General features: G+C 32.8%; 2 protein-coding genes across 3 annotated transcripts; both read left to right on the top strand.

Annotated features, from left to right (window-relative positions):
- The first annotated feature begins 6,510 nt into the window (after positions 1-6,510).
- On the top strand, positions 6,511-32,561 carry LOC132719133 (baculoviral IAP repeat-containing protein 7-like). 2 transcript variants are annotated; one of them, XM_060702875.1, is made up of 7 exons: positions 6,511-6,627; positions 9,111-10,059; positions 15,643-15,803; positions 16,391-16,505; positions 17,241-17,422; positions 20,998-21,094; positions 22,148-32,561. In XM_060702875.1, exons 2-7 carry the CDS (start codon positions 9,165-9,167, stop codon positions 22,342-22,344), a joined length of 1,647 nt encoding a protein of 548 aa, XP_060558858.1. In that variant the 5' UTR covers positions 6,511-6,627; positions 9,111-9,164; the 3' UTR covers positions 22,345-32,561. The 2 variants fall into 2 exon arrangements, with proteins under 2 accessions (XP_060558858.1, XP_060558859.1); XM_060702876.1 differs by having other exon boundaries at positions 20,998-21,085.
- A 12,011-nt stretch (positions 32,562-44,572) lies between these two features.
- Positions 44,573-49,624, top strand: LOC132719134 (thrombospondin-2-like). The gene is made up of 8 exons (XM_060702877.1): positions 44,573-44,660; positions 45,363-45,404; positions 45,891-45,970; positions 46,323-46,391; positions 46,630-46,744; positions 47,366-47,488; positions 48,738-48,908; positions 49,446-49,624. The coding sequence occupies exons 1-8, from the start codon at positions 44,648-44,650 to the stop codon at positions 49,622-49,624; spliced, it is 792 nt and encodes a 263-aa protein (XP_060558860.1). The 5' UTR covers positions 44,573-44,647.
- Positions 49,625-58,420: the final 8,796 nt, after the last annotated feature.

Raw genomic sequence — 58,420 nt, forward strand, 5'->3', positions numbered from 1 at the left:
GCTTAAAAATAAAACATTTATTTCAAAATTTCTACAAGTAATCTCACATGATAAGAAAGTATGCCAATTTATCTATAAAAGCATTTCAAGAAATCACAAGATTTTTAGTTCTGAGTTGAAATGGCAGAATGTATAAACATATTTTATTCCTTTCATTTTTTTACAAAATGTACAATGCAAATATATAGAAAAACATATATAAATACAGGGGGAGAGAGGGAGAGAGAGAGGGGATGTACTTTTGGCAGCTACAATTTTTAAGAGCAAAAATCTTCAGCATTGAGCAGATTTTATAGAAAACGCTCCGTATGCTTAATGCTGCATGCCTCCATATGAACCAAAATATTTCAATAAAATCAAACTTGAGAAAAAAGTATTGAGATTTTAAGAAAAGTAAACAGATTCAAGATAAAAGTAATAATTTCCATGTTATATTCGATTTATGACAGATTTTGCAGTATTTTTCAACATATTTCTATTGCCTTACTAAAGCAGTAAGGGCTATTTTTGTATATTTTGACCTCTTTTTGGTAATTAACACGTGTTCCAATTGCTGTTTGCAATGTGAAAATTATCTTCTTTCTTCACTACACAATATTTTACGTTTTAATTAATTTTCAAAATTTCAATGTAGATTAGCATAATTCTGGAGGCGTGCTGCTTTAATATACGTGTATCTTTGAACTTCTGAAAATATTAATGAATTGTCTTCTTCGGAATATGTAATATTACCAAAAGGAAGAGTACACGTATTTAATGGATGAAAAATAAGAGTTGAATTCGTTGTGGTGTATACCAAGAAATGTTCAGCATCTTCGAAAGCACAACCACATTCACAAGAGCTTAATAAGCTCCCTTTGCAGGACATAATCCAATGGCGGTCATTTTATAAATAAGCAAAATATCAGACACAAATCTCCAATATGTCCATTTCAATCTTACTCGTACATGTATAATTCTAGCAATAGACATTTTCTTGAAAAAAAAATGCATCACTCAATAAAGATGTAGGAAACATAATTATATAAAGGTACAACATTTTTACACTGTACGATCTATCAAGTATAGCTAACTGAATTCACTATTTAGTGGAAAAAAATACTTTCAATAATTGTTTTTGAAAAATTCCTTCCAGAAAGGAAGCTTATCTGCTTTCGATTTTCGTTTTAGACTTTTTTTTCCAAGAAAGTAACCAAAGCTAGGTAACTAAATGAGAGCGCTGGCTTGGCCAATGTCGCTGGTCATTTTGTATTCATTCCAAAAGTTTGTGTCCGCTCTGCATCTTTTAAACCAATAGAAGGAAATTTTGGCAGAAATGTTACTTAAAATGAGACGATGTGTAGTACACATTTTATAAGCTTTCTGTAATGCAAATTGGCCCCAACCCGGGGATTACTTAATTAATGTAACTTATATAGGAAAACTAAGAATGCCAATGTCTGAAACTACAATGTCTAGAGCTTAGATATTTAGCATGTAGTATGTTATATTGTCGTTTTTTTTTTCAATTATTTTAACCATGTCCATAATATATAAGTTCACTTCGACAATATATGAATTAAAAACACCTTCTTTTTAAACCAGAAGCCATTATAGCAATCCTCAATTACAATATATGAAACCATACTGTCAGTGTATGAAACCAAGGAAGCAATATATAAGTTGATCTTTTTTCAATATATGATACCAATTCTTCATTATATTTTACCAAAGTAGCAATGTATGGAACCAGATATCCTTATATGAAACCGAATTATCAAATTGACATACCGAATTCATAAATTGGTTTCATATATTGGAAAACAAATTAATATATTGACAATTCGGTTTCATATAAGGATATCTGGTTCTATACATGGCTAATTTGGTATAATATATTGAAGAACTGGACTTATATATTTAGAAAATCAAATTATATATTGCTACATTGGTTTCATACACTGACGGTATGGTTTCATATATTATAACTGTGGATTAATATATAATGGATTCCGGTTTAATAAGAATGTGTTTTCAATTCATATATAGTCGAAGTGAACTTATATATTATTCAAATGGTGAAATAAATTGAAAAAGAACAATATAAGACAGACATGTGTTTCTATTTTATCAATATATTATACCAATTCTTCCATATGTGGTATCAAAGTCACGTATGGAACCAGATATCCTTATATGAATCCGAATTATCAATTTATTAATTCGTTTTTCAATATATCAAATCATGTCGTAAATGTATGAAACTCAAGTATCAATATATAAGCTGATTTCACATTATATCTTACTAATTCTTCGATGTATGGTACCAAACTAACTATGTATGGAACCAGGTGTCCTTATATGAAACTGAATTATCAATATATTAATTCATTTTTACAATATATGAAACCATTTTTATCGGTGTATGGAACGAAAGTAGCAATATATAAGTTGATTATCATATTATATGATACCAGTTCTTCAATAAATAGTACCAAAGTAGCAATGTATGGAACCAGGTGTCCTGATATGAAACCGATTTATCAATATATTAATTGATTTTTACAATTAATAGAACCATTTTACCAATGTTTGGAACTGAAATATCAACTTATATATTGCTACCTCGGTTTCATACATTGATAAACTGGTTTCATAATATTTTGAATAATTCGGTTTCATATAAGGATATTTGCATGGTTCCATACATGGCTACTTTGGGAACTGGAATCATATATTGAGAAACTCAGCTTATATATTGCTACATTGGTTTCATACACTGACGGTATGTTTTTTATATATTGAAACTGTGGATTAATATAATGGATTGCGGTTTAACCCTTTATCTCATAGATACGCGAAACAACGCACTTTGGACCCTTCCACCTCTTTTAGGCCTCAAACAGTGAAGTGAAAAAATGTCCTGTTTGGGCCCCAAACAAATGTTTTCGTCGCAGACGGCGGTGGATTCGATTGCAACGCAGTGCTGTGGACCCTTACCATTTTTGTATATTTTAAGAATTTAACTTGACGTAAGGCACTTTTCAATTGAGTACAGCTCTTTTCTTACTTTGACCTCTGAGAAACGTTTTTATTTGATGTTTAAAACGATATTAATCATTATATATACGCTCGTACAAATTTGTGTCCGAGGTCCGCTTTCATTTTCCTTTCATTGAGAATTACTTCAGCTATAATCATCATAGCATAATCCACGTTCAACAATTTCTTGCGGGTTATAAGTATCAAGTATTTTTGAGTGTGAATGCACCATTCCAGTTGAAAAGCGCAGGAAAATAAGAACATATATACCTTGAAATAACCACAATTAAGGAAAAAAATCAAATTTACGTACAGGAATTGAGATCGGTGACCCGCTCTAAATGTTCATGTTATCATATTCTAGCATCATGCTTAATTAAAAGAATATAATTATATTGAAACTCCTTAATTTTGCGTGTATGTGTTTTTTAATACTACACGTTTGTTACGTCACTTTTCATTTGATAATCGTGACGTTTATATACATACAATGTACTTTTTAAATACATGGCTGCCGTCGATTTATGAAATTATCTCATTTTTTCTAACAAAATGCTTGATGTATTATGAGTTCGTTATAAATAAATTCAACAGGTTATATGGTTCTGTATAAACGGTTATTCGCAATATTAATAGCTATCGAAATTCTTTATAATACTTGTACATGTGTGTAAAAATCAGAAAATAAAGTTACAAATAAACCAAAAATCTACGGAATGCCGTTAGGGCCATCGCCTATGAATGTGTTGATCTAAAACGCGATAGTCGATAGTACGATGGTGAAAACGCGAAATCACGAAACTACGATGGTGAAAACGCGAAAGCACGATGATGAAAACGCGATAGTACGATGATGAAATCGCGACAGTACGATACTACGATGATGAAAGCGCGATAAACTATCGTGTTTTCACCATCGTACTGTCGCGTTTTCACCATCGTAGTTTCGTGATTTCGCGTTTTCATCATCGTACTGTCGAGTATCGCGTTTCAGATCAAACCATTCATAGGCGATGGCCCTAACGGCATTCCGGAATGCCGTAAGGGCCATCGCCTATGAATGTGTTAATCTGAAACGCGAAAGTCGATAGTACGATGGTGAAAACACGAAATCACGAAACTACGATGGTGAAAACGCGATAGTACGATGATGAAAACGCGATAGTACGATGATGAAATCACGACAGTACGATGGTGAAAACGCGATAGTACGATGATGAAAACACGACAGTATAATGAAAACGCGATAGTACGATGGTGAAAACGCGATAGTACGATAGTGAAAACGCGATAGTACGATGATGAAAACACGACAGTACGATGATGAAAATGCGAAATCACGAAACTACGATGGTGAAAACGCGACAGTACGATGGTGAAAACACGATAGTTTATCGCGCTTTCATCATCGTAGTATCGTACTGTCGTGATTTCATCATCGTACTTTCGCGTTTTCATCATCGTGCTTTCGCATTTTCACCATCGTAGTTTCGTGATTTCGCGTTTTCATCATCGTACTATCGACTATCGCGTTTCAGATCAACACATTCATAGGCAATGGCCCTAACGGCATTCCGTAAAAATCTCTATAGGAGAAAAATTTCATAAGACATGTTGTCTTTCATTCTAATCCTGTTTTTTAAGAATATTTTAATTGCTCTGTGTATATTGTAAATTGTAACATGTATATATACATCTGAGAAATAAAATATGTTTAAACTAAAAATCTCTATAATTAAATAAATGTCTCGATTTTCCAATAAAAAATTACGTTACAAACATGCAGTATTATAAAGTTTATATATTTATATACACGACTGCTGTTTATTTAATAAAAAATTGTATGTTTATGTATTATATTTTCAAACAACCGTTTATATACGGCCATATTGTATAGCCTTTCAAAATCTTTACAACTAATATGATACTCTCGAGAATGAGAATGTCAGACGTTTCACTCCCAAGACATTTCACTATTGAGACGTTTCACTCCCAAGACGGTTCACACCTAGACGTTTCACTCCCATTTTGTCAATTGTATAGACGTGTGAAACTTTCACTCCCATTTTTAGATGTTTTTATTAAGAAAATTTATTTTCATTTTGAAGGGGAAATTCAATTAAATGATTCATTTTACAAAATCCGTAAGGACCCTCCCACAAAATTTCACCACAAGATTACATTTAATATTAGCAAAATAAAAAAAGCAATACTTGTATTTTCATCTTACATAATTCATTAATCAAACTTTTAACATAAAAGTATCTTTTACAAATATGTCTGGCAATTGACACATCCCTACTCTGATCTTTTATTTGTAAAGGAATAAATTTAAACATATGCTCTTTTGTTTAGGAATATTTTGTAGTGAAAGTCTTAATATATCCACTAATCTCATTATTAGAATTAGACAGGTCAGGGATTTATACAACCAGTAGTTTAGTTATCTACGCTCATTTTAATCCCAATAGAAACATTCAAATATTTGGGGTAAAAAACATGACCAAAGTACCTAGTAGTCGTTTACCCGGTGGTGATCCCATTAAACTGATTATAGATTCGAATAGAAAACACAAATAGAAACATGTGTTTCGGTACAACAAAAATCGGAAGTAAAGTGAACAGTTAAATGACAGAAATATGTGGTCAAATATGTTTTAACAAGGAAATAATTATTTCAGAGAAAGACGCAAAGATCAGTCTTCAATCAAATGAATGACCCCGTATTGTGAACCGTCTTGGTGTGAAACGTCTAAATAATGAAACGTCTGTCTACCCGAAAATGCTATGAATATGTGTTAACTTTATGTTTTTATAACTCATATGACATAATGCAAAAATATATGCATATATATATCCCTGCCATGCCGCTTTTAATAATTGGTTATAAGGTATAACACGTGATCACGTGTAACATGTAAATGTCTGACACATGTGATATTTTGGCTGGATTCATCACATTTGTGGAATTCCCTGCACATCGCTATACATTTCCTTTCGGTGGTGCATCAAGGTCAAATATTATGACTCTTAGTTTCCGCCGTTTCCTCTACGGTCCGGGTTGTCAAATGCATGATCCCTAATATGAACTTGGAAATACAAATATGATAAAGGGCACTATATATGTTCATACTTTCCTGCGCTTTTCAACTGGAATGGTGCATTCACACTCAAAAATACTTGATACTTATAACCCGCAATAAATTTTTGAACGTGGATTATTCTATGATAATTGTGGCTGAAGCAATTTTCAAAGGAAGGAAAATGAAAGGAAATGAAAATGTTGAGGTAGACACGATCTTTTGTAAACACTATTTCTTCGAAGTATGTAAATTTTTGTGAATTGTGTTGTGCTAGATTAACGATAAATTGTTTCAAAACAAGTGGAATAATTTTGCAATGTCCAGCAGTAAGATATTTTGTAAGACAAAAGTTGGTTATCCCGCCATTAATATTTTGTCCAGAAAGATACGGTGTCTCGGTCAGAAGTTTAGTAATTACCCATACTGCAGTACGGCCATAGTTCTATTTTTAGATCTTGGAAATACCTTGATTTCGAAATTTGTGGTATTTGAAGCCTTTTTAGGGTTAAACTCCAACCAGAAGGTAAAGTTTGTATACTTTTTTCTTTGTTTCTTTTAAGCTTTATTTAATGTAAATGATAATATGCTTAAATTATGCAGAATAAGTTACGTAAATTATAATATAGGCAACGATTCGGCCCAATGACGATTCGTCCCGGATTAATGTCGATTCATCTCAATGTCAAATAATGATATACCGTATAATTATGCTTAGAATTATAAAGATTATAAATAAAATGACGGATTTGATTGGTTTTTACAAACAGAATCATTCTTGATTTTAGATGTTGAGTAATTCATATTTTTAATACTGATTATGACGTTCCTAGTCTTATAAATATTTTGACTGATAGATACATGTACTGGTTGAGGACCACCAAAACCAGACAACCACCAAACCCGGACGGCCCCGAAAATGCTTAATTTAGTATTTTCTTTGTTCAGTGGTTGTCAGTCACTTTTTTCAACAATAAATGCATGTTTCTTCTATAATCTAGGAAATAAATTTCTTTTAACCTCCGTAAATGGTAATATTTTAATGTCTATTTCAAGAATGTTGAGGTTGAAATTTGGGCGTCAAGAAAGTAATGCCTGATCTCATACGCCAGCTATAATCATTTGCAGAGTAAACAATAGAATATCCAAAACTCCAGCATTTGTTGCTGAAATAATGTTTATCATGTTAAAAATCAAAAATCAAAACACCCAAGTTTTTATCTGAATTAAATCACGCCATGTACATATCTGTCCGGACACATGGTACTGTGGTGTAGACAATTTAGGTAATTTTGATACCCTCCTTGTCGAGCCTCAGATATAAGTGTCAATACATTCAGAAATAAACAAACTAGTTTGTTAGTTAAGAGAAGAACCTAGCTGAACTGTGTCAAATTTTTAGGTCTCTAGGTTAAAAATTATGAAATCACAGTCTTATATTGCCTGCGTTGTCTCAGTAAATAGTATTTACTAATACTTTTTTCTAAAAAGTCCCAGTGTTTTTAAACTATTTTATCTCTTATCATCTTGTTTCACTATTAACATTTTAACCATGACTAGAATACATTTTCAGTCTCACCTTCCAAGCATGTCAATGTTTGGACTTTTCTTTTTAGCTTTTCTCTTCACCTTTTACTAACAATCCGACGTGCACTAAATTCCTGCCTTTAACACTCGTAAGAGGGGTTGGCAGTATCCAGAGATAGATAGATAGAAGTCACCAAACTTCCTTTTTATCATCCTATGAATGATTCTTTTTGCATATTCAATGTCTTTTTCATGAATTGATACTTTTCGGGTTTTTTTTCATTGATATGCTAAAAAACAAAGCCAGTGTTAGGCCATTATATAAACTAAAAAAAAAAGTGAGACTCATGACAAAAAGAACATTAGAGTGAAATTGTTATTTGGTTTCATGGAGCATATTATCCAGTAATCTATCGGACAGATTATTATAGAAGTATTTGCTTGCTGAATGTTTAAAAAAAAATTCTAAAAAAACTTACACGAAGATTCACTTAGGAAAGTTAAAAATTTTGCTAAAAGATCATAATTAATTACTGAAACTGTAAACAAGTTCATTAAATTAAATTATACATGTATCTATGGACATAAATAGTAACATATTTGTATTCTGTTGCAGGTTTATTCGAGTTACAATGCAAATCAATAATAGGAAATTTATATGGGAATACCATTATAACATTATACCCGGCAAAGCATTATGGAACTGCCAATTGGCATTTAAATGATCATAAAAATTCATAGCTTTTCAACGATTTTATGTTAACTTGCACATGAAAGGAAATCTACATGTACATGTAGCTCATGTGCTAAACATGTGAAATATAATGAAAACTACAGAGGTTAAATGTTTTGTTTGTTGATTGAGTTCTTTTGTGATAGAATTCTGGATACTTTTATCAGTTATACCATCACCATATTAACAGAATGGTTCTTGTACATGTATATGTACATACTGTATGTACATGTATGACATTTTCACACACTGGTGTGAATTATCTTAATTGATTAACATAATCTTAATTTTTTGCTGATTCTTAGTTTTTTAAACTGGCAGATATAATTATGACCCTTTTTACCAAGATACATGCACATGTACTTTCAATATATAAGTATGATTATTATTTGGTCTGTTTCAAAAGGAATAATTAGCTAACTATTATTCTTTTAGAAACACTGATAGTTTGGTTAATCAGATGCTAGCTGCCTCATACAAAATTTTGAGTCAAATACATAAATATCAATGGAAAAACTTTTAAAACTGTTGCCATAATTATATGTATATGATGATAACAGAGGTGAAGTGACTTAAACTTAATAGTATACCCGTACTGAAATTGTGACAGCGTAATGTTTTTGCCCTGCTTTGATTTTGGGAGAGTCCATTTAAAGTTTAAGGGATTGAAGCATAAGTTAAGATTAACACATTGCTGTTAATCTAAATATCACTTTGACTGTTTCTATATTTTATTTCTATATTTTTAGATGAATGAAAATTAAGAAAAATATCAGCAACAAAAACCCCAACAACAATAAAACATGTCAGACAGTGGGCCAAATAGCAGAGAAAGACAGTATGATATTATTCCAAATAATTTGTCAGACCTTGAACAAGACTCTGTACCTGTTCCAGAATCTAGACCCGCCCATGGAAACTTCACAACTTCTCTTCACCATGCCAACATCGGAGATAGTTACTCTCAAAGGCACCCACTTGTAACCGGACACTCAAGTTTAAGTCGGCAAAATGTGTCTGTTTTTACAAAGAGTAATAATGACATAGTTCCGGATATATCAAACATTTATGATGGCTATAAATCAGAAGCAAAACGACTTGAAACATTTGATGACTGGCCGTCAAATATGGTTGTCAGTAAAGAAGATTTAGCACGGAATGGTTTTATTTACCTGCATGTAAGTGATAGAGCGCAATGTGTGTATTGTCGCGGAGTGTTATCAAATTGGGAAGTAGGGGATATTGTTGAAAATGAGCATAAAAGACACTGCCCTGAATGTCCGTTTGCGTTTGGTTACGAGTGTGGAAATATTCCTTTACATTCATCAGTAATAACTTTACAAAGACAAAATGCATCATCAAGTCCTTCTTATTCGCAGTCTTTTAACACAACAGTAAAAGTGCCTGTAGGTGCATACAATAACCCATACCATGGGGATCTACCATCACCTCATGGTTCTTTTTTGAACAGAATCGATAGTAGACCCGGAGAACTCAATTCCCTTGGGTCAAATCTTGCTAGTTTACCAGCAAGACCATCTTTGGGCGGACAACCTGGTACTGGGGCAGTGACAACAAATGAACCGAAGTACAGAGATTGGGGTGATGAATATAAAAGAGTTAGATCATTTAAGGGTTGGCCGACTCAGATGTCTCAGACACCGACTGAATTATCAAAAGCTGGACTTTTATATATGGGTATGTAAAACATTTTTCTTATTTTTTTACTATTAATAGATACACTCAGGGCAGATTACATGAAATTTATAAATAAAAAATAATGGAAGAGATAAAAAAAATCATTATCAATATTACACTTATTCAAACAATTATTTATACATGTATAGAAAACATTTATGATATAGTCTGATTTTATTGACCTGTCAATTTTTGAATACATTATAGCTCTCATTTAATAATTCGATACCACTTTAACTCTGTCCGTATAGTTTAAGAGAATTAATATTGATTGTATCATAGTTTTAGGACCTTTCTGTTGAAAATGTGTCGGAGTTAAATCGTATACATATACATGCACAGTGCGTTAACTTGAGTGCAGGTATTAGTTACCGGCACTGCAGAGCATGCCCATTGATTGGTTCATTTTGTCTGGGGTTTACATATTGTGACGTGACAGAAATATCATATTCAGATCTATGCTCGTTCATTGGTTCCTTTTTTCTGGGGTTTCATATTGTGACATCAGGGAACGTGTTTTTATTTTTGACTATGATACAAAAGAGAAAGAACATCAAAACACTCGGCAATCTGATTTATACTCGGGGGCAATGCCCCCTCTTACAAATCAGATAGCCTCGTGTTTCGATGCTCTTTCTATTACGTATACAACTAATATTTGAAAAATTCATGGGTTATCGTCATGACTGCTATAGCACAGTGGGTTAAGAAGTTACCTAATATATGAGAGAATGTATGGGAGGTCAGTGGTTCGATCCCTTGCTTTTGCCAATTGTTTTTCGACATATTCTTTCTTTATTTTTATAGTAATTATTTTAATGAAAATGGTAAAGTGCTTGAAAATTGTCTACATGGATATGAAACAACTTAGAAACCCTGATTTGTCTTGTTTTGTATTGTATTTTATGTTACCATTGAAATAACATTTACTGAGTTTAATTCGAATGCACATGTATTTTAATTATTTAACCATGTTATTTAAAAGTGTAAAGACTTACTTAAATATGTGCGAGATATATTAAAAAAAAAAAACATAAAAAACAATGATAGTTTCAATTATGTTTAAAAAAAAATGTAGTTCTAAATAAAAAAAAACAACATGGATTTAGTTTTACATAGTCTTGATCTAACAAAACGTATGTCATTTAGAAATCGTAAACCGTAGTTTACCCTATTGCGCTATTGTTTAGTATAACTATTTCATCAAAACAAATTAAATTTAATCACATCTTACTGCTTACATTTCAAGACATTTACCGAACATTTGTCGAAGATTAATACATTGTGTGCATTGTCTGTATAATCAGGTTAATAAAATCTAACAATATATAGTTCACCTAATACATGTAACTTAATCGCGAAAAAATGTCTGGGTATTTTCTTTTACTGTGTGTTTAACAATAACAACTGGTGTCATATTACATTGTAAATTCTTTCTATTCAATATTGAATAGTTCTATATCAATACATTGGCATGATAATTATAACCTTTTTTTTGTCCATGTGCCCGTTTATGCCAACAAAATTAAAGTTTTATGTTCATTTGGAAAATCCTTGTTTAAGTTTCTATACAATTGTAAAATCCGGAAATTATTGAAGCCAGTTAGTGAAAGGAAATGAAATTTCATTCTGAAGCATAAGTATTGTATAATGATCAGGGAAATTATTCATTTAACTTAATTAAGGGAACCTATCAAAATATATAGGTCAGATGGAGTCAATCATCCAAATGTTTTGATAAATTTTCTCCATTCCTTTGTTGATCGTTTGCATATTGTACGTTATTTCATTCCTTGGAAACCCAGCTGTCATATGATGCTGTTTATCAAATAATACAATCATGAATGATATCATATGTCATTGTTTTCTTTTCAATTTAATAAAACGATACTCAGAATCTCTCATGCTATTGTTTTTTTAACAATTACAATAACTTCGTAATACTATCTTTCTTTGCATTTCTTCTAAAGCTTAACATAATAGTATATGATTATAAATGATTGTAATATGTTTATAAATTATAGTATGGAGATTGAAAGGGGAAGTTTTTTTTTATCATAGCCAATAAGACAATAAGTATTAGATCCATTTAAGTCAGAATATCATGACGTTGAATTGTCATATGCTTCTAGGCCACTTTGAAATAAGTACTTGTTTACTGAATTGTATTTAATTATTTTGATTTCATTTGCAACAATGTCATTAAAATTCATTTATCTACATGTAGATCTATTAATGTTCTTGATGGGATAAGGAGATCTGTGAGTGGTTTTTCTTTCTGTTTGTATTTAGAAAATAAAAGACCTATTTTTAGAATGAATTTTTGCAACTGTCAAAAATGTGTTGCTGTGATGAAGCTAAAATGTCAATTCAAATCATAAGGCTCAGACTACTTATTAAAACATAATACATTGTATATGTGGCCTATCTCCCTCAGTCGTTAAAGAGACTAGTTTTATTGTTTTATACTTCAATGTATTCTGTGATGTTTTTAAACTTAACTATAGATAAAGGTTAGATATTGGTCTCGGTTAAACCAATTATAATTTAGGGGGAATTTTTTTCCTGTTTTTTTTTTTTGTTTTTGTTTTTTAAAGGAAAAATACTCAATTTTAATATTTAACACGTAATGTTATAATTAAAGCTGTTAACAACTTTTTGGTAAACCAGTATCTAAATGAGTAACTTTGCGAATTTCTACATTTCAAGGTTATTGTCTGAGCTGTAGAAAGTATATATTCATAGGAAATATCAGAGTCAAAAGTATTTTAGATGGAAAGTGTTGGAAAAATATGTTGTATTAAGTAAACAAATAATTTAAAAAGTAGACATTGTCATGTGATTTTATAAATTTTATTGATAGCAAGCCAGATAAGAAATAAAATTGAATATAAACGTTGTTATATTGAAAAACTGAAAACTAGATATATGTATGTGTTTTTTTCATAGTTGGTTGTAAGTTGTGACAGTTGAAAGTATTATTTTTCATTCCCATCTAATCTTTCTGTACATTCAGATTCATTTTTCAAGGTAATAAACACAGGTACATTTCAGGTATGTAAACAGGGAATAACCCTGGCTGATAACATCATCATGATCTGTCTCTATATTGGTACACTGGTGAAAATTACCATAATTAACTGTACATAATCTCATAAGTTTATTTCAAAACTTGAATACCCAGTATATTTTATAAATCGAGTAATTTTTTGTGTATTTAAAATGGAAATGTAGAAATGTATATTTTCAGTATTCACTGTAATATATAACAATTTTGATTTTATTTTGAATATGAATGATAAAATGGAATGTAATCAATGATTGTACAAAATTCAAATGATAAGAATGATATTCAATGAATAAATGGGTATTTCAAAGGGGTATGTGGTCAGAAATTTAGGTGACTGTTACGTTTTTTAATTAAAATAGAAGATGTTCAGGTTTTTTTTATTATTTTTGTAACTAATTACCTGTGTAGAAACCATGTTTTTATAGTAGGTTGTAAGGCGTGACTCCCCCATGTGAGTGTTTTTGGTTTTTTAGCAGGATATTAATGAAACTGTAACTGGTGTACTTTTACATGTACTTTTACATGGGAAACTTCTGAGAATAGTTTCAGAATGTTTACATGCCAGAAAATTTCCAATAATTAGGTCAGTCTGCATATCACCATTATATGTTACATTGTTTGTGTGTTTGTGTAGATAACGTTTATTTTATTGATCTTTGAATTGCAGACATATAACAATTTATCTACACTGCCATTAGTATCCCTGAATTAAATTAATTAAGTCTTTAAGTCCATTTTGCATAAAATATGCTAGGAATTCATTGACAGTTAACTTATTTTCAGTTCAATAAATATGGACTTACCATTACTATTGTTGTATTAATTGTAGCACGAAATTTCATATAGATCTATATTTATTACGTGACTATGTATACATATGACACTGAAATTCAATGTAAATATTTTTCTATAGCATAAAAAACTTTAGGTACATAATGAAGCATATCTAATGTGGTATTATATTAAACTGTAACGGGTCATTTAAATTTTTAAAGGGGAAATATTTTAAGTTTAAAGGGGAAATAATAAGACATTAAACTATGTGACACATTTATTTACGTAGTTCATTTCATTGATAAAGTCTAGCTGGGATTAAACCTTATTAGATTACTTGTAACGAATAAAATGTAAACAAAGTTTAACTGCCGTGCAGTATTGCTGTTGATTATGGGTTGGGTAAACAATAAACAGTACAACATGTTCTTTATTGTGATTTATTGTTTGGGATGAGTTTGACATTTGCACACCTTCTAAAATATGTATGTGAACAGAAGAGCTCATACAGTACATATACATGTACATTTATGATAATGTCATAAAATAGCATATAACAATGAAATTGATATTTTTAGTCATTTGATAATATGATGATAATTATTTAATATGATAATCATCCATTATATTGATAATTTTTTCTTCAAAAATTGGATATTTAGAGACATGACTGAAAATATTTTATCAAAGTGATATTATGCCCATCGAAATGTTAAAGTAGGTGTAAAAGTAAAAATATTTTGACATTTTGCCACAATTGTTACAAATTGCGTGAATAATCAATTACCTACGTGGCCCAAATATCCTTAAGGATTGTATTCAATTTGGAAATGTTCAAGTGATATAAAGAAATGGAGCAGTCTTTTTACGCTCAAAACATCATTCTGTCATTATCAATTTCATCATTTCAAATGGAACAATTAATTTATCCTTGGCCCTCCATTCAGGAAATAGAAATACAAAATAACTGATACATGATTATTTTTAATTTTACTTACATGTACTAGTCTGTCAAAGTTAAACACTTTTTGGTTTGTATACATTGTAAAACATTTTCTGGTTCCTGATCAGACTAGTTGATATTGCCTTCCGCTTGCCCTGAATGGCTTGTGTGACGTGTGTATTTATTTTTAATCATAAATTCTTTGACTGTATTAACAGTATACTGATTCATAATATACATGTAACAGTGTAGGGTCAGGCCAGAAATGCAAGAAGGGGCATCTGAATGAGTTCTTACCTCACCAGCAATGCTGGAAAGTTGCCATAATTATATAACCTTTACCGTGTAAGTGTGTCATAAAACCCAAACCAAAATGCAAAAATTACACATAAGAAGGTTTTATAACTGTAAATCATTGATTTATTATGCAAATATTATGGCATTGTTGTAGGAATTTCACATATGTTAACAGGTCACAGTAATGTAATGTAAAAGATTTTCAGCAATTTTAACATTACATAACTATTATGACGTCATGTCTCTTGTTTGTTTTAATATTTATATCCAATTAAAGGCATATGCCAAAACATTGATAAGTTAAATAAATTTTTATATATATACAGGAAAATAACTTGAAAAAGCGGCACACTGCAGCCGGGACTTAAACATGGATCTCTGGATTGCCCGTCCAGTATACTAACCACTACACCACAGTGGCTGTTGCATTTTTCTCATGCTAATATATATAAAAACATGTACTAGTATTCACATGTTGCTGATTTTTGTATTCTAACAGGTAATGGTGACCGTTGTAAATGTTTCTGGTGTGGTGGTGAACTCTATGACTGGGAGCCCCAGGATATACCCTGGGAGGAACATGCTAAATGGTTCCCTCACTGTGGCTTTGTCCGAGGTGTGAAGGGTGATGCGTACATCCAGTATGTTAGAGATAGACAGGTAGGCTTGCTTGGTGTGTTGTGCATTAGCATATTGCATCAAGTGATCTTTTATAAAGGCAGATATAAAGGAATAAAGAGGATTCATATTTCACTTATGTCAGCCCTAAGGTCTTTTTCAAAAATATACATGTTCTACCTGAGCATTAGGCAACAATCTTGTCACATACATGTAGATAGAACCTGATTCTCACATGGGTGAATCCAAAGATGACTTAATTGTTATGGCTGAGATAGGGCCTCTAATGAAAGAGAAATGGGACCTAAATCACAACTGCTGAGGTAATTCTTTGACTTTCAAGAATATTAAAAGCAACATGTTATCGGTAATTAATTTCTGGCCTGAGAAAGTCTAAAAAATGTGTGAGTTTTTAGATATAAAAAGCTGACACCGTATTGAGAACTTTATGAAATATTTCTATGCATTAATTGAAAAATATGTTAAATAAATTGTTTATAATCATTCATGTTATTAGAACTGGTTATTATTTTAATGGAAAGCTATATTTATCCATAGTAAAAACTTCTCTTGTTTTCAAAATTAATGTAAAGAAATCATAATGTTTAAACCTGTGTTTACAATTTTAGAATGGGCTGACAGTGGATCCACCAGTGGATGAAGTGCTAAAATCTCCACATGTATTGTCTGTTTTACAAGAAGGGTATACACAAGAACAAGTCAGGGAAGCTTTTAGCAGATTTGGTATTAAACTCTTTGAAATTTTATGTAGATATTATCTGATAAGTCAAGTTTAGTAACACTAAAATATTGTGAATTCTGTATTACTGTGTCGAAAAGATTTGCTTAAAGTGGAAGTATAACATTGTATGATGCACCTTCTTGATAAAGAATGTTTTAATCTAAAGAGTGCATATTTGTTCGATGGAATAGAATGTTTGTTGTTTACAATATATCTCTTCCAATACTGCATTTTTATCCTGCTAAAAATTTATTGACAGAGAATTAATTTGCCAGTTTGTCTCTCAAACTTTTATTCTAGCACCTTCATTTATTGACAGATACATTGGATAATTTTAGTAATGTTGTTGGTTTTTTTCCTCTACCTTCACTCTTCCAAAGTGTTTCTTGATGATTGTATTAAGGTCACTGGATGGAAGTTGGTATCTCCAAAACTTCTTTAATGAATTGGTTGAAACTTCACCAACATGGTCTCTGTGATTGTCTTACATAATGGGCACAGGTCCCATAACTCTGAGTTACGTTTTAACAGGGCTATGTCTACTTTTTTAATGTCGATTGCTGAGAATATTTGAGCATGCTGTCTTATGGAAAGGTATTGATGATGAGGAGGAGAATTAGTGTGATGATGTAAATTATTTTATTAATGAGATGATGATGATAATGAAAATTATTTTGATAAAGATGTTCATGACTATGGTTATAAAGAAGACATAATTTACAAAAAAATATTTTCAGGGCGAGGAAGACTGATAGATGCTCGTGGAATAAAGCAGGCTATAGAACAGACAAAGAGAGAGAGAGAAGCTCTTATACAGGCATCAAATAATATGGCAGGTACACAAGAGACTGCCTCACCTGTTACACTACCTGATGAAGATGAAGAAATGGAAGTTGAAGAGACACCACTACCTGCAAAGGTATACCTACCTAAGTCATTACAGTTATATAATATGTGTTTGTTTGACTGTTTGATTTTATGTCACATTAACACCTTAACTGGTGGAGGAAGACAAGATGTGCCCCTTTGTGCGTAATTTCAGACACAAGCGGGTCCTGTGTAGAACCAACGAAGCTAGCTGGAAAGCTTCCTGGCATATATTAATCCTAAGTCCCTGATTATATTTGAACACATATAAACGAGGGGCGAGCGATTTAAGTCAGCAACACTAACTTCCCAACCACAGAGGCCCACTATTATATTTGAACATACCCCTTGACTGTGCAGTATGACATGCAAAATGTATTCTTTTTTTTTTTTTTTATTCAAATTTTTTATTATCCAGTTTGTACAAATAAATACATTGCATATATTATACAAATTTACAAGCATATTACAGATTTTTTGAATTGCAAGAATAAACAATGGTTACATCAGAAAAAAAAACAACTTTTATAAAGAATAAGTAGATTAAAACTGATTTATCATTATGCTAATAAAGATTGTAAAAATGAAAAGGTAATCTAGAGCATGATATATGTTATTTTAATTATTTATAGATAAATTTTCATTTATCAAAAAGGAAGGGTTTAATAGTAAGTGTGTAAATAATATTTAATAGACTCCAGTCAGTAGCGTGTGTTCATGATGTGAATATGCTCCACTTGTTGTTATAGACATCGACCTTATTTTTCATTTCAGCAATTAGTCTTTCTAAACTAAGTTTATATCTAAGATAATTTAAAAAATCACTGAAGTTTGGTATAGTTTTCTGGTATTTATTTTTAAAGATAAAATATTTACCTTAGAGTAAGATATAGTTAATGCAGTTTGATTTCATATTATTTTGAACATCCACATTAGTTTCGTATGATACCAAAGTTTTGTCTGAATAATATTTTGTTTGTAAAAAAATCCTGATTTGACACCAAAATGGTTGAATTTTTTAGCATTCCCAAAATAAAATATATTAGATTCTGGTGCCGAGTTGCAAAACTTGCATAACATTGACTCCACCATATTATATTTAAAGAGTTTTTATACGCCCGTTTGAAAAACGGGACGTATTATGGGAACGCCCCTGGCGGGCGGGCGGGCGGCGTCCAATTTTGTCCGGAGCATATCTCCTACATGTATGGAGGGATTTTAATGAAACTTCATAGAAATGTTCACCACTATGAGGAGCAGTGTCGCGCACATGAACCAGGTCTGTAGGTCAAAGGTCAAGGTCACACTTAGAGCTCATTGAAAAATGCTTGTCCGGAGCAAAACTTCCACATGTATAGAGGGATTTCAATATTACTTGGCACAAATGTTCACCATTGTGAGGCGGAGTGTCGCGCACAAGATTCAGGTCCTTGGGGCCAAGGTCAAGGTCACACATAGAGGTCAAAGTTCAGATAAAAATATGAAGATGTGTATAGGGACCATTTAGTCATCATTTATTGAGGGATTGTAACACAAATGGTCATTATCAAGACTATGGCTGTGATACATATAATTTAGGTCAATATATACAAGGTCAAGGTCACTAAAGATGATGAAATATTCAGATTTTGTCCGGAGCATATCTCCTACACACATGGAGGGATTTTAATGAAATTTCATAGAATTGTTCACCATTATGAGAAGCCATGTCACACACATGAACTAGGTCTCTAGGTCAAAGGTCAAGGTCACACTTAGAGCTCATTGAAAAACGTTTGTCCGGAGCAAAACTTCCACATGCATAGAGGGATTTCAATATAACTTGGCACAAATGTTCACCATTGTGAGGCGGAGTGTCGCGCACAAAATTCAGGTCCCTGCAGCCAAGGTCAAGGTCACACATAGAGGTCAAAGTTCAGATGAAAATATGAAGATGTGTATATGGACCATTTAGTCATCATTTATTGAGGGATTGTAACACAAATGGTCATTATCAAGACTATGGCTGTGATACATATAATTTAGGTCAATATATACAAGGTCAAGGTCACTAAAGATGATGAAATATCCAGATTTTGTCCGGAGCATATCTCTTACACACATGGAGGGATTTTAATGAAATTTCATAGAAATGTTCACCATTATGAGAAGCCATGTCACGCACATGAACTAGGTCTCTAGGTCAAAGGTCAAGGTCACACTTAGAGCTCATTGAAAAACGTTTGTCCGGAGCAAAACTTCCACATGCATAGAGGGATTTCAATATAACTTGGCACAAATGTTCACCATTGTGAGGCGAAGTGTCGCGCACAAAATTCAGGTCCCTGCAGCCAAGGTCAAGGTCACACATAGAGGTCAAAGTTCAGATAAAAATATGAAGATGTGTATAGGGACGATTTAATCATCATTTATTGAGGGATTGTAACACAAATGGTCATTATCATGACTACGGCTGTGACACATGTACTTTAGGTCAATATATGCAAGGTCAAGGTCACTAAAGATGGTGAAATATCCAGATTTTGTCTGGAGCATATCTCCTACATGTATGGAAGAATTTTTATAATACTTTATGGAAATGTTCACCACCATGATATGTATTGCTCCATGCATGATCCAGGTCTCCAGGTCAAAGGTCAAGGTCACACTTAGAGCTCATTGAAAAACGCTTGTCCGGAGCAAAACTTCTACATTCATAGGGGGATTTCAATATAACTTGGCACAAATGTTCACCATTGTGAGGCTGAGTGTCGCACGCAAAATTCAGATCCCTGCGACCAAAGTCAAGGTTACACATAGAGGTCAAAGTTCAGATAAAAATTTGAAGATGTGTATAGGGACCATTTAGTCATCATTTATTGATTGATTGTAGCACAAATGGTAACTATCATGACTACAGGTGTGACACATTTAATTTAGGTTAATATTTGCAAGGTCAAGGTCACTGGAGATGATTAAATATCCAGATGTTGTCCGGAGCATATTTTCTACATGCATGGAGGAATTTTAATGTTACTTTATAGAATTGTTCACCACCATGAGACATAGTGCCCTGCACATGAACCAAGTCTCTAGGTCAAAGGTGAAGGTCACAGTTAGAGCTCATAGAAAAACGCTTGTCTGGAGCAAAACTTCTACATGCATAGAGGGATTTCAATACAATTTGGCACAAATGTTCATCATTGTGAGGCTGAGTGCCGTGCATAAAATTTAGGTCCCTGCCACCAAGGTCAAGGTCACACATCCTGTGCATATCTTCCCTACTGATTTGTTTTAAGGTTCATTTAACAACACAGTGCCAAGAATAAAAACTTGCTTGCTAGATAACACTTATCCATAATGCCCCCATCTCCATCTAAAGCTTTCGTAAACGGGCGTATTTTGTGACTATGGCACCCTTGTTTTATATGCATAAGATATTGTTACTGAAAACTTCGAAGTTTGGTATCAATTGTTATGTTTATGATTTGATGGAATGTATTCTGACATAAATAAATATTTACAATTAGTTCATGTTTAAGTGAAAGTAAAGCATCCTGTAAAAGAGAATATATTACATAGTTAATGACTAAACGATGTTAGCAATAAATACAGTATGCTAAAATTTTGATGTTTTATTTATACTAGGAACAAAAGGCAGAAAGTAAATCTAATGACAGTAATAGATCACCAAGTAAAACTGTTAAACCTTCAACAAGTGCATCCAGTTCTACAGGTAACCTAGGTATTGTGTCTCTATTTTTTATTCAATCATTTTATATTTCATGTCTGCATGATAAAATCAAATTATGTCCTGAAAAGTTCAATAGGCAATCAATTGTAAAATTGTGGGACATTTGTATTGTCAACTATATAGATCTCAGAATTGTCATGTGTGTTGATATTAGAATTGTCATTTGATTCAGGTTGTTCCTGCTTTATTTTTCTACTTTTACTGAAAAGTATTTGTATTCACTCACCTGTTAGAAATCCCCTTTTGCGTTAGTCACGCAGTAGAAATATGTTGGAAAATACTACAAAATAGGTCATTAATTGTACATACATGAAATATGTAAATAATTACTTCAAACTTGATTCTTTTTACTTTTCTTAAAATCTTAGTACACTTTTCTCATGTTTGATTTTCATAGATTATTTTGGCTCATCTGGAGGCATGCATCTTAAGCAAAGAAGTTAGATTTTGTCTGCTTTTAAATGACTACTAGATGCATTGACATCTGGCATACTTGTTATATAAAGGACCAGTGGCATGTCAATGTAACAGTTGAAGAATTTTAATTTATATTTTCATCAGTGTTTCTATGTTGTAAATGCAATATCTGTTGTCTGCTTTAAATAGATATTTCCTATTTTAACTTGTTTTTATGGCATTATGTTTAACATGATTTCATTATTTCAAGCTACATCAAATAAAATGTTAAAATTAACCCATTTTAAGGAGCAGTATAGTGAGTTAGATATTACAATACTATCAAGACTGGATTATGATCATTTGAATTATTTTCTTGTTACAGAACCTGAACTCTTAGTTTAAACATATTTTGTTCATCCCATGAGAACATATTTACATACATAACATTCACAAACAATACAAAAAAAGGATTAGACTGGAAGCAACCTAATTCTTATTGAAGTCTTTTCCTTAAAAATGAAAAATAAAATATCCACATACTTGTGATTGTGATATCATCTACTTTGTATAATATAATAAAGTATCTAGCTATACTTATTAAGTTCTCTAACTATGATTAATAAAATGATTTTATCTTTGTTTCAGATGTGGAGACAGTGTTACAAGAGAATGAAAAGTTGAAGGACATGAAGTTATGTAAAATCTGTATGGATAACGAACTATGTATGACATTTTTACCATGTGGTCACCTTGCCACTTGTGAAGACTGTGCCCAGAATGTTAATGAATGCCCAATCTGCAGAAAATTGATTACACAGCGAGTGAAAATTTTCTGGTCTTAAATTTATAATTAGACATATTATAAAAAAAATTCTGACCATGCAGTTAATTTGGTTTTAAACAAATTAAAGTGTACCAATGAGCTTCAAATATAAAAGACTCATTTACCAGCAAATAGGAAATAATTAGTCAAGTTACATGACATTGGAATCAATATCTCCAGTTATCTGCCTTTGCACATTAATAATTGGTTACTAATGGTGCCATTATTAAACAGTTGGGGGATGGTCATGAATTTATGTTTTGTGCTTGTTTTGGCAAATGTGTGTCTGCTAACTATTTATTCATTATACCCCCAAAAACGAAGTTTGGGGGGGTATATAGGAGTCACCCGGTGGTTGGTCGGTCGGTCGGTCCAGACGTCCGTTGCACTTTCCTTGTCCGGAGCATAACTTGAAGACTAATGATTGGAATTCAATATAACTACACACAATGGTCAAGCACATTGAGAGGAAGTGCAGTGCACAAGAACCATAACTCTATCTTGACTTATTACAGAGTTATTGCCCTTTGTTACTTTTCCTTGTCCGGGGCATAACTTGAAAACTACTGGTTGGAATTCAAAACAACTTCATACAATTGTCAAACACAATAAGGGGAAGTGCAGTGCACAAGAACCATAACTCTATCTAAAGTAATTACAGAGTTATTGCCCTTTGTTACTTTTCCATTCCTTTCTTTTGTCCGGACCATAACTTGAAGACTAATGGTTGGAATTCAATATAACTACATACAATGGTCAAGCACATTGAGAGGAAGTGCAGTGCACAAGAACCATAACTCCATCTTGACTTATTACAGAGTTATTGCCCTTTATTACTTTTCTGTGTCCGGGGCATAACTTGAAAACTACTGGTTGGAATTCAAAACAACTTCATACAATTGTCAAACACAATAAGGGAAAGTGCAGTGCACAAGAACCATAACTCTATCTAAAGTAATTACAGAGTTATTGCCCTTTGTTACTTTTCCATTCCTTTCTTTTGTCCGGACCATAACTTGAAGACTAATGGTTGGAATTCAATATAACTACATACAATGGTCAAGCACATTGAGAGGAAGTGCAGTGCACAAGAACCATAACTCTATCTTGACTAATTACAGAGTTATTGCCCTTTGTTTCTTTTCCTTGTCCAGGGCATAACTTGAAAACTACTAGATTGAATTTAAAACAACTTCATACAATTGTCAAACACATTAAGGGGAAGTGCAGTGCACAAGAACCATAACTCTATCTAAAGTAATTACAGAGTTATTGCCCTTTGTTACTTTTCCATTCCTTTCTTTTGTCCGGACCATAACTTGAAGACTAATTGTCGGAATTCATTATAACTTAATACAATGGTCAAGCACATTGAGAGGGAATGCAGTGCACAAGAACCATAACTCCATCTTGACTTATTACAGAGTTATTGCCCTTTATTACTTTTCTGTGTCCGGGGCATAACTTGAAAACTACTGGTTGGAATTCAAAATACCTTCATACAATTGTCAAACACAATAAGGGGAAGTGCAGTGCACAAGAACCATAACTCTATCTAAAGTAAGTACAGAGTTATTGCCCTTTGTTACTTTTCCATTGCTTTCTTTTGTCCAGACCATAACTTGAAGACTAATTGTTGGAATTCATTATAACTTAATACAATGGTCAAGCACATTGAGAGGAAGTGCAGTGCACATGAACCATAACTCCATCTTGACTTATTACCGAGTTACTGCCCTTTGTTACTTTTCCTTGTCCAGAGCATAATTCGAAAACTACTGTTTGAAATTAAATACAGCTTCATACAGTTGTCAAGGACATTAAAAGGAAGTGCAGTGCACAAGAGCCATAACTCCATTTTGACAAAATACAGAGTTACTGCCCTTTGATACTTTTCCTTGTCCGGAGCACAACTTAAAACGTACTGGTTGGAATTCAAAACAACTTCATACAATGGTCAAACACAATAAGAGGAAGTGCAGTGCACAAGAACTATAACTCCATCTTCAGTATTTATAGAGTTATTGCCCTTTGTTTCTTTCCTTGTCTTTCTGGACTTACTACAGAGTAATTCAGTAATACATCATCAATGGCCAACCACATTGAAAGGAAATGCAACATACAAGAACCACATCTATCTTCAATTGCCCACAACCATAACTCTATATTTCAATTCTTTTACAAGGTATTCTGTTACTAGTAACATCCTCATTTCTGAAGCAGTTTTGTGGGGGTATTAATCACATTTAGTGATAGTTCTAGTTTCTTTTAAATCCATATCTATAATCCGAGCTATACCTTATTATTTCAATTATGATAAGTAATGTGTATTGACAAATGATTTGTTGAACCCTAGATACATCTGCTATCTCTGACTAAAGGGATAAAAACCAGTTGCAAGAAAGGGATTATCATACTTTCCATATAAACTTTGTAGTCTTTCTAATATTACATAGACTTTACAGGCAGTTTTCCTATGTGTGATAGGTGCTTGTTTGTAGTGAAGCATATATTTTGTGGGTATGTTAAATATCTATCATCTTCCCTGAAACCTTTGCTTTGCCCTACATGTACCATCCTATTTTCACATGTCATTACTATGCATCAAAGCACTTTTATAAACATTATCTGATACAATAGATATTTGTTGTGTCTGTGTCATTTATGGTACTTTCATCATAAGGTGTGGTTTCATGTTGATTGGTTTATGGTCACTGAGGCTAAAAATAGATATTTCCAAATTTTTCTTTCGGTAAGCTTTTTTTTTAGCAATGATGCAAGGGAGTGGGGTGCCTCCATCAGTTTTAGTATTGTTAGATTTTTATGTTGTATCATATTGTGATTTTGTATATTTCGCCCTTCAAGATTACTATTACAGCATTTAGAGAAAGTGTTTATCATATGATTCAATATGTAAAAATCTCATTGTATTCTATATTTTAGAATTTCTAACTATTTGAGATATGATGATATAATGACATCTTTGAGAAATAATGACATCTTTTTGAGATATGATGCTCTTTGTATGAGATATGATATTTATGAGATATAAGAATATCCTTGAGATATATAGAGGGTATTGAATGAGTGTAGGTTTAATACTAAATTTGTTGAACATGTTGAACAAAAAAAAAAAAAAATATTCTCTATTCAACAAGTTCAATAAATTTAGTATAGAGTCTCCTTGAATATAATGTATGTTTATCACATATTCAAATTAAAGAACAGTTTATTGACGCGCCTATAGTGTAACGCTAACATTAGCATGCTTTAACGCTATGTTTGCATACTGTATAACGCAAATGATGTCACGTCAAAGTGTTATTAGTGTAATATTGCTTTTATTGAATGGCTTTATTACACTACTGCACCGTAGTTTATGTGATAAAAGGATATCTGGGTGGGATATATTTGTATGAGAAATATCGATATCAGCAAGATATGTTATATATCACATATAAAGTATATCACAGACAGTATATCACTTGTTGGTAAAATTCGAATAAAAAATTACGACTATAATTGTGAAGATAATAAATTATGAGATTGTAGAGGTTAGAGGTTGGTGCTGGTTAGGACTGTACTTACTTCCTATATAATATTCAATAATTCTAGACTTAAAGGGCCTCCACTGAGGTTTAAAAGCCTAAAAACATAACATTTGAATTTCTTACATAAATGAGCTGGGGTACTTTAAACAGAAATATATGCAAAGATAGTTAAGAAATATACTTTGAAATAAATTGAAAATCGTATTTTTATGCTTTTCTTAGCCTGATTTGAGTGAAAAGTATTTAAACGCTTTTCATTTTGGGTCATTTTTTTACAATTTGAATAATTATTGTGGAAAAACGAAGTGTGCGAATGATCTGAATTTTGCACAAAGATTAGTGGTCTCAACCTACATCAAATTGTACATTTATCTGGAAAAATATTTTTAGTCTCATCATGTCAAAAAACCTCAGTGAAGTCCCTTTAATCTGATCTGTATGTAATGCTAGAAATTGTATTATAAATATAAAAAGGATATATGACTTGCATCAAATTTTATGTTGTTATTCTTAAAGTATTCTGATAAATTTGTATATGGCAGTCTTGTTTCAGTGCACTTTGTAATTGTTAATTTTGAATAATTTCGTTTTTCATTATGCTCCTTTTTTATCATGTATTTCGTTTCGACATTAAAGAAAAAAGGGGTCAAATGATTTAATTTGGCATGTTATAATGAATCCATACCTATTCTTTACATCTGCACTAGACCAACTGAAATAAACTGTGAATGTGTATTTGTGTTTGAAGTGATATAAATAAACGCACATCATCAACTGAATTGTGAACACTGTATATCTATAATGCTAAATTTAAGATTATGCTGAGTAAGATACATAATTATTATATATATATATATATATATGTATTGTATATTTGATTCTCTCACTGTACATTGTATTTCATCCTCATGGAAATATTACATGTGCTTTTCACATGAAATGGCATTAAAGACATTAAGCAGATTAGCATTTAGTAAAGAGTTAAGCATGTGTTTGGGTATATCATTTTTTGTTTTTGTAAATATGGGACAAATATTTTTGGCAACAAATTTGAGTTGATTTTTAGCTATCCTTTTTGCCATTTCCAATCCATAATGCTGATATAGAATATTTATGATTTTTATTCTTTTGACATGTATTGTAAATATGTATAAAATTCTGTGAAAGAAAAATAGATTTTCTCCTAAATGTCATATATTGCATATTGTTGTAAATTGTTTGTTAGTTATTGCATCATTAATCATTACTTACCCTGTTGGAGACAAGAGTGATTAACCTTATCATCAGTATAGAGCCAGGCCAGCCTTCATGGTCTTACAAGGTCTTACATGGCCTTAAATATGCTGATTTGGTCTTACATAGGCTTATTTGGTCTTACATGAGCTGATATTGTCTTACATGGTCTTTCATGGGTTGACATGGAATGACACAGGCTGTTGTTTTTTGTAAAGCTTATACATGTATATCTATTTGATATACATGTAGTAGTGAGTATTGAGCCAAACTAGCGACTAGTTAATATTATTGCTTCACTAACGACACAATAATGATGTTTTTAAAGAAACCTGGTTATAATTAATTAAATTTTTACCTGAACTTAATCAACCAGTTTATTAGTTCACCAACTACATGTACATTATAATGAACCACAGTATAATTATTTATAATAATAGAAATTTTACCTGAACTATTAACAGGTTTATTAGTTCACCAACTACATGTACATTATTTTGAACTTCAGTATAATTTTTTAATACAAATTTTACCTGAACTATCAACAGGTTTATTAGTTCACCAACTACATGTACATTATTTTGAACCACAGTTTAATTATTAAATACAAATTTTACCTGAACTATCAACATGTTGGTCAGATTGATATCTGTTATATTATAGAAGTGCTAGCATTTGTGTCATAAAAGCTGTAAAGACAAAGAGAACATTATAAAAAAAGTACAAATATTGATAATTGTTGTCGATGAGCAAATAACAGGGAAAAGTGAAACATATCTTGGTTGTTGAATACTTTCTAATAAGCTGTAATAATGAAAAGTGACAAGTTTAAATGTATATAATGTTTATTTGTAAATAGATTTTTGTTAACTAGTGCTTACACATGATACAGTCAAATTTGTCCGTGAAGACCAGGCAACGTGTTAACAAACTCCAAATGATCTAGGTTAAGTTGAAAAATATTGATTTTTGTAATTATGAAATAGTTTTATACATGTATTATATAAACAACAGAAGTTTATTTATAAACTTGTACTTAATCTTAAGAATATTTGTATTAAATCTCATGTAATATATAGGTCTTTCCGATTATGGTGTTCTTCTTAAAGGCAGGTTTGACTTTATTGGTTTTTATTATCCTAAAGGTTAAATAAATATTCGGTTTGGTATTATATAAATCTATACTTAGAACACGTTTTTATGCATTTGCCGAAAGAGTAAGTTTTTTTATACCCCATCTTTTACTACAGTGGAGCCTTGCTAATTCGAACCATTCTTATCCGGAATTCTTTCTTATATGAGTGAAGTGTATATAAAAACCAATTAAAATTATGTTTAATTAAAGGTCCTCGGGTTTTTGAACATTTTGAACTTGCACCCATGTCTATAAATTGTAGTGCTGTGAATTATATTCAAGGTTCAATACAAAAAACAAATATACCTAAGGGTTCTGTATCATGTTTTTAATGATCAGAATTCATAAATTTTATTTAGTTTGTTTATTTAAAATAAGATAGCTATGTGTGCCTATACATTTATAATTGTCCCCCGCCTTTTCATATAGAAATAGGCTCCGTCTGTCTGACTCCGTCCGTCACACTTTTGTGTCCGGTCCATAACTTTGTCATTTATGAAAGGAATCTGAAATAACTTGGCACAAATGTTTGTTATAATAAGACGATGTGTCATGTGCAACAACCAGACCCCTACCTGCAGGGTCAAGGTGGCACTTGCTCATTCAAGGTCAACATTATCTATTTGAGGGTATATGATGTGTCCGGTCCATAACTTTTTTATCTTGGAAGGGATTTTGTAAATACTTGCCGCAGTTGCTTACAATAAAGAGATGTGTCATGCGCACTAAACGGTCACCTACCTCCAAGGTCAAGGTAACACTTTGAGGTCAAAGATAAATAGTCATAGTCTGTTATAGGGTATATTTTGTGTCTAGTCCATAACTTTTTCTTATATCAAAGGATTTTGAAAATAACTTAGAACAAATAGTCACTAAAATAAGACCATGTGTCATGTGCAACACCTGCATCACTACCTCCAAGGTCAAGGTCACATTTCGAGGTAAAAAATTAACATAGTCTGTTAAAGGGTATATATTGTGTCCGATCTAGAACTTCTTCATAGTTCAAGGGATTTTGAAATAACTTGTCACAAATAGTCAGAATAATAAGACGATATGTCAAGTACAACACCTGCACCCCTACCTCCAAGGTCAAGGCCACACTTAGAGGTCAAAAGTTGACAGAGCCTGTTATATGGTATATTTTTTGTCCTCCTCCATAACTTCTTCATAGATCAAGGGATTTGGAAAATACTTGCCACAAATAGTCACAATGATAAGATGATATGTCATGCGCAACAATAGTGTCCCTACCTCCAAGGTCAAGGTCACATGTAGAGGTCAAAGATTTACATAGTCTGTTAGAGGGTATTTTTGTGTACAGTACATAACTTTTTCATAGATAAAGGGAATTTCAAAAATACTTTGCAGAAATAATCACAATAATAAGACGATACGTCAGGCGCAAAAAATGGGTCCCTACCTCCAAGGTCACACTTAGAGGTCAAAGATTAACATAGTCTGTTGGAGGGTATATTTTGTGTCCCATCTTTAAGTTCTTGATAGTCAAGGGATTTTGAAAAAATTGGTACAAATAGTGATAATAATAAGACGATGTGTCATGCACAACACGGCACCCCTTTCTCCAAGGTCAAGGTCACACCTAGAGGCCAAAGCTTAACATGATAGATTTTTAAATTCAATGTTTCATTTTATTTCTGTAGCATTTGCAGATATCATTTATCATAATTTTGGACTGAAAGTTCTTTAGATCCATACCTCAATCTTTTGAAATAGCACAATTTTATGCTTCATATAAAACTTCCCCGAGGTGGGGGACATTGGTAACTCTGTTTATCATTTTTGACCCCAGTTGTATTTAATTTAATTATTTTTATGCCCCCACAGAGTGGGGGCATATAGCGTTGCACTTGTCCGTCCGAGTGTCCGTCCGTCCGTCTGTCCGTACGTCCCGAAATCTTGTGAACGCAACTCCTATTAAACCGGATGGCAGATTTTGCTTAAACTTCCAGGGATGAACAACCTTAATGTGTAGATAGTAGTAAAGGAAGGAATTTTTGCTGCGACCAAATATAACAGAATTATGGCCCTTTGTTGATTTTTTCACTATATGCTAATTAGAAATTTTGTGAATGCAACTCCTTTTAAACCGGATGACAGATTTTGCTTAAACTTCCAGGGATGAACAACCTTAATGTGTAGATGGTAGTTAAGGGAGGAATTTTTGCTACGACCAAAATTAATAGAATCATGGCCCTTTGTTGATTTTTTCACTATATGCTATGTAGAAATTTTGTTAATGCAACTCCTCTTAAACCGGATGGCAGATTTTGCTTAAACTTCCAGGGATGAACAACGTTAATGTGTAGATGGCAGTAAAGGGAGGAATTTTCGGTGCAATCAAATTTAACAGAATTATGGCCCTTTGTTGATTTTTTCACTATATACTATATAGAAATTTTGTGAACGCAACTCCTCCTAAACCGGATGGCAGATTTTGCTGATGAACAACCTTAAATGTGTAGATGGTAGTAAAGGAAGGAATTTTTGCTGCGACCAAATATAACAGAATTATGGCCCTTTGTTGATGTTTTCACTATATGCTATGTAGAAATTTTGTGAATGCAACTCCTCTTAAACCGGATGACAGATTTTGCTTAAACTTCTAGGGATGAACAACCTTAATGTGTAGATGGTAGTAAAGGGAGGAATTTTTGCTACGACCAAAATTAATAGAATTATGGCCCTTTGTTGATTTTTTCACTATATGCTATGTAGAAATTTTGTGAATGCAACTCCTCTTAAACCGGATGGCAGATTTTGCTTAAACTTACAGGGATGAACAACCTTAATGTGTAGATGGTAGTAAAGGAAGGAATTTTTGCTGCGACCAAATTAAACATAATTATGGCCCTTTGTTGATTTTTTCACTATATACTATGTAGAAATTTTGTAAACGCAACTCCTCTTAAAACGGATGGCAGATTTTGCTTAAACTTCCAGGGATGAACAACCTTAATGTGTAGATGGTAGTAAAGGAAGGATTTTTTTCTGCGACCAAATTTAACAGAATTATGGCCCTTTGTTGATTTTTAGTTTTCAACTTGTGGCACATGTAGTCCAAAAAATATTTGACCTAGACTCATAAGATTGACAAAACAGTGGCGTGTGGGGGCATCCGTGTCCTATGGACACATTTCTAGTTTATTAATAATAATTGTAACTTTTATTAGCTTGTGTAGTATTAAGTTAATTTTGTATGAATGTTTTGCTATATATGTTCAGATTAATGTAAGTATTTCTTTACATGAATATGGGTATTTTTTTTGTTGTGCTTATCTGCTTATTATTGCATAATTTATACCGCAGATTTGTAATGTTTTGAAATTTGGACAGTTTATTTATATTATAATAAGATTGTTATCGAGATTTTTCAATATCAAAATGACAAAATTGAGCATCTGGACTAACATAAAATTGGGGCATGCTGTATGAGTGTTGAGGCGGCCTAGTGGCTCCATTCTAGTTGAATCAACACAAAAATATCAATGCCTAATTTTTACCAGTTTTAAAGAAGACAATACCTTTTAAATGAGAAAATTGTCAATTGATTTTTTATTGAATAACATAAATACTGTATGTGTATTTAAATTCGCGGAAGCAAATTTTCGCGGAAAGGTCCACTTTTTGGGGTCTATACAAATATTCGCGCTATTTTGAATTCGCGGAGGTGACTGCCGAAAATCATAAATTCGCGTAGACCACTCAGGTTAAAAAAATAAGGAAAATTACTGTAATCATCGTGGGAGTTCACAGTTATTTTCAATACCAGGTGTCAAACAATACGCTATTGTACTGAAAAAGACATTGTCCTGCGGACAGACTATAGCAAACAAAAGAATGTCCGTTAACGTGCATAATTTTTCACAGTTTGTGTCTTGACATCTGATCAGATCATGTTTTGTTTTTTCTGAACAAACAATACAAAAAAACACAAACATAAACGATTTTAAATGATGAATAACTTGGAAAACAAAACACAATTACTCAGTAAACATTTAAATAAAAAGTCACACACTTATATACATTTTATATAGGAGCGCGAATATATGACTATGAAGAAATTATTGGTGTAGAAATATTCGCTCTTAACATGAATTCGCGGATCGAATGTCACCGCGAAGATCGCGAACAATTGAATCCCGCGAATATTTCTACACATACAGTATTTGGATTTTTTGTTGTTGTAAGAATATGCTTATGATATGAAAATATTGTTTCAAAATCTTAAGATATTCTGATAGAAATATTACTTTTTTTGTTCCAAAGTGTGTAATAAATGTAGTACACATGGGAGTTGTCTTTTGTTCTGATACATGTATAATTGTTACAGGGATTTTTAACCATATTTTGGTGTTTAGCGGTTCGGTACCTTAGTCCTTGTGCATATTTAACGAGATTTCCTGTTGAATGATTTTATTATCCCCCGCCGATGGAATCGGGAGGGGGATATAGTTTTGGCGTTGTCCGTCCTTCCGTCCGTCCGTCCATCCGTCCGTCCGAATTTCGATTCCGGAGTAGTTCTCTGCAACTACTGGCTGGAATTCAACGAAACTTTATGGGAATCATCAATATCAAGAGGAGATGCGCATATCGTCGGCTTGTTCCGGTCCGACCCTTTAACTCAGAGTTATGGCCCTTTATTAGTTATGTAGTATGCATGTAGAGTAAAAATCGTTTCTGGAGTAGTTCTCTGCAACTACTGGCTGGAATTCAACGAAACTTTAGGGAAATCATCAATATCAAGAGGAGATGCGCATATCGTCGGCTTGTTCCGGTCAGACACTTTTACTCAGAGTTATGGCCCTTGATTAGTTATGCAATATGCATATGGAGTAAAAATCGTTTCCGCACTACTTCTCTTCAACTACTGGCTGGAATTCAACGAAACTTTATTGGAATCATCAATATCAAGAAGAGATGCGCATATCGTCGGCTTGTTCCGGTCAGACCCTTTAACTCATAGTTATGGCCCTTGATTAGTTATGTAATATGCATATAGAGTAAAAATCGTTTCCGCACTACTTCTTTGCAACCACTGGCTGGAATTCAACGAAATTTTATGGGAACTTTCAATACCAAGAGGAGATGCGCATATCGTCGGCTTGTTCCGGTCAGACACTTTAATTCAGAGTTTTGGCCCTTGATTAGTTATGAAGTATCCATATAGAAAAATATTTGTTTCCTCGCTACTTCTCTGCTACTAATGGCTGGAATTCAATGAAACTTTATTGGATACTAAGAGGAGATGTGCATATAGTCGCCTTGTTCCAGTCAGATACTTATAACTCAGATTTATGGCCCTTGATTAGTTATGTAGTATGCATACATCTCATTGGCATTTACAGATTTTACTATTTAACACATAGTTATGTCTCTGTTATTGCCCTGAATATTTATCAAGTTCAAAGAATATTACTGTTTATGCCATGATTAATACATGTATATAAATAAAGCCTTATGTCTTCAGTTGTTTTGTTAATAATAACCAGTACTCGGCGGGAGATATAAATTCAACGAATTTGCTTGTTACTTATGAGTTATGGCCTTAAAATAGAAAAGGTGTTTTGATCTTTTAATGATATTTGTTTCGCCTGCTACTTATAACTTGCAATATGCTACTAAGTAGCTGCGATCACAAGGTAAAAAAAACCCTATCCAATCACCCCTGTATACAACTACTTAGTTGGCTATCACCTGGCGACACATGTGATACTAAACATGATTTTCACAAAAATAAAACCCTTAGTTTATATCCAAAACCTAATGCAGTACTATAGTTTAATATACATTATATACCCCCTTTCTTTCTGTTCTTCTCCTAAATCTTCACATAAGAAAAAATCAACTCTGTCATTTCGGAGTTTGAGAACACTGGTAATCAACTTCCAAAGCTGCAAGAACAAGAAAGCCGAAATCTGCAACCTCTTAGAGTCAGCTGATCCCATTATCATCATGGGATCTGAAACTTGGATGAATCCTAACATGCACTCTTCAGAAATATTCCCACCAAACTATGACATTCTCAGAAAAGGCAGGAAAGGTGGGCACGGCGGTGTCCTTGGTTTGAAGAACGACCTTATCTATGAAAAGCTGGACACAGGACCAAACACGCAGCAAGTGTTTGCTAAAGTCACTTGATAAAAACAAAACTCTCATCATTGGTTCCATCTTCATACCATTCAACAGTGATGAAACATATCCTGAGGATTTACGTTCCACAATAGAAAACATAAAGAATTGTTACAAAAATGCAGTAATATGGATAGGTAGACACCTAAACCTACCTGACATTAACTGGACCATCAACACGGTAGAAGGTAACCAGAATTCCAACAGGATCAACAAAAACATTCTTGAAGTTGTTGAATCCTGCAATCTTCACCAGATGGTCACTCAACCAACAAAAAAACACAACATTCACAAATTGTCCAACTCTTACAACACGAAGTACAACTCTGCCAGGACTAGGTGACCATGAAATAGTCTTCATTGAATCCAGTGCATAGGCTAAAAGATCTAAACCAGTGAAAAGACTTATAAATTCACCCATGGGAGAATGCAGATATAGACCAACTGAGAAGCAAATGTCACCAATTTTAACAACACTTTAAAGAAACTTACACCATAATTAGCCATATTCACCTTATGTGGGGAGATATAAAATACTATCTCCTGAAAGTCCTGGACTCCTGCGTGCCATCCAAGATGAGCGGCTGTAGATTTAGCAAGCCGTGGATAAAGAAAGACATCAAACAGTTGAGTTGAAGGACAAAGGGAGCATACGCCCGGGCAAAATCCACCAAGTCTCATCAAAGCATGAAACGATATGAGGACCTCGAGAAAAAATGTAGACTGGCATGTCAAGAGGCCTACAATGAGTATGTCAACAGTACAAGTTCTACAGCTTTCTTTAAAAGCAAGAAAACAGACAGTCAGGGTGTTGAAAAACTGAAAGCAAAAGCAGGCATGACTCACTCCAACAGCGACACAAAGGTCAGTTTTCTGAATGAGCAGTTTTCTTCAGTTTTCAACAAGGATGAAGACATCTCAACCATTCCTGATACGGAACCCGGTTGAACATATTACAGTCACAGAGAGCGGAGTACAGAAGATCCTTGCAGGACTTAATCCACACAAGGCTACTGGTTCAGATCAACTTCCAGCAAGACTACTAAAGGAAACAGTTACAGAACTTACTCTTGTATTTACACTGTTCTTCCAGGCATCTGTGGACCAAGGAATCATACCTGACGACTGGAAAACTGCGAACGTGGTACAAATTTTATAGAAGGGCGACCGCAGTAAAGCAGAGAACTAGACCTGTTTCTCTTACTTCCATAGCATGTAAAAGCACTTAAGGACATCATCACAAGCTCCATTATGAGAAACCTTGTCACGCACAACATACTTACAGATGCTAGCATGAATTTCGAAAACGCAGATCATGTGAGACTCAACTCGTACAGACAGTCAAGGACCTCGCCCGCAATGCAGACTCTGCTGGTCAGACTTATGTCATTTTATTAGATTTCTCCAAAGCTTTCGACAAGGGTCCACACCACCAATTACTCACAAAATTTCAATTCTATGGTATACGAAACCTATTGAAGTGAATAAACAGCTTCCTAGGGGATCAGAGAGTGTTACTAGATGGCAGCAAATCTGCTGAAGCACCTGTTCAGTCCGATGTTCCACAAGCAGTGCTCTAGGCCCTCTTATTTCTCGTCCTCATAAATGATCTACCCAACTATGTATCACCTGAATCCACTACTAGAATGTTTGCCGACGACTGTGCCCTATACCGCTCTATCCACTCAGACCAAGATGCCTAAGCCCTACAGCAAGACCTAGATGGACTACAAAGGTGGGAAAAGGATTGGTTGATGGAATTACACCCTCAAAAATGCCAGATACTCCACATAACAAACAAGAGAAATCAATCAGATTACCATAAAACATCCATGGACACACCTTAGAAGAAGTAGATACAGCAAAATATTTAGGCCTCAACTTCCAAAAGACACTAAACTGGAATCATCACATTGACCTCATTACAAAGAAAGCCAACAATGTCACATCCTTTCTACAGAGAAACATCCATCAATGCCCAAGAAGAACCAAAGAGCTCTGCTATATGACCCGCGTGAGACCTCTGGTGGAATACTCCTCTATCATCTGGGAACAATCCGCTGAGGCAAATATCTGAAAACTGGAAATGGTGCAACGTCGAGCGGCAAGAATGGTCTTCTCAGACTACAGAAGAACCAGCAGTGTGACGCCGATGCTGCAACACTAACAGTGGTCTACCCTCCGAGAACGCAAAGCCCATGCCAAGGTGACCTAGTAAACGGCCTAGTTGAAGTCCCTGCATCCAACCTCACCCCAATCATCTCTGCTCGAGGGCATGGACTTCACTACCTGGTAACATTTGCAAGAACCCAGTGCTACCAGCGATCCTTCTTTCCAGACACCATCCGCCTCTGGAAAGTCTTCCCCAGACAATTGTAAGCTGTACAACAATAGACAGCTTCAACATGGAAGTACTACCACTCACTCTCCGATAGACTGTCATGTGTTTTAAGCTCACCTGTCACAAAGTGACAGGGTGAGCTTTTGTGATCGCTTTTCGTCCGGCGTCCGTCCGTCGTCCGTCCGTAAACTTTTGCTTCAAATGACATCACTCATAAACCACCAAGCCAATTTCATCCAAACTTCACAGGAATGTTCCTTTGGTGGTCACCTTTAAAAATTGTTCAAAGAATTTAATTCCATGCAGAACTCTGGTTCCCATGGCAACCGAAAGAAAAAAACTTTAAACATCTTCTTTTAAAGAACCCAAAGAGCTAGAGCTTAGATATTTGGCATGAAACATCTTCTAATGAGTGTCTACCAAGTTTGTTCAAATAAAAGTCCTAGGGTCAAAATTGGCCCCGCCCCAGGGGGTCATTGATTTTCCCTATATGCATATAGTTACAACTTAAAAAATCTTCTTTTAAAGAACCAAAAGAGCTAGAGCTTAGATATTTGGCATGAAACATTTTCTAATGAGTGTCTACCAAGTTTGTTCAAATAAAAGCCCTGGGTCAAAATTGGCCCTGCCCCAGGGGGGTCATTGATTTTCCCTATATGCATATAGTAAAAACTTAAAAAATCTTCTTTTAAAGAACCCAAAGAGCTAGAGCTAAGATTTTTAGCATGAAACATCTTCTAGTGAGTGTCTACAAAGTTTGTTCAAATAAAAGCCCTGGGTCAAAACTGGCCTGCACCAGGGGGGTCATTGATTTTCCCTATATGCATATTGTAAAAACTTAAAAAATCTTCTTTTAAAGAACTCAAAGAGCTAGAGCTAAGATATTTAGCATGAAACATGTTCTAATTGGTGTCTACTACGTTTGTTCAAATAAAAGCCCTGGGGTCAAAATTGGCTCTGCCCTGGGGGTCATTGATTTTCCTTATACATGTATGTGTATAGCAAAAATTTAAAAAACCTCTTTGAAAAAATCCCAAATAGCTACAGTTTAGATGTTAAGCATGAAACATCTTCTAGTGAGTGTCTACAAAGTTTGTTCAATTTAAAACCCTTGGGTCAAAATTGGCTCCGTCCCGGGGGTCATTGATTTCCTTATATGTGTATAGCAAAAATTTTAAAATCTTCTTTGAAAAACCCTATCTAGCTAGAGTTAGATATTAAGCATGAAACATCTTCCATTAAGTGTCTACAAAGTTTGTTCAAATAAAAGCCATTGGGTCAAAACTGGCCCCGCCCCAGGGGTGTCATTGTTTTTAACTATATGTGTATAGTAAAAACTTAAAAAATCTTCTTTAAAAAAACAAATGAGCTAGAGCTTAGATGTTTAGCATGAACATCTTCTTATGGGTGTCTACCAATTTGTTCAAATAAAAGCCCTTGGGTTAAAATTAACTCGAGGGGGGGGGGGGCAGAAGGTCATTGTTTTTCCTTATATGTGTATAGCAAAAACTTAACATCATGAAACATCTACTAATGGGTGTCTTAATTCCAAGTTTGTTCAAATAAAAGCCCTGGGGTTTAAACTGGCCCCGCTTCGGGGGGCCTATATACAGATGAGCGACCTCAGGGCCATCAGTTACCTTTTTACCAGCACTATACATAGTACCTTTTTAATCACTTTTGTACATACATAGACACCTCACACTGCGCTGCGCTAGTACGAGTATACGCCGGAAGGTGTCTGAACTATATTGGAAGAAGAAGATATAGCCAAATTATAGCCGAATTTCAAGTGAGGATTTTCACAGTCACCAATCAGAATCTTTCCAGAAATAATGCACAGAGGAGCACATTATCCAGATAAATAATTTGAGATTAAAACATCATAAGCGAATAGACGCGAAATATTTTTTCTAACATGCACTGTCCCAAGACAACGAATACCTACGCACAAGTACGAATACCTACGCACAAGTACGTTACTACATTATCATTTAAAATAACACATACTGTAGCCTTACCTTATGTGGTACAGACTTTATTTTAGTTCGATTGTATAGGAAACTATAAGCTAAAATAGACAAACTTTCGAATCCGTTCTTGGAACCAAACAGTTCTGAGCAATGAGTGTAAAGTTGCTTGCACAAGAAAATAACGACTTGCCCCTGACGGGATTTAAACCCACGCGACTATCACATTATCCAGATAAATAATTTGAGATTAAAACATCATAAGTGAATAGACGCGAAATCCTTAGATTACTAGTGCGACGAGTTAACCCATCGGCCATGCCGCTCACCAAGATATTTCTAAGAGAGTTATACTAATTAGCATTGCTAGTTATTGACATAGTAAGTAAGTCTCTTGTCTTGTAAAAGGTCTAACATGCCGTCAAGCTGTATTAAATATGAAATCACAAACACTTTTTAATCAGTTTAATTTTCCTCAGGTTTCTTCTGTAAGGCTGAGTCTGTGTTTTACAGATAGCACATTGCTGGCTCACGGTCTAGTTTATTGTTCTATTGTGAGACGAAACGTGGAGTCATCCTCGATTGAAACCTGTAGCAAAAAGAAAAATCTAAATTGGAAAAAAAACAGTCGATATTGCTTATTAAATTTTCATCCACATTTTTTTTTCTCAAATCTAATTCATTTTCTGTGTTCATGTAGACAGGAAGTTGTTATACTTTGATGCGTAAAGTGCTACGATAGCCTACCGAACAGAGAAAAGACCGGTGCCAAATATTTGCTGAATGGCGGCGAAATGTGGCCGAGTTGAGTGGTTAACGCGTCGGACTGGTAAGTTAAGGATTGCTTGCCGCATGGATTCAAACCCCGTCAGGGTTAAGACTTTACACTCATTGCTTAGTATTGGTTGATTCGAGGAACGTATTCGAGAGTGTTTCATTAAGCTAATAGCTTCCAACAGAATCGAAAACTAGAATAAATTAGTATTAACTTAGTATTTAATATAGATGATTCGACATATTCTTGTTCAAAAGGCATGATTATTATTCTCATGAATATTTAAAATTTCGGGACAGAACAATTATGCCAATAAGTGGATGAGACATGGATACGCCGTTTTGATCTTGAGCACAAACCTTAGCACAAACAGCGAAATCACTTCAAAATAAATCAAATGACCCACATGTGTTTATAGTATGATTGTTTTCTTTTTCTATTGTACACATGGGATGCAACACGTGGAAAACATGAAAACTAAAGTACAAGAATAGACTTAATCAAGAAATCAGTGACTGTAGGGTAATGCAACCTAAGTGGTTGCGTGTACTACATGGCATTTAATCTATTTTTGCACTGTTTGAACCTACCCTTTTTCCACGTTCGCCATTTTCTTGTTGCTGATGACCACCTTTTATTCATTCATTTTTGTGTTTAAGGTCCACGTTTGTGTACTTCTATAACTTTTTGAAATACCCTTGCATAGCAACATATGGTAATCATCACATCGGTCTTAAAACTGGCACAATGAAAAAAGAGCACCTGCTTATTAAGGAAACTTATCTTGTCAAGTAAGCAGTGTCCTAACCTACATTAATTACTTTTTCGTAGAATTTCAAATTTGTAACTTTATCTTAACCTACATTTCGCTATAGTTATGTATGATTTTGAAATGTTCTTTCTTAATATTTAGGGCAGTGACATTTTAACTCTTTCAAAACTGTTTGAAATGAATTGAAGTCCAAACTTGACACACATTTTGAATCGATATCAAATATGTATACGTATTAACAAAAATAATTGGTCGCTGGCGACCAATTATTTGCATGCTCCCGCCATATAAAGGCTGGGGCATAAAGTGTCCTGTTCCGTCCTTCATTCCGTCATCATCAGTTTCCGTTCATCATCTTAGTAACGGCTGCACACATTTAACTCAAATTTGGCATATGTCATGAGAAAATACAGGCCAAGTTCGAATTTGGTTCGAAGATTTTTGGCAGAGTTATGCTCCTTTAACGTTGAAAATAATAAAAAAAATTCAGTTTCCGTTCATTATCTCCCTAACGGTAAAACACATTCAACTCAAACTTGACATATGGATATGTCATGAGAAAATACAGACCAAGTTCGAATTTTGTCATGGTTCGATAATATTTCGCAGAGTTATGTCCCTTTTACTCTAGTACTTTGAAAACAATATGGAATTTTCTGTTCCGTCTATTATCTCCCCAACGGTATTATCTATTCAACTCAAACTTGACATATAGATATGTCATGAGAAAATACAGGTCAAGTTCGAATTTGGTCATGGTTCGATAATTTTTGGCAGACCTATGCCCCTTTCACTTTGAAAAGAATATGAACTTTTCAGTTTCCGTTCATTATCTCCCCCAATAGTATTTCACATTAAACTCAAATTTGGCATATGGATAGGTTAAAGGAATGCGCAGGCCAAGTTTGAATTTGGTCATTGTTCAATGATTTATTGCGGAGTAATGCCCCTTTCTCTTTGAAAATAATATGAAATTTTCAGTTTCCGTTCATTATCTCCTCGAGGGTATTACACATTCAACTCAAAGTTGACATATGAATATGTCAAAGAAATACGTAGGTCAAGTTAGAATTTTGTCATGGTTCGATGATTTTTGGCAGAGGTATGCCCCTTTAACTTTGAAAAAAGGAGAAATTTCAGTTCCCAATCATTATCACCCCAAAAGCTGTACATATTCAACTCAAATTAAAGATATGGATATGTCATAAGAATGTATTAGTCAATTTCGAATTTGGCCATGGTTTGATGATAGCTGACAGAGTTATCCCTCTTGAACTTTGAAAAAATATCAGAAATTTTAAGTTTCCGTTCATTATCTCACCAATGGTTGTACACATTCAACTCAAATTTGATATATAGATACATCTTAGAAATAAGCAGTTCAAGTTTGAATTTGGTCGTGGTTCAATGATTTTGGACAAAGTTATCTTTCTTGAATGTTGGAAAAATTTTGAATTTTCAGTTTCAGCACTGATATTTTAGTGGAAATGTATGTAGCCATTATTTTGGCTACAAATATGCAATGTGCAATTTACCAACGGTTAACACTTAATTGTTTCAGTGCCTTGAACTTTGTTTAAAAATGGTTTGTGTTAACATTGAATAGTTTTAAGGGCTTTGAACTTAAAATGAAAAAAAAATAACTTGTGCAAACACATTTTGAACTAAATATTATAACATCTGAAATTTTGACTGTATGCGGGGGCATCCGTGGCGTGACGACACATTTCTAGTATTAATGCGTATTATTAAACATTAACCAATTTAATGATCAGCATTATTTTTTTCAACCAAAAACAAGACAATTCTCTAAATAACTGATAGCTCCGCCCTTTCGCTCTACAAGATGTCTACACCTTGTCAAGTTTCTAACATGTCACATTTAGATAAGCTAAATAAATGACCCTTTTAACCACAGGTGAACGTCGCGTGGCCATGACTTCTATACCCCCGTTCCCTCTCTACAACCCAAAACCCTTAAACATCATCCAAACATCAGAAGTATTGACAAAAATAAAAATTATGAAAAAAAAATATGACTCTAAAAAATTAAAAGGTATTTAACTCTACTTTCATTTTGTATAGAAAAATCACTAGCATTTCGATTTTCAGCGCATATATTCATAAAATTTTCACCAATCTTAACAATCTTGGTGTCAAATCTTTATTGATTTGCTCATTTGAAAAACAGTTCTTTTTTCTGTGTGTCAATTTTAGGTTTACAAGAGGGGGGGGGGGGTCATTTTCAATGAGTTTGCAAGCCAAAACATATAATCATTGTATTCTTAATATCAAGGATTGTTAATGCAGTTCATTCATATCAAGTGAAAGAAAATATTGTTTGGGTTACTTTTTCTAGAAAATATAAAGTTTAAAACAGTCAGCAATTTATACCAGACATTTTTCTTAGAGTTAAAAGCATATAAATAAGTTGCTATGTAATAATTTGTCTCTGCGTGCCCCACATGTATTATCTATGTAATAAATTATTGTATCCTCACATTTAAAAACACCTGACCTCGACTTTTTTTAGGTTTGCATTGCTTTGCTAACCTAGATGTTTTACAATTCAGAGTGCAAATCACACCTCTAACTCCTCCCTAATATAATGCATTATTCAGACTAGTTAGACGACAGATTAAGTAAATTTTATTTAGTTATTACACATTAACCAAAGTTAGACTTAACAGAAATTAAAAAAATTCTACAATGCGATTGGACAAAAAAAAATGTTGATCATTGAATAATAAAAATGTATTTAAAATATTTTCAGTTTATTACCTAAAGTTGCATTATGCTCATTTATTTCGCTGTCAAATTGAGTTGAATTAGTAAAGAATATATGTCAACAGATTGGTAATTAGTACGGTGATTGACCAATAATTTAGATTGACAATTGTTTATGATACACTATAGAAACTACCTTGATTATAAAGACTGTCTAACTCTTTCTAAAGAATTGAGCGTTACCGATACATTCTGGACGAAATTTATAGACATTTATTGGGTTATTAGTTTCATTGTAAAATATAAAATTGAACAAAATTGTGTAAAGCTAATTTATTTTTACTTGTTCATTGTCCATTTATACTTTGATGTGCATAATGTCACTTGAAAGGAATAACTATGTTTTAAGGCATTTCTGTGGCATGCACTTTTTCTCTTGTCAAGTTTCCTATATTTCTTTTAATTTTGATACTATGTAAAATCATACTAATACATGCATTTATTTTAAAGCATTTAAAGCTTGAATATTAAAAGAGCTCTTTGTCATAAAATGTAATGAGGAAACTATATGATCATCTTTATATAAAAAAAAACGGTTTCCTATGTATTATTGTTAGCATTTAGCTATAAATCACATAGGCAAAATGATTGTTTCTTCTCAAAAGTTATTTTTTGAAATATTTCTTCATGAACCATTTTAAACATTTTTTTAACATTTTTACTGCTTAGAGAGTCTAACTCAAAATGTTTAAGGCATATGAGAGATACGTAATTAATATCAAAAGAAAAATGAAGTAATAACAAAGTTGACCCTTCTTGGTTTGGAACGCACATCCCTCAGTGACAGTAGTTCTAGCTATTCTAGCAGCTCTACCCTTCAAAGAGGACGTTATGTATTACGGGGTTATACCTTAAAAGCTATAAAGATTCTGCCGTAAGTTTTGGTTTTTATTCATTAGCTGACCCATGCTAATTAAACGTACACTACTAAATCAAAAATAATATTTATCAACATTTAACATTTTTAAACAGAAACGAATTAATATTTCATTCACTAAAATGGGCAAACATTTTTTAATAACGTTTACATAATAGTTCAAGAGCAAGTTACATGCCTGATCACCTGAAGATTGTAGGGCTGAATGTGAAATTAGTGCTTATAAATGAAGCAAAATGTAAACAAAGTACAATGAATGTAGTACTTTTACTTCCATACAATATACTTAATCATAACATCTGTATTTATTGCCAAAATACAAAAAAAACAAAAAAACAACAACAACAAAACAACAACAGAAGAAGAAGATGATACAGGTAATTCATGAATATTTGCCAATGAGTAACTTTTTTGAAATTATGATGGGTCATAAAAATCAAAAAGTTTTTGAAAAAAAATAGAGGATTCCTTAATGGGGCACAATGGGCCTTTAAAGAACTCTTTAAACAATACAGATGTGTTAGTAGTACAAATTTTGAAATAACAAAAAGTGTGTCAGATTGCGGTTTTGTTCTTAATGTAAATGACATTTGTATTATATGACCTTATCAATTTAGAATGATATCCCCAATCGCTTATATATGACAAGATAATCAACCCAGGTCATTTCTTTCTAATCTTGACATGGAGAAAAGACTGACAAACCTGTAGTGAAACCTCATTTAACAATGCTAGCATCATGTAAGTGTTTTGATTTTAAATATAAATTTGGTTTACCAAATGTTAAATGTATAAAAATATCTTTACTTCATTGGATCTAATTTGTTAGCAAAGTTTAACGCCAAGGTAACTAGTTCCATTTTTGACTAAAATCTAAAAAAAAAAAAAAAAAAAAGGAACAAAATCTAAAAATAAAAGAAACAAGAACATCTAGATCTATAAACACTTTCATTGCATTTAGGCACAATCATAGATTTTCCTAATTCATTTCAAACAAGCATTTATTTGCAGATGTTTATAATCCATCGCTTTTGTTGCATTTTTTCTCTCGTCCTTTTGTAACATTGTTCCTTTCCTGTACTTTAATAGTTGGAAATTGAACAAGGCTTTTACCACAAATATATATAATATGTAATTTCATTCAACGTCTCTTATGAAAATTCTAAAATATGTCTGTACGTTTCTGTTTTTTAGGATTACTTTGTTATAACTGTCGATCTCTTTTAAACACGCAAAATGAATCATGTATTACATGTAGTACAAAATGTAAAGGTAACACAAAATCTTTTGAATTTCTAAATGACAATGCTTTATGTTTTATCAAAGAATTTTTGTTTATCTAATTATTATTTTGTTTTTCTAATTTAAACACCCGTGTAAAGTTGCTGGGTTTTATACGACGTAATTAATTATAAAGTGTCTACATTTGTCATTTGTTTTCAGACATACTAATTATTCTCCTTATTGGAACACTGTACACAGTTGGTTTGTATCTTATGTTATATATTTTCTCTATTCTTAGTTTTAAACTTATTGAAATAATAAAAGACAAGAGCATAAAGAGTCTAGCCTTTAAACTATAAATATACACACCGCCAACTTATTTTGACCTTAAAGGGAGTGCATTGAATTTGCGTGTATTTACAAGTATCGCAAATATTTACGGTAACAAATGTTACATTACTTACTGGAAAGATCTGCTTATTTCCATACAAAAAAACCAAAATACAATCACAAAAGAAATAACGTATCAATAGTCATCATACTTAAAATTGAGCAATGTAATAACACTTAGTAATTTTAACTGAAACATGAAAGAACTAGATTTTTTTCCAAATAAAAGCAATTAGCATGTTAAGTTATGTTTTCACGGCAGAAGAAAAGCTCAACCATTTTTTTTATCTCTTGTTAATTTATATGATTAACAATAAAGTTGTATAAAGCAAATAGCCATTACACATTGTAAATCAGATTGTCTGGAATGCTACTCATGTTCGGGTGTTTCATCAGTCAACAACTGTATCTCAACCACACAATGTCGAACTGGACAGGTATTATATCATCATTATCTTTTTAATTCGTCACCTTCACTTATTCTTAACTAATGATAATAAAAACGATGTCTTAATTTAATATCTTAAATATAATATGGGTGTACTGGTAGACCATAATTATACATGTATCAACTATGAAAAAACATGGTTCATAATTGAACTACTAGAAAAGTTTGATTCAAAGAATCAATGCTTCGAAAGTCAGGAAGTTCAAATATAATCGTAACCAATGTCTTACAAATGTAATTCCTCATTCTATTTAAATAGATCGAAACTCGTATAACGATTTTATGCTAAGATTTTTCTAAAATGTACGTGTCTCATGTTAAATTGTTTTTGTTACTTGTAGTCATGTTATACAAACTCTTTTACATCTGGACAAGACACAAAGTTCACAATGGGCTGCACTAATAACGAAGTAAGTTCTCTGGTCATTCTTACTAACTAGTTTTGCAGGGAACGTCAAATACCAAGCGCACTTAATGATAATAAGATGACTTTTTGCGATGGATGATTGCAGTTATAAATAAAGTTTGAATTCATTAATTGCCGAATAAATCGACATCTGAATTTGATTTCCCTTTTCGGTTTATTAAGTGCCATTAACTTGTATATACTGACAATCATGCTGACATTATCTAATGTTTTATGTGTAGCAATGCGGTATTCAATCAGGAATTGTTGGTCGGGACGTTAGTGAGCGAGAAACGAGCTGCCATGAATGCTGCAGCACGGAGAGGTGTAACAATCAACTATGTATCCACTTTAAACGTAAGTTCCTTTTGTAGATCTAAGTTAGCATAAAGAGTAAATAAAATAAACTGCATTTTCTTTTGTTACCCTTGGTATGAAGCTACTTAACTGGCATATACTATATATGTGTCTCTAAAAAACAAGATAAGGGAGCATCTTAGTGATTATATCTTGGCGTCATAAGTAAAATCTAAATATTAATTCGCTTTAGACTCTTTAAATAAAAATTTTGTACCGGGTCAAATGCGAATCCAAGTGTTCGACATGAAACAATAGAATACCAATAAAACAACAAAAACAACATTTACATAGAAAACACAAAGATTTAAGGGACAATAAGGACAGCAAATCACTTTACAAAACTTACTTTGAACGAAAATAGCCTTCTTTCAATATTACCACCACAACCTTAAAAATATTTGAAAAAGTAAAAAGTATTTAAAACATCATCTTAAAAGCTGTAATTACTTTTATAGTGAAAAGAAAAATAGAAACAGGTTACACATTATAATTATATAAGCAAGGATATTTTAGTGTAAAATAAGTTATAGAAATAATTAATTAATGTTTCCTATTTTAATTTGTAATATTGGTTGTGATAAATTCAGACTTCGTCATAGTATTATGTTTAAATTTCAGCTACAACGTGTATGGACGATGTGAAAGTAGATTGTGCCTACTTAAATGCAATGTTCAACATCTGCAAAGACATTCAGCATTCGAAAAATGTCTGTCCGAAATTCTGCGGCCTCTGCACATTAGGTGAGAATTTTTGTAATTTACACATTCCTGTAAGAGTACTAGTATTTTTGCAGAGGTCACAACAAGCAGCAAATGTAGGCACCAAATACATATTTTACGAAAACGTATATTAAAGTGTAGGTTTTTAATATTTTAATATCTTTAAAAGTTGTATATACAGAACTCATATATCTGACCCATAAAGAAAATGGGTTCTAACATGGAACCGATAAGTGTAAGTTTTGTTTTAATGTCTAGACTTATTTTGTCCAATGCTGCTGATCTCGATCGTACAATGCCTTTACTTCACAAAATATATTACCCTTATAAGTGAGTCTAACACCTGAGTAAGTAAATTTAAAGGCACTTTATTCCTCGGAAATGAATACATTTTTCGTTCGGTAGATAAAGAAAATAAGTGTTTTATAATTTTATAATAATTGATTTAGAATACATGTAAGTGGGGTGCTTATCACTTGAAGAAAATAGCGCTGAATGTGAAATACTTTGTAAAAATGATTCAAAATGTAAGCAAAGTGGCTTCCATTAAAAAAAACAACTGTAATTGTACTAATTGCCAAAACACAAAAGAAACTGAAGACGACTCAGCTCTGTGGTCAATGTGTAACCAAACATAAAAAAGCTTTCATGAATATAAAAAAAATATAAAATTTTGAGGCATTATGGGTTTTTAATATTAGCAACATATTCAATGCTCACCCCATTCGTCATTAACTCATTTGCTTTTATGTGTGATCGTTTCTTAAAAGCACATATTTTTTTTAAACATTAACGTTATTTATGAGACTCCAATTTTCAGACAATGGTATCTCGCAACTGTTTTCAAGCTAAAAGTAAGCTTTTTGGAGCGGTAGTAAAGAAGAAAAAACCACAATATTATCAATAAACAAAACAAAATACAAATGATAAAACTTCAAAATTATTATCAGTCATTGTATCAAAGTTTAAATTTTCAGAAATACACGTGTTATTGATATACAATATCAATAGCAGTGATGGAAATTCTTTTATCTTATTGAGGCATAAAATAGAATTTGATATTTTCATACCTGACTTGCAACATGTAAATTTTTACATTTGACGCCTGTTTTAATACTCGTAAGTTTGACTCATAGGGCATTTTAATTAAAATAATAGTAAGCTCTTTGAAAATCCATTATAGAACCCACACAAAATAACTGCGATCTTTTAAATAAGACTTTTGCGCACATCACAAATTCTAGAGTTTAATGGGAATTTGTTTCTTAAGTGGACGGAAACTGGGCAGACTGGTCGCAATGGTCGACTTGTTCCGTAACCTGCGAGAAAGGAATGCAGACAAGAAAACGAACATGTACCAACCCTCCGCCGGCTCACAATGGCCTTGACTGTGTTGGGAACAAAACCGATACAAAATCATGTTTAAAACAGCCATGCCCAAGTAAGTTATAATTAATATTGCATATTATAACAAAAAGTTAAAACAACCGATTAAATGGTGCATTTTAAGTACGGTTCGTTACAGGAAAGTGTTGTGTCAAGATTGTCAGTTGTTTTAAATGAAACTATACTACGATTCCAAAAAATAAAAAATGAAATTCTAATATAAATCATCCCGGACACTCAAAACAGAAAGAATTGCAAAAGATACTCATAATTAAAAAAAACACCCCATACATTTGTGCTTTTCATTTGTGCCGATTTCAGAGAAAATCGTTGCAACGTTTTTCAAGTTTGGGTCATCTTTTCACAATTGGAATATGGAGTGAGCGAATTATCTGAAATTTTGAGGACAAGTTATTTGTCTAGACTTTAGACGTACATCCATTGGAGTATAAATATTAGTCGCGCAAAACAATTTCTAATCCCGTCATGTCAGTCTGTTTTTCATCAAGATATTATCTAAACCTTTGACATCATGACCACGTCAGTTAAACATGCATCATTTTTATTTCCGAAAGTGATTTGTTTCTTTTAGTTCACGGTGGATGGACAGGATGGGAAAATTGGGGCGCATGCTCAGTAACATGCGATGTTGGGGTACAAAGAAGGGTTCGTAACTGCACAAATCCTTATCCTTCACGCTTTGGAGACCATTGCTTTGGGAATCCATTTGAATACAAACAATGTATGCGGGGTCCATGTGCGAGTAAGTAATATAATAATCATAAACAACGGTACAGAAAACGATTCTCTTTGTTAGAAGAATATTTTTTAGAAAGAAAGCCATTTATCTATAAATGTGAAAAAATATATTCCCTGAAAAAAATACCAGAAAATGAAATAATAAAACGAATTAAATAAGTTGGTTCTCTGTAAGTAAATTCAAAGCAGAAAACCTACAAGAGGTGTTTTGACAAAAGGCATTGACTCTCTGCTCCAAAGGACAGATTTGAACTACATGTATATAGTATACTAACATCGATATTGATTGTCAACACAACGTTTAATTAAATACAGACGAAGGATGGTCTTCCTGGGGAACATGGACATCTTGTTCAGCAACATGTGATCAAGATTCAGAAAATGTACGAATCCATCACCATCTCTATATGGGCAATATTGCGCTGGACCTGTGACAGAGGTGCAAGATTGTAATCAGAAACAATGTGGTAAGAACTTTGAATTTTAGCAAAAAACAAAATTGTATCCCAAAGGAAATTTGAAAAAATTTATACGTTGTTGAAATCAGTTCCAAATAACTAAATTAAATGTCAATACTTCATGATTAGTAATAAAAAAAACATGTTAATTTTGCTTTAGGCGGGCTATAACGAGCAATGTTACTCTGTTATACAAACACTGAGGTTGTCATCCATTAAATTTGATTTCAAATGCTTTCGAGTGATGTCCCTTGTCCGGACTGTTATTACTAATCAGGGATGTCTTCTTTTTCCTATGTTGAATTCATTCACTTTTCCTTATGAACATTCGACTTGACGGTTGCAAAATCTGTTTTATAACAATAAGTCGATAATGATTTGAAAACAACATGCAACCAAGTTAGCGAATTATCGGCAGTCCGTGGTTCTTTTCGTGCATTCGTTGCATTTTTGTACATAATTGCGATTGCTAACGTAGGCGTGTTAAAAATATATTAACTCAATCAAGTTTTGTACTTTTCGACGAGAATAAAGTGTCTTGGTGAATATCTGAATCGCTGGTATGTGTTGAAGATGTACCCATTTTCTTTGTCAAAAAACAGATTTCTGATTTTAAAGTATTTTGTTTTTCTTGCGAATCGTAGCCGTACATCACTGTATGACTGGTTTTAAATGTATCTACGATTCTAAAGAATATAACACATACGTTCACATGTCATATGAATTCTAATCAATCTTTTTAACATGAAACCAGAGGTTTATTAGATAGCAGGCTTATATCTTCATGACACGTCGTGAAATGAAACATCTGCTTTGCAGAGATATGCAATAATTATTTGTTGTTGTTTTTTTGCTGCAAAGTGTTCTGTTGTAATATAGAGACAATGAACGCATGCATAATAATATGAGTGTTCGTGTCTGTCCATTTGCATGTCACATATATTTTCTGTTTCTTGGGGATCATTGATTTCAGCACATTTAGTGTTGACAATTGAGTACCTCTCCAGCCGGTGCTATGGGCGTGAGAGATGATGCAAACTTGTGTCCGTCGTTCGTCGCTATCATTAATTTATGTTTCTACACCTCACGATCGGTTGGATTTATTTTCAAATTACTTAATAAACCTTTGTAAAATAAGTTTCCCCAAGGTCAAGACAAATTTGAACCCCAGGGCATGAATTTTATAACATTTGTAGAGGACAACAAGGGGATGCAGCCAACATTCCAAGTATTAAAGCTAAATACATTAAAAGGTCTGAGAAGAAGTTTATAATTAGCATCAGACTGGAACTATTTATAGTTTTGTAGAGCACCACCTAAGATCATTTCGTTTAAGTTATAAAAGTGATTAAGTAGCAGTACTTGTTTTAAAGAAATTATGGACAACGACGAAAGACGGACACATTGCTATCACAAAAGCTCATCTCTGGGTACTTTGAGCTAAAATAATAAAACAATAGATTTTAATTAAAATAATCAATAATAATGATACTAAAGTCACGTCATTTTACATGTCAAATTAGCAAAACCACTCATTGTCAAAGTTGTTTAAAACAGCTGGTGCATGACTCTGATGTATTTAATCTTTCTGTCCATTTTCCCGAACAAAAAGGTTTTTGATAAGCAACAAGTCATACTTTTTGAATTAAAAAGAAAGTTATGCAGTAAACGTGACTGAAGCATTTTTCAATGTTAATTAATGTATCTGTAAGGCGTGGTTTTCTGATCATTAAAATGTCTTTCAACATGCAAGTACAGCATTAGCAATCTTATTTGTATAATTTTAGAGCCACTGTGGTGTTTCTCGCGCATGCTCTGACAACATACCTTGTAAGTAGTGGCGAGAGATTCATCTTCACAACAAACTTCGTCAACATGGGCGGAGCATACAGCAATACAACTGGATACTTTACAGCACCGGTGGGCGGATCTTATTCGTTTAGTTACCAGTTTTGTCTTTACACTGGTTCACATATGTATGTTAATATCATGATTAACAACACTTACTACTCCGCTTCTCATTATTATGAGGCAAATGTATTCATCTGCAATTCATCAAAAATATTTGTTCACCTTAAAAAGGGCGACAGGGTATGGGTTAAATGTAACAGTGCGAGTGGCGGGACTAGGTTGGTTGAAGATCGACAACACATGAATACATTTTCCGGCAGTTTGATTCGAACTTAATATACTTCAAATCTTTTCATAATTTAGCCTACGAAAAGCTGATCAATTCAGCATATAGGTCAATTGATTAATCACCTAGTGTTTTGTTACCTTTCGAACCACTTACAAGAAAAGTATTTTTTCACGTGATTTTGGTTTAAAACATATTTAAAGGAATAAGAATGGATGGATTGATGTCTGTCTAATATAAATATTCATCATTTAAAAAGAGGAACCATGACAGTTTCCCTATTGACATCAACCCTATAAGAGAGAAATTCGTGTTTAAAGACACTATTTTTTACTTGAGAAATAAGTTCATGGGCGCCGCCATTTTGGCGTTCTGTCATTCTCGCGAGACAGACGAGACCGAGATTGTGACGTGTTATACCCACTTCCGGTATAGTTGTACACGCTGGTACAACTGAAATATATCTTGATGAAGAACTTATTAATTTAATTGCGTACATTATATATTATTTATGAAAACATCATATGGAACTGAATTGCTTTAATTAATTAATTGAAGACGCCGCGACATTAATTATCATTTGCCCGATACTCAAGCTTGCTGATGATCCCACCACATGATTTAAGCAATGACTGCTTAATTTTCAAAGATAAACCATAAATTTACTTTGGGTACTATGAGAAACTTCTTCAAATTGACGATATATCCTTCTATTTTGTACTTAATATTCGCTAGACAAGCTGTCCAAATAGGGTACATCGCCGGTCATATATCTTTTTATCGTTATCTACTTACCAAATTCCTTTCCCCGACAGATACGCATTTCTTCTACCGTAAATTTAATCCAATAAAACAAAAAATCATAAATCTACTTAATATTTAAAATGATTATTGGGAACTGAAAAAAATGTGTTGCTATTTTATGACGTGCTGTAATTTACTACAGTACAATTTGACAGGTGTGGAACCGAATTCCCCCTAAGGTCATTCAGTTCACTGATGAAGCGTAAAAAAATAGATGTCTATTTCGTCATTAGAATATTTGACAAGGGTGATTAACCAATTAGGGCAACATTGTGCATGATCAAAAGGTCTGTCGGCACAGAGGCATACAAGGAGCAATAAAAATCGTCAGTACACAGTGTGACTGGAGCATTTGGTGCAAATTAGGAACAATTAAAATGGACAATGCGCAGTATTAGACATAAGTAGTAAGAACCAGCAATTGTGTGAATAAATTATGCAAATTAGATTTTTGAGCAGCCAATAAAAATGATTTGCCTGCAGTTAATATTAGGCTACGATTACGATGCGCAGCATCATACGTTGACAGACATGTTAACAATTTACTTTTCAAAACAGTTGCTGATATTTTTGAAATGTGTACATCAATTATAACATATGTTCACACCTTTAAATTTGAAAGTCAGAATCAAACTGCAAAAAATTAATTATATGTACTATTAAGAACACGTTTTAGTAGGGTTTTTATAATGGAAGTGGCTAGCGTACGGGCCCGTACGGCTAGCAAAAAGTTTTAGCCGTACGTGAGTCACGTACGACTAGCAAGGACACGCTGTATTGGCTAGCCGTACGGCACTTTTCAAAATTTTATGGAAGTCGAAAATGCATATGTTATTTTATGACTTTAAGCGAGGATTTTAACCAAGAAACAGCATTAATTGTCTTTGGATGTTAACTTTTTAGAGATTAATCGCCTTGACCGCTATATATATCGATCTTTGTCATCGCAAGATGTCGAGAAAAAATAGCCTTTGCTTGCATTTACACCAATTGAAATAGTTTACAATTTTTTGATAATAATCCTTTTTTGTTTCATTAAGTTTAATTTTCGACACCTTTTATATGAAAAAAAAAAACAACAACAACAACAAACACTGAAAATGATTGTTGTTAGGCTCTTGATAATTGCGACAATTACCGACGGTACTGTATCAAGGAAAGTTTGCATGTTCCTTGAAAGGCATTCTAAAATTCTATTGTCAGTCCCTGGATAGGTTTTAATTAAGGCTAATTAATTGATTGACTGTGCTTTTATGTTCGATATTTATCTACTGTTTTGAAAATTATATAATTATTTTTGCATTTCACCGTTTTTTTCATTCAATGTTCTTTTTATTTATTTATTCCACTCCGATCATTTTTTATTCGATCCATGTGCTTAAAATTAACAAAAATTATTTAATAATTCATACAAATTAAACAACAAATGATAAGCATGAAAATCAACAATTTTATAACGTTCGACTTCCATATAATTTTGAAAATTGCCGTACGGCTAGACAATACAGTGCGTCCTGGCTAGTCGTTCGTGACTCACGTACGGCTAGAACTTTTGGCTAGCCGTACGTTTCTTTATTTATTATTATTATTTTTTTTTTTTGATATTGTTACGTATTTTGAACCATAAAAAATCTCCTCTACACCTCCTGTGAAAATTAAATTGTCAGATCAATACTTTATTATATTAATATTTCCTTACGATTCAACTAGATTTATCATGAATCTAAAAGATGTGGGGAAATGACATCACGCGCACCTGTTTTTATACGGCCAATACACAAACATGGCCGCGCTTACCGATTTGTAGAAATCGGTGATTTAGCGATTTAAATTTTGTTATCATTCGTTTAATATTATTATTTGGCGGCAGGAAATTTGCAGACTTATTATTTATAGTATTCTTTTTCTGAAATCAAGTTTTTATTTTAACCTTGTCTTTCCCTTTAAATTAGGATTATTCTACAATTATAATTAAAATGAGTTCAAGTATTAAGCTTAATTATAAACTTTGCTGAATTGAATGGGTAGCATATGACAAGTGAAATTCGACACTGGTGAATTCAAATAAAATACTGGAAATTAAAACTGTGTTATTTTATGCTTTTCAGTGGATAACTGATTAATCCGTGAAAATTATATTTGATAATTTCACAGTGAAAATTATCAAAATATTGTTTCACACTTTTCAAAGATGAGACTTTTTTTTTAAGATTTTCCCAATGCGGTACCTCAATTAATTTTATTATTGTTAACAATTCTGACATTGTCAGGGCTGTTTAGAGAAAAGCAAAGCTGAAATTGATAAATAACAAATAACTGAAATTTCAAAAGTAATAAAAGAAGAAAACTTACTTCAATTCATTCAAATTACCAATCACCAAATATCGTCTATAAGTTTTTGTTTCATTTTTACAGTCTGAAAAATACAATTCCTTCCACATGCCGAACTGCTCTTGGTGACATTTGGGCATATTTAAGTATCGTACGAACAACAACTGCCTAATAACTTGAAAAGCAATGACAGACATCAGCCCGAAGAATAAGTAAATAACCCAGCATTCGTAAGTTTGTAAGGCAGCCTTTTAACAAATCCATGTGTTTCAATTTCCTAGTCGTTTTTTGAATGTTTACACATCTGTCAACACTTATTAATTGTCTGTAACAGAATCCTCGAAAAAGTTTTCTTTCTTTTAAAAGATGTATGACTAACAAATTCAAATGATATCCCTTTGAATCAAACACAATTATTTTTCTCCCATGAAATAAACAACTTTTAAAAATGGCTGTCGCTTACATTTCACAGAGCCAAGTCTAATATAAATTCGCCGTAAGTAACAGAAATATGGATGTATGGTTGGACTTTTTCTCCTACTAGAATTCTTTGTTTTTTATTATTAAAACAGTGATCTTTCATATTATTTGAATAAAATGAATAATATCATCGCCATTTAATGTTGATTGGCTAACTTATTTTTCAGCCCAAGACTTCTTGTATTTTATGATGAATTCAACTAATAGAGAGGCTACCAGTGGGGAGAACAGATTTCAATATAAAAGCTAATATCAAGGAAATTTCGTTTTAACTTGTTTTTAAGCATAAAATAAAAAGAAATGAATATCCTCTATTAACTCTCTTTTAAATCAGGATGGCACGGTGCCAAAATACACTTGACAGTTGATGATCTGCACGGGGCAGAAGCACCAATGCAAGAAACGTTCTTGATTTTATTTTTCTGCAATTTTTGGCTTACTTGTAGAACTGGCTCAAACAAGTCCAAATGTATGAAACCATAATACTAAACAATTCAGTGTATAAGTTATTTACTTGAATTAGATGGTTCGGTTTATACACTTACCTGACATAAAATAATGAAAGTTTAGAGAAAAAAAATATTTGGAAGAAAATAATATTTGTACCGTCTATCGTATTGGGTTTTACAAATACCAGTTTATTTATTCAAAAATATATGCAGTGAAATTACGCTGAAAAACAGAATACTTTGTGAAGTTTACACAATGACACCAAGGCTTATATAGGAATATCGTCTCGAATTCAAATATTTGTGATAAGTCTTTATCTTCTTTCCTGCGTGCGCATCGGTCGAATGTTTCACTAAATATGTCACTGTCTTACTTTGTGTGAATTCACTGAGCTGCGTAGGGAGCGTACTGTATCCTGCCTTATTAAGAAGGGTTTAAAGTCACAGTAGTAAATGACTGATGATCATCAAATTAAATAAATGCTAATAAATAGATTTTTCAACTTTTATCAATCTAGTTTTGAGATTGAAGAAGTTGCTTTCTTCGTCAAAATTAACTATATAGTGAGACCATTGCGGTCTTTATGATTCTTTTATTTTAATCGTTTTGTTTATGTATTTGTTTTTCTGCTCAAAGAAAATCTTATGAATATTGGATAAACATTTGCTTGTTCAAGTTCAAAGTTTATTAGCATTCAGCAAAATATTATTATGTCAAGGCAAATTACAAATAAACAAACAAACATAAATATATATATATACAAATATAATGTTAACGATCAGTAGACATGTGTAAGTCAATAGTATCTGAACGTTAAGATAAACCATTTGTCAATCTTCAGAACTGTTCACTATTAAGGGGAGAGGATATGTAAGCCATTTTTCTCACACGACATTTGGCGCCCAACTAAACTTACTATTTTTAGGAAAGATGATGTGTAATCTCATCCTGTGATACATTTGTTATGAATTTTACAAGTTTTAAAATTGGTTTTCCTATTCTTTGAAGACAATAATTTATTAAATCGTTGTAGAGTTTGCCATGAGAATTGACCTATATATTTTGATCTGTATATAAGACAAAATAAAACAAAATGATATTCATTTTAAATTAAATTTTGACAACATATTTTACAATTTCTATCAATTCAATCAACATTGTTAAATCTACCAGTTTTTGTCTGAAAAAACATGAGACTTAAGTCTTATATTTGATACAGCCTTTCTTATTTTATCGTTTAAAACAGTATCTACTGTAGATATTTTTCAAATTCAAAACTGCTTTTAAAATTACAATTATAGCTTTCCAATTTTGGCAGATTAATGGGTCTCTTATTCTATTTTTTACTATTAAGATAATTCATATTGCTATCAAAACACAATCTTATATAAGTAAAACCTAAATGATCAATGATAGAATTCATTCTTTTTGCCCAACATATACCGCTAATGTTGTCACAGTGATTTTTATACATGTACATATGATATATAGACTGCTAAATAATTGATTTTCATCATTTTCAGCAAAAATGTAATGGATCGATCTTTCTTTACAAATAACTGAGAAAGGAAATCGACCAAGTTCGCCAATATCAATACCCAGTGAGGTACCTGATGTCTTCTAATACCAATAAAGCTGTAAAGCCGTCGTCATATGATCATTACAGTGGGCATAAGTATGTAGTCTTCCATAAACGGTTTCAATAGATCACTGTAGATACAAAGAAACTTTGAAGGTCTTTTCCTCGGAGCTAAGGTGTTTGACCTTACTTTTATGCATATTATTGCTAGGCTGTTCCCCACCCACTCCGTTTCATTGACCGCATTTGTTTACCATGCTGATACGATATTCAGCGATAGAATTTAAGCATAACTTTATTGTCTAATATTTAAGTTAACTTACATTTATATCCTGTCATGATTGATTGTTTATATATTCTAATATATGTCACATTTCCTCATTATCAAATATTGTCTGAAATTAGTCCGCCATTTTGTTAACTGTAATTGTATTGTGACGTCACATTAACCCAGTTTTACGGGAAATCCTACTTTCATTTTGACGTCATAATGTAAACAAAAGAAGCATATAAATAGACCGAATTTCAATTAAAGGTTCATAACGGATATGATAACGGAAATGATAACG

Source organism: Ruditapes philippinarum, unplaced genomic scaffold, assembly GCF_026571515.1.
Source record: "Ruditapes philippinarum isolate M1 unplaced genomic scaffold, ASM2657151v2 ctg5458_1_1_1_1, whole genome shotgun sequence".
NCBI classification, from domain to species: Eukaryota; Metazoa; Mollusca; class Bivalvia; order Venerida; family Veneridae; genus Ruditapes; species Ruditapes philippinarum.

Excerpts from the sequence above, each read along its gene's own strand:
- LOC132719133 (XM_060702875.1), top strand. The coding sequence starts at position 9,165 with ATGTCAGACAGTGGGCCAAATAGCAGAGAAAGACAGTATGATATTATT. Across the intron at positions 10,060-15,642 it reads AGCTGGACTTTTATATATGG|GTAATGGTGACCGTTGTAAA; the intron begins GTATGTAAAACA and ends GTATTCTAACAG. Across the intron at positions 15,804-16,390 it reads AGTATGTTAGAGATAGACAG|AATGGGCTGACAGTGGATCC; the intron begins GTAGGCTTGCTT and ends TTACAATTTTAG.
- LOC132719134 (XM_060702877.1), top strand. Across the intron at positions 45,405-45,890 it reads TGGAACACTGTACACAGTTG|ATTGTCTGGAATGCTACTCA; the intron begins GTTTGTATCTTA and ends ATTGTAAATCAG. Across the intron at positions 47,489-48,737 it reads CTGCGGCCTCTGCACATTAG|TGGACGGAAACTGGGCAGAC; the intron begins GTGAGAATTTTT and ends TTGTTTCTTAAG.